We start from the raw sequence: 70,647 nt of genomic DNA, 5'->3' as shown, positions 1-70,647 counted from the left end.
GTCACTCGGTCTCAATTCCCCTTCCGATAGGGTCAGATATGACAGAGGTTTCTTAGCCAAACACTTCTAGACCAATCCTAGGTATGTCAACCAGTAGTCAGGGAAAGAGTCAAGGGGCGCCATAGGAAAGCGTCCCATACCACCTCCACTGGTGTCCAAAGACAGAAACACCAAAAGGGCATTCCCCATTCCACAACTACAACCTAGGCATTCACAACATATCATGATTCCATACATATCACATCATAGTCCAAATCACATCAATTCAATATGTAAATCACAATATGAACATGCTACTGTAGTTACAGAAGTGATACAATGCTAAGAAAGTAAAACAACAGTAGTTAAGTCATGCATACAAGTCATATCATAACAAGTATGAAAATATGCAAATTGTGAGCGAAATACTCACCTCGTATTCTGAAATTATAATCTTCAAGTAAGAGATCAAAGAACAAATCCAAAATCACCTAAACAAGCTTAAGAAAATATGCATAGACCATAAAAAACAAATCCAAAGGATATGAGTCGAAATGGAGCAAAACAGAGCAAAATTGGAGCTACTAACTCTGTGGTTCGATTGGCTGGCAGCCTGGCCCAGTTGACCCACCATTCGACCCAGTGAACAGTACGGAATAACAAACCCTAAATCGGTCATAACTTCTTCGTTTGAAGTCGATTACTCCAAAATTCGAAGGGAAACTCCACAAAAACATACTAAGACTATCTATGAAGTTTTAAACATCTAATGAGGTCAATAGAATAGAATTATAACAAAACCTGTCAGATCCATCCAGCCGGTACCCTATCTAGCAATACCCGAGTGTGTGATCCACAGCCCCGAAGATCAAGTATCGAGGAAATCATCCTCCCACATATGCAATAACATAATCATGAACAAAATATAATCAATGTATAATAATATAAACAAGAGATCCAAATAAGGAAAGAAATAATAGTATAATCAGAGTGCGAAAAATGATACCGGATGTATATAAAATCAAAAAGGAGTAGAGTGAGGTAGAATCTCACTCCACAGATACAGTAGAATGTAGCTCATAAGTCTAGAAGAAATACAACTGTCTCAAAGGGAAGTAAAGAAAAGAAAGTCAAACTAAACTAAGAGTCTTCTATTTTATAAAGAACATCTTCATAGATGTAGACTTTGTCAATCAAACTCGGATGTTCCCACTCCAAATTAGGGCTAATCATGATACGTGTCATGATCACACGAGGAATCATTAATGTAATCTTCATTGTTGCCAACACCTTGCATGTAGTACGCTTCTTTAGCTTGCCCTTCCTCATATTGGCCTTCACAATATTCAGTACCTGCAGAGTAATCTAACAAAAGAGATTGCACAAAAGGAGTGAATTCAAAACAACTCAGCAAGGCAAGTTAATCCACAACTGCAGAACATAACATGATGCAATGCGTTATGAAACAGACAATGAATGTATGAATCTAACTCTATGTATGCTAGTCTCTATAGGCAAACATGCTTTAAGTCATAGCACCATACTTCTTTAGGAAGGTCTCATCACACAACGCCGTTTGGTAGTGGGTCCGGCATCCCTCGGGACAATCCATGGCTGGGGTATAAGTCACCGCTCTCTCACATCACCATTGGTCTAAGTATTGGCGCATGTCAAGGTAAAACCTAGCCCAATGCAAGTCATCTACTTAGTCATATCAACTCAGATCCAGATACGTCCATTCCTCGCCCCTGGCGATCCTTTCCATTATCCTTCACACTAGAGTCAGCATAGTCCCTGACTACGGACTCATCAACCCTATTGGTCATCCACAAATAACAGACGAGAAGCTCTGATGTCCCCTCATGGATTGGTTACTGGTCTTGAGTGCCCATGAGCCCAAGTCTACTATTTGCAACCCCACCAATAAATGGCCTCTCACGAGTAACCACAATGTGACTCATGTCCTCTCACGGATTGGTTACCGGTCTTGAGCGCCCATGAATCCCCATTGCTACCACGGCTCGTTCTGTCTCAGTACCCTTCCGAATCGGGTCTGATATAATGGGGTATTCCTAGCCAAACACTGCTAGACAAGCCCTAGGTATGACAATTAATAATTCGGAAAAGTGTCGAAGGGCACCATTGGAAACGTCCCATACTGTTCCCACTGATGTCCAAGGATAGAAATGTCGAAAGGACACTTCCCAAATCATACCTATTCAATCACATTCTCAAATCAGTCACAACATACATAACTGATATCTCATCATATAGAAAGAATCACATAAACATGATCAATTGCATATGTAACTGATAAGAATGAGTATTCATAACCAAGAGAATACATGAACATGATGCTACTGTAATCAACATACTTACATCAGTAATAGAATAATAAAATAAATACATTTATGGTAGTGAATCTAAGAGAATCCAAAAATAGAAACTAAGATTCACGCAATCTATGTAATTATGGAAATAATTGTCGTTACCTTAACAGCTTTGATGAATATCCAAAGATCAAAGAGAGAGGTTCCAAACTTAGCAAATAAACCCTAAACAATCATAGATACAACATTAGGAAAGAGGCCTAAAAGATTGAAGATCAAACAAATCAAATCGAGCGAAAAGCAGAGCTACTGCCTTGCTTGGTCGATTGGTTGGTAGCTTGGTCCAGTTGACCAAGCAATCGACCAACTGAAACAATACGAAGCAAAAATGTGAATTTTGATCCGAAACTCAATCTACAAGATCTGAAACACTACGAAACTTGGAGGAAACCTCTATAACAGTATTCTAATACTAAAGTAATATAGATTAGCCACTAACAATGATAAAAAAACACTACTTACTAATTTGGAATCATGACTCTCTAATTTGGTAAAAATCCCTAGTTTTCGATGAAAATATACTATGAATCCAAAGGAAAAGTAAAGAAGATTAGATCTCATTCTAGTAGATGACAAGCAAGAGATCATACATGAAAACATCATGCAAAACAGATCTATCATGCTTAAGAAATCGAATCTAGAGAGTGATCATGGTTTCATGAGGGTTTTACAAGGATCATGGCGAAGATCAATGTAAATGGATCATGGCGAAGATCAATGTAAATGTCATAAAACCTTGAGAATGGAAGGAGATCAATGAAGTGATGGTTGCTAATAGAGAATGCAGCATCATCTTCATAGTCTCATCATAGAGATTAAGACGTAGTAAGAATAAATCACAACACAGAAGAGATCACTAACTTTTGATTGAAGAATTGAAGATGAGAGGCTTGAGATCTTGCAAAAGTTCTTCAAATTCACCAAGGAAAGGCTTTGAGAGAGTCTTCCCACGTTCTCTGAGAGTTTTGGAGGCAGAGGATACTAAGAAATACGAAGTTCACTTAAATAGAGAGCTAAAAATCCTAAACAGAGGATTTTCTCGGACTTCTGGCTCTAAAGGCTTTGAGAGAGTCTTCCCACGTTCTCTGAGAGTTTTGGAGGCAGAGGATACTAAGAAATACGAAGTTCACTTAAATAGAGAGCTAAAAATCCTAAACAGAGGATTTTCTTGGATTTCTGGCTCTATTGGTCAATTGGTTGGTCGATTGGCCCAATCGACCACCCAATCAACCAAGCCAGTCAACAAGGCCAAATACAAGGATTTGAAGGCCTAACTCAAGTCCAAACCTAATGAGCTTCTCCTAACACAACATATGACTTACCTAATATAGAGAAATGCCTTCGAATCATGTCTAACTATACATCAAGTCCATCAACTAGACCCATCTTCATCAAGGTGCAGTTTCCTTTCTAGTTCTGAACAAGCTTCCAAGTATGGAACACCATCATCAACTTCCATGGGTTCTGGGTCAAACACCATGTCTTCCACTGAGATGGCCCATAATTGGCTTCTTGCTTTACTTCGGGTCTTCGGATCTACAAACAACAGGGTTTCCGGGTCAAGGTCAGGGTTTGGATAGGGCTGGATTTCACAAAACCCCTATTAGGCTAAAACCATGGATCAACACAAAAAGGCTAGAATGAAAGGGGATTCATTCAAAGAGGCAGTCGACAGAAGATTAATCATAGAAAACTAATAAGAAATAAGTCTAACAATAATTAGAATAGAAAACTACAGTAAGAAAAGATCATGCCAACAAAACCCAATCAAAATCATGAAGAATCACCATATGGCTTCAATGAAAGCATAGAGTGAATGAGGATTCAATCTAAGACAAAAGAGATCAGAGGTTCGCTCATTGCAGTTGCGCAATACCTTCCTCATAATCAAAACAATAAGAAACAACAGTAGAGAGAAGAGATTATAGATAAAAGAGGTAGAATACCAACCTTGAATGAGAGGAATCAAAGTAGAAGCTCTTGGTTGAAGGCTTTGGGATCTTCCTTGGCTTGAGGAGGAGGCTCTAGGGTTCTTCCACATTCTCTAGAGGCTTAGGAACATAATGGGGCTGATTACCACGAAATTCCAATAAAAAGAGCACCAAAAACCTAAAAATTCGGATTTGACACAAAAGCCCCTGCCTATGGGTCGATTGCGGGGTCTACTGGCCTAGTTGACCCACTAGTCGACCCAAGTTGACAACAAGCCCAGAAATAGGGATTTCAAGCTCCAAACCTTAAAATTTTGCATGGAGCTTCTCCCAACTCAACAAGCAACTTACCTAGCATTGAGGGGTACCTTCAAACCATGTCTAAATAGGCTTTAAGTCCATCAACCAAGCTCTTCAAACCAAGGTGTAGTTCAACTCCAAAACAGAAAAGGTTCCAAATAGGCAACTCCATCATCAATCTCCATGGGTTTTGGGTCAAACACCATGTCTTCACTGAGATGGCCCACAAGGTCTTCTTCCTTCACTTTGGGTCTTCAGATCTACATTAAGGGAGAGGTCTGACGTGACTTCCTAGGACCTTCCAAAGATATCAACACTGTACTCAAGGTCAAAACAAATAGGGTGTCCAGGTTAGGGTTTGGGCTGGATTTCACTGTCTCCTTCTAAATTTCTACTTTTGAAACTTTTATTTTAGAGTAGATCTTTGGTTTTCTCATGCATTTAAACTTAGATTTGCATCCGTTCATCACATCTACAGTAAATTTATCAACGGTTTTCTCACTTCTTTTTCCTATCTAACATATTCAGATGCACACCACGAGGGTAGGCCTGCACTGATGGGTGGTCCTGGAAGTGGTTTGGGTCATGACATGGCGTCCAAAACCTAGACTTGTTTGGCATTGAGGAGGCAGAGCTCCTTAACCACAACCACTCCAGAAACTCTCTAATAAAGTAAGATAGACTCGCAGATGTGAGAGCCATAGCACCTTTTAGAGTGGAGAGATGTTCCACACACTTGGATGGGGTTGCATGCTCAATATGGATGAGTCAGCTTATCCTAAGCTCATTAGGTACTTCTACAGTAACTTGACCTTTGAGGAGAACATTGGTGGGGATGATACACAATTTACCATCACTTCCCAAGCTTGAACACGTTTCTATTGAGACACTTTCACGTATCCTTGGTGTGGCATATGTTCCTGGAAAGAGAAGATGGATCCCGCCAGGCGGTGATAATGACACACTTCGCTACACTAAACACTTCTTGATCTTCACCATGCTTTGTAATCAGGAATGTGACAAAGTCCACTGAGGTAGGTACATGCTTCCTTCTGCTAGAGTCATTTCTCTTATCGTGGGTAGGAATATTGTACCCATGGGAGGGCACTGGGATGAGATTTCTCTTATACAAGCTTTCGTCACCTTCACTCTATAAGTGGGGTACTCCCATTGACTTGGCCAATTAGTATTGAACTTACCTAAATACCCATGGGAGTGATTCGCTACCTTGCCAAGATCAGGTTTACAGAAAATCCATAACCACACACAATCAATAACATAATAAAAGGAGCAAGGGTTTAAAGTATTAAATATTATAGTCATTTTTTTAAAATATTATAGTCATTATAGTTATCTAAAAAGTTAGTCAACTGAAGTCAAATATAAGTATCAAGAAGTAAATGTGTTTTAAGTGTGTTTATTGATACTATCTTACCAACCAAACAAAAATATAAATAATCCCAATCAAAGCCACCACATTCCTAACACAAACCATCGACACTCAAAAAGATTGAACTCCATAGGAATAGTCCAAACACGGGCACAAGTCTCTATGTGCCTCAATATCTTCTCCTGCCAGTTCTCATAGCCCCCCCCCCAAAAGCGTTGAATTCTCTAGGAAAGTGGTGTCCTGATCATAACCTGTATAAGAATTTTATAAAAGGGTTCTGTAAGAGAATCTGTGACTCAGAAACTCATAACTCAGTAGTTACCCATCTTGACTCGGGAGTCAACTCAGTAGTTACCCACCTTGACTTGGCAGCCAACTCAGTGTTAGCAATTAGTGCGTTTACTAGTTTCTATAAAATTGTATGACCTGAATATCTTTCAATATATGAAATTCTAGTTTCATCATGGTATCAGGTTCGTAACAAGGCCTCTGCCCTTTTCTTTTTCTTTTCGATCTTGGTTGGTTTCATCATCTCCGTGATGTCTCTGTCGCCTGCTATGCTTCCGGCGTCCTCGCAGCTGGTTTTGTTACCGAATTTGTCATCGGCGCTTCCAATTAAGCTGAATGATTCCAATTTTCCTTTGTGGAGAGCACAATTTCTCCCTTTTCTCATTGGGTATGATCTGCTGAGGTATGTTGATGGGTCGTTTCCTTGTCCCTCTCTTCCAGCCACTGATTCGTCTCCAGAGGTTCTTGCATCTGGTTCTTCGACGATTTCTCTTTGGAAGAGACAAGATCAATTGGTGTTAAGATGGCTAATTGCATCGTTGTCTGAGGGCACTCTGCCTCACATCATTTCTGCTAAAACCTCGTCTGAAGCATGGGAAACATTGAACACAGTATATGCATCACACTCCAAATCTAGGGTTCTTGATTTGAAAGAACGGTTGTTTCATGTGCAGCGTGGCTCCTCTTCTATCTCTGATTATATTCTTCAGATTCGAAGTCTTGGTGATGCCCTAGCAGCAGCTGATACACCTGCTTCTGATGTTGATTTAGTTCTTGCCACTTTGAGGGGTCTTGGTGAATCTTTTGAAAGTTTTTCAACGTCTGTAAGACTTCGTGCAGATCCTATTTTGTTTGCAAATCTTTGTGGTCTTTTGTTAACTCATGAGTTGCATCTGAGTTCTTCGGCCTCTGGCTTCGTTAGTTCTATTTTAACTGCAAATATTGCTGCTACGAATGCCTCTGTTGATGGGAGATCTTGACCTTCTGCAAATCGAAATGGTATGTCATCTTCTGATTTTCGGTCTGGTAAGGGAAGAAGACCTTGGTTTTGTCATTCGTATGGCAGAAATTCCGGTCGCTTTGTAGGTGGTCGATCTGCGGGAAGATCTATTTCTTTCTCTGATCATTCTAGTGCAAATGGTTCTAGTTCTGGGGAGAATTTTTCTCCCTCTTTTTTACATGAGCATCGGCCAGTATGTCAGTTGTGTCAAACACCTGGTCACTTGTGTGCCCAATGTCCTCAACGCTTTAATCATGCGTTTGTTGGTGAGTTTTGTTGTGCTTCTACCATTTCTTCATCAAAATTGCTCAGTAATGGTTCTGCTAAGAATTTCTCTTTCAATTCTTTAACATGGATTTTGGATACTGGGTCTAATAGTCACATGACTGTAGATCCTGCTCATCTGGCCATTCATGAGCCTTACACTGGTGCAGAGAGTGTTTTTGTAGGTAATGGTTGTCCAATTCTGATATCTCATATTGGTAGTTCAGTAGTTGCAGCTTCACGACATCAGTTTCTTTTGTCAAATGTGTTGTGTGTTCCTGATATTAAATATAATTTGCTATCTGTCTCAAAGTTCTCACTGGATAACAATGTATGCTTTGAATTTTTCTCCAATTCCTTTGTAATCAAGGACAAGAGGACACATTCGGTGTTGTTGAAGGGGATTGCTATTAATGGTCTCTTCACTATGCTCTTTTCAAGTGTTGATCAACAGCCATTCTCCAAGTCTTCTGTGCAGCAAACTGTTAACAATTTTACTAGTCTTGCTGTGTCTACTGTTGATTGGCATCAGCGGCTAGGACACCCAGCACCTCCAAACACTAAACAAATTATGCAACAACTTGGTTTGCCAGCGTCTGTTTTTCCTAGTTGTGATGCTTGCAAGTGTTCTCATAGTCATAGACTACCATTTTTGTTGTCTTCTTCTGTTAGTCGTATACCACTTGACCTCATTCACACAGATCTGTGGGGACTTGCCCCAATCATCTCTTTTGATGAGTTCAGATATTATGTGGTGTTTGTTGATGATTTTACTAGGTATACATGGTTGTATACTCTACGGAATAAATCTGATTTGTGTGATGTCTTTTTGCGGTTTAAAGGCCTGGTTGAGAATTATTTTTCTTTGAATATCTGTTGTTTACAAAGTGATGGGGGCACAAGGTTTCAATCTCTCTCTCGGGTGTTAGTAAATAGTGGCATCACTCATCGTCTCTCTTGCCCATATACACCGCCACAAAATGGTGTTGCCGAGCGCAAACATTGCCATATTTTGGAGTCTGGTTTGGCATTGATGTTTCAAGCTTCTTTACCTCAGAATTTATGGACTGCTTGTGTTAGAACAACAGTATATCTTCTTAATAGACTGCCATTGGATAAGTTTGGCACTAAGTCTTCTCTTGAGGTTCTATTTCAGAAACAACCTGCTTACAATGAATTAAAAGTATTGGGATGTCTCTGTTATCCTTGGCTTCGGCCCTATACAGCTTCAAAGCTTGAACCTCTTTCCAAGCCATGCGTCTATCTTGGGTATCATTCTTCATATAAAGGCTATTTATGCCTAGAACCCACAACTGGGCGAATCTATACATCTCGGCAGGTTCAGTTTGATGAGAATATTTTTCCTTATAGAAAGCTTGTAAATTCTTCTTCATTGCCTTCTGCACCTGAATGGCTTTCGGTTGTCTCACCCACACTAATACCTTGTAATTCCAATTGTTCTTCTGTAACTGAAAAGTCATTTTGTTGTAATGGGCCAAATCCTTTGGCTGGGCCTTCTATTTGTAATCCATATGATGTATTTTCCCCAACCCCATTACATATTAGTGAAAATACCCCAACCCCACTTGTCGTTGTTGGGCCTCCAGCTGCTGATGGGCCTACTGTTGGCTTTCCAGTGGGCTGTTAGGTATCTCTGCCTAGTCCGAGCATGGTTGAAGTTGGCCAAAGCGATGCTAATCCTAGCCACATTTTGACTAGTGGGCCTCATTCTACACCACTTGATTTAGCCAATAATCATGTGGATTCCTCAAATACTCAAGATATTCCCACGGGTCCTTCTACTATAAACAATGATCCAGTTGTCTCTTCTCACATTCCACTTATTCCATCTAGTTCTATGAGTAATTTGGATTCAGTTCATTCAATGACTACTAGATCTAAGACTGGGTCGCTCAAACCAAAGGTCAATTTTAGTCTTGCTGCCACGGTTCAAGACTTGGAAGTACCCACTTGCTACTCAAAGGCTGCTTTATCTCATCATTGGCGACATGCCATGCACGAAGAACTTAATGCACTTGTTCAAAATGGAACATGGATTCTTGTTCCCTCAACACCCTCCCAAAATGTCATTGGTTGTAAATGGGTGTTTCGTGTTAAGAGAAAGCCTGATGGGTCCATTGAGCGTTATAAAGCTCGTCTTGTTGCCAAGGGATATCACCAACATCCGGGCTATGAAGTTGGGGATACATTTAGTCCTGTTGTGAAGCATACAACCATTTGCCTTATCTTATCCATGGCTATTCAACATGATTGGCCTATAAGACAATTGGATGTTTCTAACGCTTTCCTGCGTGGAAATCTTGATGAAACTGTCTTTATGGCACAACCTCCTGGATTTGTTGATTCTGCTTATCCATCACATGTTTGTCAACTTAAAAAGTCCTTATATGGGCTTAAACAGGCACCTCGAGCTTGGTATCATCGGTTGACTTCGTTTGTTCTTTCTCACGGGTTTAGTGGAAGCAAGACTGATACTTCGTTGTTTTATTACAAGACGGATTCCGTTACCATCTATTTTCTTGTTTACGTGGATGACATCATTATCACGAGGGAATGACCCTGTCTCTGCTATTTCTTCTTTGATAAAGGCTCTTGCTACAGAATTTGCCATCAAAGATTTGGGAGACTTACATTATTTTCTTGGGATAGAAGTGACTCGTTCTTCTGAGGGTTTGTTTATGTCTCAAAGAAAATACATTACTGATTTGCTTGCACATACTAGCATGGGTTTGGCCAAGTCAGTCTCTACTCCTATTGCATCAGGTGTTAGTCTTTCTTTAAGTGATGGGACCTTATTATTTGATGGGACTGAGTAACGTCATACGGTTGGGTCATTACAATATCTTGCTAATACCCGTCCTCAAATTGGTTTTGCGGTCAATCGCGTGGCTCAATTTATGCATGCTCCCACGGATACTCATTCGAGTGCCGTAAAGCGGATTCTTCGTTATCTTAGTGGTACTTCTACTGTCACACCCCACCCAGCCGGTTTCCAGACACGCCCGAATACCCGTGGGGCTATACTCTCCGCAGGATCTCGGTTCGCGGCCAATCCATAACAACAATATTATATAGCATAATCCAAGAGCAAGAATATAAAAAAAAGTAAATCTAAGGTTATTACAACGGAAGTCTCAAAGTCAAACGACGATCTAACAACAGAAAAAGGAGGAAACAACCTAAACCCAACCCAAGTAAAAGAAACTCCAAGCCTCAGAATGGCTAGAATCCAAAATCACAATCTGCACAAGTACACATCCCATCATGCATCTCCGTATTCTCGCTCGCTAGTCCCACATAGGACTCTACCAGCAGCAGACTCTCCAAGTAATATGAATCGTCACAACCTGCAACAGAGTCTAAAGAAAAGACAATATTCACAGAGGATGAGTTCCACAGAACTCAGTGAGTCTAACATATCATACATCATGCATTCATCATGTACACACACACATATCAGCATATACAGTCGATGAATAAAAGAATGAACATGAAGATATGATTATAACTTTTACCATGTAGTCTCTACAGTAGACACGCTTTAAGATAACACTCCAGCCTCCTCTGGGTAGTCTCATCACTCACCCTCAACAAGAGATGTCTATTGGGTTCACCGCGGTAGTTGGGTCCTGTCACATCAACCATGGTTGGGGATTAGGTCAACACTCTCTCACATCACCATTGGCTTGAGAACTGGCGCGTGTCAAGGATTTACTCTAGCCCAATGCAAAGTCACTATGTCTCGTGCTACATGTGATCCGGATACTTTTCCTCATGCCTAAGCGCCCTTTTGGTCCAATATCGTTCTCACCTATGAATGGAATCCTCAACGGGAGGCATCTATTGGATCCCATTCCTTAACCCTGTAGTCATCTACATATGCTAGGGTGGATGCCGTCATGTCCCCTCACGTCGCCTAACCGCCGTCTTTTGGGCGATCACGAGGTCCGTTCTAACACATGTCACTATACCATTGCATGATACCGTGGGTCTGTTTGATGCACACAGAACCCCATCTACTGATATCACGGGTCACTCGGCTTCAATACCCCTACCGAAAGGGTAGTAGCACTCACGGGATTCTTAACCACATGCATCTAGACAACCACACCGACTATGAAAAGTGCTCTGGACATCAGAGGACAGTGCCCCATACCATAGCCGCTAATAACCCAAGCTAGGAATACCAAGATATATAGGTAAACCCCATTTCACAGTCACATACATTCATATGCATCAATCAAGTGAAATAACCAATCACATAATCACATACGATTTACCTTTAATCATTCAATCAGAAATACAGTATGATACGCAGGATTCTCGAGATTATAGAAGGTAACAGAAATTATCATGCAATACTACATTATTCACAGTCCAAATACACAATGATATTACATAATATATGCGATGTTATCCTCACCTGTTAATCGAGAATTCACGCATAAAGTCCCACAAATTCACAAAATTAAGGAATGCCCAATACCCAATTAACCTAGCAAATAAACAAGCTAAATTAGATTTATATCGGGATTCAATTTGAACACAGATAAAATGTGGGTTAACCGGGTCTTAATTCCAATCCAACAAGGTGGGTCAACTCAGTCCCAAATTGACCCGGTTAACTCGGCGGGCAGCTCACCGAGTCAACTCGGTCGAAAATGCTCGGTTTAGCACGAGGTTCAAAGTAGACGTGTGCAACGGCCGTGCGAATCTTTCTATGGAGTTAGAAAGTTATTTCCTCAACCTAAGCCCTCCCATATCACATTTAAATGAAATTACCCATAAAAAACCTCATAAATTTGGGCCAAAATTAGGTATGTTGAAGCAGACTTACCTCTTTACGCTATCTAACTTCCAAATCGCGATTCCGCACCGTCAAACCACACAAACTCTTCCTCCCCAAGCTTTTTCTCCTCTTCTCTCTCCTCTCCCACGAGTTCACCCTCCTTCAAATCCAAAAATCCCGAATTTGGGTGATTGGGGTGGTTAAAAAGCTTTTAGGAGGTGAAATGACCATTTTGCCCTTCACTGAAAAAGGACCGGTCAGATAATTTATCTTACCGCCTCCATCCGACCGCCCCCATATCTTCTTCATCCGAAGGTCAATCTCGATGAGTTTCGGAGGGTAGGTACCTTATACAATTACCAACTCAATGGTATATTTTATTTGAGATTTGAAGTCCTCTTGCATAGGTTTCTAGGCACACCAAAATGTCACTTTAATGCCTTCAGGAGTACTTTTGTCTCTCCTGGTGAAGTCAAACAAAGTGCCCGGGTCTTCATCACTGTCATTCAAGTCCATATGATCAATTTCTGAACTTTTGGGCTCAACTCGGATGATCAAGAGTTGACCTCATCCTGAACTTCGGGTACACCGACCTGAAATGCCGGATTTTTAGGTTAGGATTTTTAGGGGTCTCACATCTACTATGGGGATCTTTTTTTCTCAGAAATCTTCTATGTCTTTATCTGCATATTCTGATGCCGATTGGGCGGGGTGTCCTGATGATCGGCGGTCTACCACGGGATTTTCTGTTTTTCTTGGCTCTCATCTTATTTCCTGGTCCTCTCGGAAACAATGCACAGTTTCTAGATCTTCTACTTAAGCTGAATATCGTGCCATAGCATCTATGTCTACCGAGTTGAATTGGATTCATTCCTTACTTGGTGAGATTGGAGCGTTTCTTCCATCTGCTCCTCAAGTTTGGTGTGATAATATTGGAGCCACTTACACGACCTCTAATCCTATCTTTCATGCCCGTACTAAGCATGTGGAGATCGATTTTCATTTTGTTCGTGATCTCGTTTCTTCTCGCTAGCTTATCGTCCGATACATTTCTACTGTTGATCAGTTGGTAGATCTCCTCACTAAGGGACTTCCTCGTGCCAGGTTTACTTTTCTTCATGACAAGCTCACGGTGATTGATCCATTACGCTTGAGGGAGTGTGTAAGAGAATCTGTGACTCAGAAACTCATAACTCAGTAGTTACCCATCTTGACTCAGGAGTCAACTCAGTAGTTACCCACCTTGACTTGGCAGCCAACTCAGTGTTAGCAATTAGTGAGTTTACTAGTTTCTATAAAACTGTATGACCTGAATATCTTTCAATATACGAAATTCTAGTTTCATCAGGTTCTCATGAGGGATGAGTTCAAACGAACTCAACGAGATCAACAATATAATATACCACACATTAAACACATGTATAAAGTTATGAAGCACAAATGAAATGTAAACATGTAATGTAAATGCGAGTTTTCTCGTATGAATCTAATTGTACCTTTTCATTCTTCTTCCTATTGCCTTAAGTAATCCCCCCTTCTTTTCTATCTTCCCAAATTTGACTTCTTTGTACCTTTTCATTCTTCTTACTTATTTCACTTTGACTTTCTTGGTTTTTCAAATCTGGGAGTTTTTGTTCAAAAAGGGGGAAAAAAAGAGATAAAATTTGAAAAACCCTAAACCAACCAAAAGCTATAAAATATTTGTAAAAAAGCACAAATAAGTGATTCACCAATCAATTTATAATTCAACAATTTAACGTTTTGAGGTTTTTTGTGCCCTTTTTTGTTGATTTTCTGCCACGTTTTCTCAGTGTCTTGGCATGGAAGACTCGTAGAGGATGGGGCAGAGAAAGGGAACTGTACATGAAGTAGCGCTACCAAAGAATGGGAAAAGATAGGCAGCGGCTGTAATAGAACCTTGTCTCCCTAAAACTCGATCACTCTATATCAACTTACAAGTCTCCAACTAGTGAGGAACAACCCTACCTTGTTTCCTCTTGAATTTAAGTAAAAGGTTTGTAATTTTAAAGGATTATTGATGTCTTCATCCATTTTGAAGACTTTATTGCAAATCAAATTACTCTTCTGATAATGGAGAAATCTCATGGCTCGAAGTTTGCAGTTTCGATCCAAAGAAATCTTGGATCTTTTTTTTTTTTTTCCCTCTTCTTTCTTAAATAGAAAATCTTAGATTCGAGGAACCAAGAAAATCAAGACGAGACAAGGAAGAAGAAAGAAAAGGGTATTGTACAATATAAATTTAATCTAGGAAGACAAAAGAGAGACATAGAGAAACTTAGGTCAATGTTCAACACTAATCAAAGTTCAATGTGTGGGTTTGAAAATGTAAATCTTAAACATTAGAAGCCCCAATGATGCAACTTAAAAAATTGTTATTCACACTTAAACCCAACGTATTCATCTACAAGCATTGAATCTTTTGTTTCTTACCACAAAAAAATAAAAAAAAATAAAAAAAATCTTTTGTTATATATGTATCGCAATCTTAACCGTGGTGTGACTATAAAAAATGTTAAGGCATTTTTTTTAATTTTTTATCCAAGGTTCATCCGGGCCAGCTTGCATGCACCACAACTACATTCTCAAGGGAGCTTTTATAATTATATAATCCATGAAAATGTTAAGGCATTTTAGCTAAACCCAAGGGGTGGTTCAGCTGGTAAAAAGAAACAATATCTCCAAGTAAGAGGTCAAGTCAGAGTTCGAATCCCCTTGAGACCAAGGGCGAATCTTCGCTTATACGGACCTATTGAAGTTTCATCTATGTCATTTTTAGTCCAAATAAACGAACACTTTGCATTTACCTTCCCTAAGGTATCTAATAAGATCAATTTAAGACAAATTGAGATTTTTATGACCAAAACCATCATATCTATTCTACCGTAAGATTCATATTGTGTCTTCACAATTAAATCCAACGGTGAAAATTAAAAGAGTGGGATATTTGCATTTTGTAAATTTATGAATTATTAAATTTTCGAATATAAAATCAAATAGGGGTGGGTTCACTTGGAAACACTATTTTTTATTTCACACTTTAAGGACTTAAAGTGTCTTTATTTACTTCACCAAAATTTTTTTTCTTCTTAATTTACAAAACCAACCCCTTATTTACACTCTCAAATCCGTCTTGATTTTGCTTGCCCAGATTCTCCGCCACTAAAAGCTCGAGAGCCTAATTAAGCTGCTGACGCTTTCATGGGTGATTTTGTAGCCTTCGAAGGTGACTTTGGCTCTTTACTAGCAGCTTTCTCTGTCTTTTTCTTAACATAAGAGGGTTAATGTTAAAGAACACCTCCGTATGCAATCGTTACACCAGCTAAAAGCTTCCCAAGCTCCTCATCGTTCCTCACCGCTAACAAAATATGGCTTAGTATAATTCTATTCTTTTTATTGTCCCTGACTGCATTTCCAGCCTACTCCAAAACCTAAATTCACAATTGAAATATTCAAATCAAAATCAAACAGAAATAAATTACACAAGTTAAATTCAATCTCACGCTTGAGAAGTTGGAATGTGGGACAATAAGCAGGAGTAAAAAAAAATTCTTCCCCAAAAAAGAAAGGGTCAAGAAGTGATCAATCGCGCTAATAAAACTTATTTATAGAACCAAAGGTAAAAGATTGCTATAAGTAGAGCATCAAAAAGAAAAAGCAGTTGAAACTGAAGAGATCTACAGCAGTGGCGGACCCAGGATGCAATAGTGGGGGGGCCGAAGAATGAAAGCCAGTAACCTTCCTATTTGGGGTCTCACCGCTAAATTATTTTATTAAATTAAAGAATAGACCCCACTATATTTTGTGGGGCCCACACATATTTGAAAAAAATGATAAATTATTAATAATGATATTTTTTTTCCGGCAAAATATAGGTAAAATTAAAGCAACAATATAAAAAAAAATATACACATGACTTCAACCCTAAAAAGTTAAATGCAAACCAAAAATTTTTTTAGGTAAGAGATGCAAATCAATGGTAGTTAGTTACCTACTAATTATAGACATTTTATTCACAATACAAAATCAAATAACAAAAATTGCAAAAGAAATAAATAAACATAGAATATAAAATCAAATTAAAAAGAATAACAAAAGAAAAGAGAGAGAAAAAAAAGAAACAATGAATAAATTGAGAAAGAGAAAGAAACTTAATTGTGGAGTAGATTTTTTTTCAGATTTTCTTAAGCCACGCTTATAGAAGGGGAAGAGAATAAATAGGAAAAAAAGAAGATAGAGGAGAGGAGATAAGAGAATAAATAGGGATTGAAGAGTTAGTTTTTAATTAGAAATAACATTTTGATTTTTAAATACCTAATAAGATTTTTTTTTCAAAAATTTCCTTTAACCCACGTTTATAGAGAAGAGAATAAATAGGAATAAAAAATGAGAGAGAAGAGAGGGGAGAATAAATAGGGATTGATAGATTAGTTTTTTATTAGGAATGACATTTATACCCATCATTTTACTTTTTAAAATTGTTCATAATATTTGGGGGGGCCAAATAGTGACATTTCACATGTGGGAAGAGAAAAAATCGAAAAAATTAAAGGAATTAGGGGAATATGGATAAAATTTTAAAAAATCCGGGGGGGGGGCCATGGCCCCCTCCGGCCCCTTCATAGGTCCACCCCTGATCTACAGTACCTTAGCTGCTAGATATTCACGTACGGTTGCCAGATACACCGGCGCACCAGTTCCGACGCTAAACAAGAGCGATTTGAAAGTCGGGTGAATGAGGGGTTGATTTTGTAAATTAAGAAACTTTAAATCTTAAAATGTAAAAAATAAAAAATAGTTTTTATAAGTTAACCCATACTATTTGATTTTATATTCAAAAATTTAATAATTCATAAATTACAAGATGCAAATACCCCCACTCTTTTGACTTTTACCGTTAGATTTAATTGTGAAGACATGATGCAAATCTTACTGTAGAAAAGATATAAAGGTATTTTAGTCATAAAAATCACAATTTGTTCTTAATTATTCTTATTAGATATCTTACAGAGGCAGATGCAAAGTGTTCGTTTATTTTGACTAAAAATGACATAAATCAAATCTCAGTAGTCTGGATGAAAATTACTGTGTAGAAAAATTATTTGCATTCCCCTCTCCAAAAAAAATGACAGTGTATTTTAATTGACTTATTCAGTAGCACTTGAAAAACAAATGCAAAGTATCATTTTATTTTGGCTGAAAAGGTCTTTTGTCAAACCTATCGGACCCAAATGAAAATTACCTTAGTTTTACTTTTACAGTTTTACCCAAAAAAAAAAAAAAAAAAAAAATGAGATACTTGTTTAATCATTCTGTTGGCCAGAATTCCAACGTTATCTTTCTTCGAGTGGTGGTCAGTAGCTCCCTCATAGTCACCAGTAGTGGACAGTAACGGCCCAAAGCCTCAAAAGTCACTGTAAAAGAAAGTCGTTAATTTCTTTCTTTTTGGTAAACAAGAACTCGTCAATTAATCACACAGATTTCAGTTTCTGCGGTGTTTACAACGGTTGCTCTGATCTTTCTGCCTTTTGGAGCAGTTCTTGTGAAAACTCAAATGGCTGTGGTTTTGGGTGTTACTGTTTCTCCATCACTGCTTTTATTTGACATTTCTGCCCGCGGGTTGTCTTCAATAGCAGGATCAGAAAGAGGCCTTCTTCTTCCCTCTTCATTGTCTCGTAGAGCTCTAGGTAACTTGTTTTTTTCTTTTTCATTCCTTATTTACAAGTGCGTTCCTCTTTTGGTCTTGAGCGTGTAATATGGAGCTATTATAGTGAGAAATGCTGAATGATTTACGATGGAAACCGTCTCTCCGGGATAGAATTGAATAAACTTCTTGAATGCATTTTCATTCTGCAATAGAAAATTGGTCTGCGCCTTGAGTTCAGATGGGAGGACAAAGATTGCTTGGAGCTAGAATCACCATTACACGCTCAGTCTTAGAAGCCCGAGCCTTGAGGAGGTTAGTGGATATGGTTGTAATGGGCAACAGTGTGCAAAATCTTATTATTTTGGTTTTAAGTATAGTGGATGCAGAGGGTATGTGCTTTGGTGGATATGGCTGATGCTAGGATTGGAGATCCCCCTTTGGGCCTTCCTTTTCTGGGCGAGGTTGGGATTGGGATACTAACTTGAAAGGCTAATATTAGAGTTCAAAAACTTCTCCTGATGAATAAGTGCAGAAGCTGCACAAGTTTTAATCTCTCACTCAGACTTAAAGTAGTAAAGGAAATAAGAAAATGACACAAGAAAAATACAAGAATTTTACAAGACTTTTGGGGTGGTTTGCCCAACTTCCATGTGTCTACTATCATGAAGGTTAGAAAAGCTCTTGGATTTCCATGGCTTTCATTGCTTTCCTATTAATGTAGCCCTGAATTGAGACGCTCAATCAACGAAGCTGCCAAGAGCTAATGAAAAACATAACCAGCTTAGGGTTTTTGGGTAGGGGCTGTAAAGGGTTTATGGTTTCTAGGTCTGATATGGAGATTTGGCTTTTTGGACAAGGCACCATAGCTGTTAGTATAGGTTGAAGTTTAAGGCTCAGTGGAGGCTTCCTAAAAATTATAAGTTGAGTGACGATGGGAAAGACAATGTCAAAGGAGGGGTTTCTAGGGTGATATGGGCTGGGTTTTGATTGAGTGAAGCGGATGATGAGGTATCGATAAAGGTGATTCTCATGGTTGGTGATGAGTTATGTTGATTTCAGTTTCGGGAAGGAGAGATAAAAAATCAGTGCCTTAATGTCATAAAAGAAGGAAAAAAAAGAAGGTGAATTGGTTCAAGATTACCTTGTTGGAGGGGGGTGGGGGGTGGGGCTTGTAGTTGATAATTGAGGGGTTGGAATGGATAGTGAATGCTGAATCCTCGGCCACAGCAGGAGCTGGCTTAACTTCACCAAGATCCCTAAAATAGTCCTCCCTACTTGGAACTGATGAAGGCTAACCCTAATCTTACTTTGATTAATCATATGCAAAGGAATCAAACAAAAGCTGACAAAAACTGAACTAGTGGTCTGCAATTCTTCCCATCAAACTGGGGGGTTTAGATAGGCTTACAACTGAAGTCCTAATAGAATTAGTACTTTGTAACTTATTCCTAAAAGGACTCAACACCTATTCCCATAAAGACTCAAAACTAATGACTCATGATTGGACTAAATAACCAACTCTTCCAAGTAGCCAGCCTAAATCACAATCTGCTTTACATGACTGAAAGACTGTAATCAGAAGATTTAAATAAAACACTGATAAGACCTAACAGGACACATGTCCCTGACTTAAGTTGGCAGTCATGTAAAGCTTTGAAAAGAGAAACTATGGAAAATCGTACATACTTCTAGTCTTGCTGGCTGGCAAGCTTGCGTCTTCTCTTGATGTAGGTCTGCGGGTTTTCACCTCCTATACAGCAGTTAAACCCTTACAAGTTGTAGTTTTTCCATGGCTCACGATGAACCCAAAGTTCCCTAAAATCACACAGAAACTTGTGAAATTATCACCATGTGATACTTCTTGTGTACCTGAACCTCTATATTACGGAAACAGCAGTTTCAAAACTTTTATACAAGTGAGAGAACAAGAATACAACATAATAAAAAAGAAGATCTTAATGTTTCATAAGGTCATGAATAGAAAAGTAGAAGAACAAATCTATCACAAACGTTAAAAGCCAAAATATTAAAACAAATACTTGATGAAAAACCCATTGACAATGTTGTAGCAGTTGCTATTTGAATATCTGGGCCCCCCTTTACTTAGACCAAAGGTGTCATGAAGTAAAAACCTGAGGTTCAAGCAAAAGCACTGCATAGACAACTGTTCAGGTAACTGCTGCTGACCTTCAATGGTCTAAAATGTGGTCATTCGATCTCCAACAGTCAGAAGTGTATCAGTTGGAATTTCTGCCATGCAGGTGTCTCTACTGGTTTGCTGACATTTGCATGAGTCAGGCAGACATCTGCGAAGGATCTTGGACATCTTGCAGATGTGCTCTGGCTCAGAGACCCAGTTTATGCCTGACATTTTCTAGGCATCTAAATGACCATAGAGCTTTGGACAACTGCAATTATAAAGAAAAGCTAGCTGGATGGACATTTACTGAGTTAGGTACTGTTTATGCTCCAAACCACCAAGCTGAAATTGACCGTGAACAGTGGGTTCAGAGACGGTCCATAAAACCAATACTGGCTAGCTTGAGTGAGCCACCAAACAAACAAGGTTTATGTAGTAGGTGGTTTGGAACTATGCTTTCTCCATTTCCACAATTAAAAGGGGTGAGGGAGGGGCAACTATGCACACTACCAAAAGGAAGTGGAACATGATTTCAATTCAAAATGGTGTGCAAAAGAACTTGACTCTCAAGGATAACTACCCCAAAGTAAGAAGAAGAAGAAGGGATCAATCAATCAGTGGTCAAACTGACTTATTTTATTTGTATTCCTTCCCTTTTTATTTCATTGCTATGGCATTCTAGGAGTAGGTGATGTCCCAAATTCTAGGGTTAGGGTTTATGGAAATATTTCCCTAGAATTAGGGTTAGCCCAGAATCCTTCTTGTTGAACCAGCAGTTGGATACCCGAACCTAGGGTTTAAAGGTTGCTAATAAACCTAAATGGGATGGATAAAATTGTTAAATATGAGTTGGATTATTATGGGTTGTGGATATGGAGAAGAAGATAAATTTTGGGTCTAAACAGATATACTTTGAGATAACAAGAGATGGGCAACTGTGTTATGGGTGAGGTTGATTTGGTTTAACAAAACTAAATAGTTTGGTACGAGAATAGTTAGGGTTTTGACAAATCCCTATGGGATGACCTTGAAGTACTGATGTATCCAGCCCCAGCCAGCCTCACTCAAAGAGGGTCCAAGCTCACCCGTGAGCCTGGCCCAACCAAGGGGGCCGAATCCATCCAAGGGTAGATTGGTCATTTCCTACCCCTGGATGGAGTATTAATGGTGACTAAGTCCAGTCTAATTAGTTAAGTCAGTTTGTTTCCTAACTTGGAGTCTTACTGTCTTAGTGGTTTGAGTAATTGTGGTATTTGTTTGTTTCCTTTTGGGTTTGAAATTCCAGGTTGGCAAGAGTCTTTTTGGGTTGTTTTAAATTATGAAAGAGTTGCTTCCTTTAAGGAGAATCTTGAGTTGTTATTTCCTTTTAAGGAGTCTTATCTTTAGTTGTTTTTAATTAGGAAAGAATTGTTTCCTTTAAGGAGACTTATTTGGAGTTTGTTTCAAATTAGGAAAGAGTAGTAGAGTCTAGTTGGGTATTGAGTGGCTATAAATATCCTTGTCCTCTATTTATTTTGGCAGTCTTGAATATTGAATAAAGTTGAGTTTTGAGAATTGTGAAGTAGTGGGATCTTAAGGGACACCCTGCGGCTGGGTATTGAGAACCATTCTTCATCCTTCAAGCTTCATTCACTGATTCAAGCATTCAACACAGAATTTTTTGCAAGTCTTCAATCACAAGTGAGTAGAAACCCCATCCCCAACCCCAGTCTTCTCTACTTCTGTCCGCAATCTCCCAGCCCTTCCCCCTCAGTTTTCAGACCTTCAGAGCAGCCTTAATCCCATCGCAAATCACCTCTTCCCCTTCTCCTACTGTCCTAGCAGGTTCCAGCCCCTTTCCCTTGCATCGGAAGCCCTCCCCTCCCCTTCTTTTGTCCCACTGTCTTCATGTCTTATCACTAGTAGGATTACCCTATTCCTTAGTCAATTCATGACCATTCTGCCTCTAACAGAGTCATCCTTACCTGTAGAACTAAGATATAATCAGTTTCACCATAACAGCCCCTAGTTTTGGAGTTGAAAATTTTCTGCACTTCATCTTCCTCGCAGAGAAGTCGCAGAATTTTGGAAATTTTCAGAATTTTCTAAAACATCCCAAACCCTCTCCCCACCTTTCCAATTCTGTCCTAGCCTATAGATTACCAGCACCTAAAACCTACAGAGCCAGCAGCCTAGCCCCTTTTAAACCCTAGCTGAAATCTCAAGAAAGCCTAGTTAGTTGCTGTAACCCTTATTGAAGATCCTGGAAGCTAACCCTAGCCCTGGGTTTGCATCAGGTACCCAAAATCAACCTAGGGTTGAAAGAAATAGTGGGGATGGATTTGGGAAGGTTTAGGGAAACTATGGGCTTAATCTCCGATGGAAGGAAGGGTTCTTCGTAGGTTCTTGGGCAGTCTTTGTTTCTCTCTTCTTTCTTTTCTTTCTTTCTTCTTTTCTTTTCTTTCTTCCTTCTTTTCTTTTCTTTCCTCTTTCTTCTTTCTTTTCTTTTTCTTTTCTAGTTTTTCAGATCTGCTGCAAGACAAAGAAGGGAGAAAGAAAGGGGACCGAATGGAAGAAAAGGATGGGGAGGGGTGACGTAAGGTTAGGGAAGGGGTTTCATTGATGCCGCAGGGATGGGGGGAGGGTTTTTTGGTGGCTGCGATGGATGGGGGAGGGCTGCAGGTGAGAGAGGGGGAAGGGGAAGGGGACAGGGGTTGCTATACTTGTGAAGGTGCTAAACTGTTGACTTGATGCTGGAGATTGGAAGAAGTTGGAACATGAAGAAGATCTCTCAAAACCTCAACTGTAGCCCTCGCTAGAAGGCCATAATCCTTTCCCTCAATTCTCAGATTTTTATTCAATTCAACTTGAGTTTACAATGAATAGGGTGGTCTATTTATAGCCTTAAAGTGGAGGGAATGACTTAGATTCCAACTGGGAATTAAAACACTGACTCAACTAGGGAATCCTTTATAGATTAAGATCCGTCCTTACAACCAATTATATAACAGCCACACAAATAAAGAATTTAACTTGCATAAATATACCTAACTATCCATAAGGAATCTTAACAGATTCTTAGTGGCATTCCAACTCTAACTAGGACTCACTTGACCAACTCAAACAAGGGATTAAAACAGACTTGGACTCCAAAATAAAACAAAATTACTGTGAATAAAATAATCTACTAATAGGAGGGGACAATGATCAAATTGTCCCTAGGGAGTTTTGGCCAGCCCCCACTTGGGTTGGGCCCCAAGGCCCAAAATTAGGGTTTCGGCTAGGGGGGAATTTCATGCTTACATCAGTAGGCGTCATTTAATCTTCTTCGAAACCCCCCTTCCTTTTGTACTTATCAATACCTTAGGATGATTGATTAAAAAAATTAATGTTTTGGTCATTCAGGCTCATAGATTTCTTTATTGTCTGTTGAAGTATACGTAAGTTTGGGATTTTTACTGTTCGCGTTACTGTTCACGTGAACAGTAAAAAAGCTTTTACTGTTCACGTTACTGTTCACGTGAACAGTATTATGCTATTGTTTTTATTCTATTTTCTATTTCTAATGTGGGAGATTTGCTACATAAGTTTTGGGAGTTTTTAGAAAGCATAGTTTCTATTTTGGTGGTAGTTTCTATTTTCAGAACTTTCTATTTTAGGAGTTAGGAAGTTATTAAAACTGTAATTTTTTGTTTCCTTTTTCTAGAGGACAATTACTTGTCTCTCAAGTTGTATTAGATTCATTGGAAACTATAAATAAAAGGGCTCTGTGATTCTAGACTCTTTAGCTAAGAATTACAGGCCTTTTCTACTGGTTCTTCATCTCTCTTCTCTTCTTCTTCTTCTTCTCTCTTTTCTCTGTTCAATTTCAACTGCTATTTTGATTATTTAAAGCTTATTTTCTAACATGGCATCAGAGCTTTTTGGAATCAAAATCGTGTTGTTCTCAATATTCTCTTCTGAAGTTCTTTTTTTTTTCTTCCTGTTTTCCTTGGTGTGCAACCACTTAATGCTGTATATTATGGACTGTTAGATCAGATATTCATGTAAACTAATCTTCTCTACCTATTACCTTACTCTTACACGTTCCAGAACTTGGATACCTTTGTTACCTCTTTTTTGCTGCAAACCTTTTTTTTTTCTTTCTCCTATTCAGTCCTAAGGTTGCAGAATTTTTTTTTTGTGCTCATTCTACTTTAAGTTTTGGAAAACTGATTTGAGTAATATCTACCTCAGTTTAATGTCTTCACTTACACGTGACTCAATCATGAGTACGGCTGAATCAAAAGGATCTCAAGGAGATCATGTAAACATTCAAATTACATCTATCAAGCTCAAAGTTAGTTCTAATTACTTGTTGTGGTCACAAGCAGTTCGGGTGTACATACTTGCAAAAGGTAAGCTTAAATTCATTGAGAATGAACTTCCTGCTGAGACTGACGAATCCTATTTTAGTTGGATCCAAGATGATGCAATCATCAAAATTTGGATGTGGAATAGTATGGAACCTGATATTGCAGCGAATGTTATGTTCCATAAGACTGCAAAGGGAATATGGGATGATTTGTAAGAGACTTATTCCCAAGCTAAAAATATGACTCGGATTTTTAGTATTTATGAAAAGCTATTTCAATTTCAGCAAGCTAACAAGTCTCTGCAGGATTATTACAACTCCTTTAAAGGCATGATGGAGAAGTTGAATGTCTTTCAACCTCTCACCACTGATATAGAGAAGCTTAAGGCCCAACAGAATGAATTTTTTCGTGTCTAAGTTTCTTGCAGGATTGAATCCTGAACTGAAATCTATCAAAGGACATCTTCTTGCTGGTGAGCATGTCCCTAATCTTAGTGAAGCATATTCTAGACTTCAACGTATTGCCTTGCCTGAAGGGAGTTCTCCAAAAAAAAGTTCTAAAGTAGAAAATTCAGCCTTCACTACCTCTCGTGGAAGGGGACGTGATCGTGGTTCAGGGGGAGTTAGCAGATCTTCTGGAGGTCGTGGTGTTCAATTGTCTGATAAAACATCTCGACTTTGTACTCATTGCGGTAAAACAGGGCACTTAGTGGAAGCTTGTTGGGCAAAACATGGAAAACCAGAGTGGGCCAAGCACCCTGCCAATCATGCCGTTTCTGATGGTGGTACTGATACTGTAGCCAACAACGATAGTGGTTCTGGATCTTCTTCAGGGGACTTGTCTAAGACTCTAAGAGATGATGTAAGCCAAATCCTTCGCCGATTGCAAAATATTGAAACTGGCGCTTCCACATCCACTAGTACTTCTGTGGCCACACTTTCTCATGTAGGTAACACAACACTTCTCACTTCTACTCCCACCCCTTAGATCATCGATTCAAGGGCCTCTTCCCACATGACTGGTAAGTCATCACTTTTTAGCTCTTTTTCTAAATCTACCACTAAAAATTCTGTTGTCATAGCTAATGGGACTTCCACACCTATTCTAGGCTCTGGAAGTGTTTCTCCTACACCTCTTACTTTATCATCCGTACTTCATCTTGCTAACTTTCCTTTTAACTTATTATCTATTAGTCAATTAACTAAAGCACTAAACTGCTGACTTTTACTCCCACTTATTGTGTTTTCCAAGACCTTCACACAAGGAAGACGATTGGTGGAGGGTGTGAAAGGAACGGACTCTACTATCTGAAATATGCTACCCCTATTGCGGCTCTTTCTGATGATTGTGTAGATGCTCTCCAGTAGCATTGTCGTTTAGGCCATCTGTCTTTACTTAGATTAAAAATTCTATTTCCTTCTTTTAAATCAGTGTCTAGATTAAATTGTGAAGCGTGTGAGTTAAGGAAGCATCATTGTGCCACCTATCCTCCACGCTTTATCTCTCGTAGTGAGTCCTTATCTTCTCTTGTTCATTCCGATATTTGGGGCCCTTGTAGAATTAGTAATAAGCATGGTTTTCGATATTTTGTTACTTTTGTGGACGATTTCTCCCGTCTTACATGGTTGTATCTTTTAAAGGATCGGACAGAGTTCTTAACTACATTTAAAAGTTTTATTTATGAAATTCGGACTCAATTTTCTCTTTCTATTAAAATTTTTCGGTCTGATAATGCTTTAAAATATGTGCAACATGATATATCTAACCTGTGTGATTCTCTTGGAATGATTCGTCAAACCAGTTGTTCATTCACTCCCCAACAAAATAGAGTGGCTGAACGCAAAAGTCGTCACCTCTTGGAGGTTGCATGCGCTATTTTGATTTAGATGAATGTTCCCAAGAGTTACTGGTGTGATGCGGTTTTGATTGCTGGTCATTTAATTAAACGCATGCCTATGCTTTTGCTTTCTGAAAAAACTCCCTTTTCAATTGTTTTTCCTGATAGAGAACCGTTTTCAGTTCCACCCAAAATTTTTGGTTGTGTGTTTTGTTCACATACCGCATCCTTTGGATAAACTTTGCCCCCGTTCTATTAAGTGTATTTTTCTTGGGTACTCACGTACTTAAAAAGGTTTTCGCTGTTATGATCCAATTCTTCGCAAACAATTTACAAGTGTGGATGTGACCTTTTTTGAAGACACTCCTTATTATCCTAGTCAATCTGTGTCTGTTGAAAACTGTGTTTTGGATGATACTCCTCCTATTCCCTCTTTAGTTCCTTCCACTAGCAATGTTCTTCTACAGGTTTATCAGCGGAGACATAAGTTGGCAGAACATATTGTGGATAGTAGAGTTCCTCCTAACAATATTAGCGGCTCTCCTTTAGTGGAGCCTGAAGCTGGCTTACAGATGTTCCTTCTTCATCCTCTCCACCGGCGGATTCTTCTAATGGAGATCCCACTCCGCCTTCAGATGACTTACCAATTGCTTTAAGGAAAGGTACTTGTACTTGCACTTTACACTCTAACATTGTCCTGTTTCCAATTTTGTTTCTACCTCTCATCTCCCTCCTAGCTTTCGTTGCCTTGCTTTGTCTATGTCTGCCGTTCATATTCCAACCCATCCTACCGAAGCTTTTAAAATTCTTGGCTGGAAAGCCGCTATGGATGTGGAAATGAATGCTTTACATTCTCGTCATCCATGGTCTTTAGTCAACTTACCTCCTGGGAAAGATGTGGTCCGCTGTTGGTGGGTGTATACTATTAAGTACCATTTTGATGGTACGGTTGAAAGGCTTAAGGCTTGCTTGGTGGCTAAGGGCTATACACAAACATATGGTGTAGATTATTTTGAGACTTTTTCTCCTGTGGCAAGACTTAATTCTGTCCGTGTTTTGATATCTTCAGCTGTGAATTATGATTGGCCTCTTTTTCAGCTTGACATAAAAAATGCATTCTTATATGGTGATCTTCATGAAGAAGTTTACATGGAGCAACCTCCAGGGTATGTTGCTCAGGGGGAGGACAATGTTTGTGTTTATAGGCTTCATAAAGCGATTTATGGACTCAAACAGTCTCCACAGGCTTGGTTTGAGAAATTTAGCAAGACTGTGGAGTCTTTGGTTTTGAACAATGTTATTCTGATCACTCTATGTTTGTTAGACGGTAGGGTGATTGTGTTGTCATTATGGCAGTTTATGTTGATGATATTGTCCTTTCAGGCAATGATGTTGATGCAATCCATATAGTTAAGACACACTTACAAAAATCTTTCCAAACCAAAGATTTAGGTGATCTACAATATTTCTTGGGGATTGAAGTGATCCGCAGTAAACAAGGAGTAAGTTTGTCACAAAGAAAGTATGTGTTAGATCTTTTGACTGAGACTGGCATGCTTACTTCTAAACCTAGCGACATTCCCATGGATCCTCAGTTGAAGTTAGGACGTGATGATGGTGACTTGTTAGATGATGTCCATCGCTACAAGAGTCTTATTGGGAAACTTATTTATCTTACTGTTACTCGTCCTGATATTTCTTATTCTGTTGGTGTGTTGAGTCAGTTTATGCAATCTCCTAAGAAGGCCCATTGGGACGCAGCGATGAGAGTGCTTCGGTACCTCAAGAGTGCGCCCGGAAAAGGGCTCATCTATCGACCAAATCGGAGTATGGACTTTGTTGCCTTTTCTGATGCAGATTAGGCTGGATCCGTCATTGATCGCCGGTCAACCACAGGTTATTGTACTTTTCTTGGTGGAAATCTTGTGACTTAGAAGAGTAAGAAACAGTCCACCATTGCTCAATCTAGTGCTGAAGCTGAGTATAGGGCTATGGCCCACACCATTGCTGAATTGATGTGGCTTCGTTCATTGTTAGAGAAATAGGATTTCCAGTTTTTGCCCCTATGAAAATGTTTTGTGATAATCAGGCAGCCACTTACATTGCTAGTAATCCAGTGTTCCATGAGAGAACAAAGCATATAGAGGTAGATTGTCACTTTGTGCGTGATGCAGTCAAGAAGAAGTTTATAGCAACTCCTTTTGTGAGCTCTACTGACCAACTAACTGATCTGTTCACCAAAGCTCTGTTCAGACCAAGTTTTCAGTCTATCTATTGCAAGCTGAGCATGGGAGATTTGTATGCTCCAGCTTGAGGGGGAGTGTTGAAGTATACGTAAATTTGGGATTTTTACTGTTCACGTTACTGTTCATGTGAACATTATTATGTTATTGTTTTTATTCTATTTTCTATTTCTAATGTGGGAGTCTTGCTACATAAGTTTTGGGAGTTTTTAGAAACCATAGTTTCTATTTCGGTGGTAGTTTCTATTTTCAGAACTTTCTATTTTAGGAGTTAGGAAGTTACTAAAGCTGTAATTTTTTGTTTCCTTTTTCTAGAGGACAATTACTTGTCTCTCAAGTTGTATTAGATTCATTAGAAGCTATAAATAAAAGGGCTCTGTGATTCTAGACTCTTTAGCTAAGAATCACAGGCCTTTTCTACTGGTTCTTCATCTCTCTTTTCTCTGTTCAAGTTCAACTGCTATTTTGATTATTTAAAGCTTGTTTTCTAACATTGTCTATTTGAGATATTGTAGAAAAAGTTCTTGGAGCAGTTAAGGCTGGAGTTTTACCTGCAATCAGCCCGTTCTTACATCCAGACCTTTTTTGGAGACTAGCTCCCATTGATTGGCCTGTCAGCTGGGGGGGGGGGGGGTCAACAGGTATAAAACCTTTAGGTCTTTACTAACTTATAGTTGAATTTAAGAATATGAGAGATTTTGCAATAGGGGATTAAAGGGATTGCAAATGAAGTTCAAATCCTATGCCTGTTGGTGTTTCCTTGTTCACAATGCTTCCAAAACATGGTTTCTTTGGCCTGGGTATGGGTGAAGCAAATGTGAGGCTAGAATAGCAAGCTAACTATCCCCAATTATCCACAATAAATTGAATCAGCCATCTAACAATGAATCCTAGCTGCAGGGTATAAACCAGACCAAAAATCAGAATTCAGGAATAGGCTGGAACTGTTCATTTGTTAGCTCAACATAACAGCTCGGTGATTTTTCTATGAAAGCAACATTTAAAAGTGTGTTTCTTCATAGTCATCGGCCTGGGCTTGAGGAGTGAGTTGAGAGTTACTGCCATTGTTATGAATTCTCTTTATTGTTCACTGCTGAGTAGGTTATGTGTATATTCACATAAAGGTATACTCCAATCGGTAGTTTATTCCTCTGCACTCTCTTCCTTCTTCTTGGACTTTTGGTTGGTTGTAATCTAAAACTGTCAGAAATAGGATTCCCAGGCTGTAGGTGTTGCTGGAGTAGTAGTTGAACTTTGATGAGAGTTATCAATTCATTGAGGATGAGTTAAATCACCTTGTGGATATGTTCTTTCTGTTACCTGAGACATTTGCTTAAGAAACCTGTTATTTGTTTTATTTTTATCAAATGAATTTTTATTATCTTTATGTTCCTTGCTTGCTTGCAGGTTCATCCTATGATGAAGTAAATTCTGTTGCATATTTAAACAAAATACCGAAAAAGTCCTTAGAAAGTACCTTACAGTAGATGGAGAAATCAACTCCTTTGAATTACACAAGATTATGGCCCTGTTGTGTCCTTCTTTCTTTTACTTGGTCTACTCTGACTACAGACAGTTGCTAAACTAGTTCTCACAGGAAGAATAAATTTTCAAAGCTCACATTCAACAAAGGATTCAGCTTTTCGAGCAAAAGACACCTTCAGCACGATATCAAGGAAACCATTCTGTACAATCCCAAGAAGCAGCAGCCAGTCATCATCTAATGGCACAGAACAGGACCCAAAGGTATGTGTAGCTGAACTATTGCTGAGCACGACTTGAAGTTTTGTATAGCAAAGTATTCTCTTGATTGATCCAATTTATTCTACAAAATTGGGACAATATTTGTGCAGTTTGGTGGTGATCAGCTTTAAGCTATTATTTTTTTTGCACTTAAACAGATAATTTAACCAGAGAGTTCAGGATGAGGTTTCTTGGTGTATGCTTTCTACTAATAATATTGTTTTGGTAAATGAGAAACGAGTAGAGATTGGCACTAACTGAATCCAGGTCAAATGGGGTGGGTTGGGGTGGGGGTGGGGGAGTGATTTAGTTTCTCAATTTCTGTCGTTAAACAAAAATCCAAATTGTTTTTGCAATCTCACCTCACCTCACTAGAATGTGGCCAGCTCCACCAAGATCGCAAATCCACTTTGCACAATAGGGATTGGACTTCCACGGTAAAATAGATAGTTGCACGTGATGTATGTGGTTCAACTCACAGTGTCTGAATGTTACTCCATGGAGTAATACCCCTCATGGTTATCTATTGGCTCTAGAGACTTCTCATTTTAACATGCAGCCTGTATGGCCAAGATATCCTTACCCTCCTACTTCAACCTATACCTCAGTGAGGCTAGGACTTCACCCCGTTTACAATAAGACATTGGCCATCCCAACAGTCAAAATAATAATTGAATACAAACCCAACCCAATCAACTCTAGGCTTTTCAGAATATGATCAAGAATAAAAACAATAGCCTAGAACAACAAGGATTTATAAATGTATTTTTACCTCCTTAGAGATAACACCTTATGTTTGACAAAAAGACTTGGGATAGATGAGCCCTTTTTCAGGCACACTCTTGAGGTACTGAAGATTGCTTCATCCCAGTGGGCCTTCCTGGGAGACTGCATAAACTGACTCAACACACCAACAAAATAAGAAATATTAGGACAAGTAACAATAAGATAAATAAGTTTCCCATTAAGACTCTTGGAGGTTGCTCCATGTGAATATTCTTTTTCACCGTATAAGAATGTATTTTTGATGTCAAGCTAAAAAATAGGCCAATCATAATTCATAGCTAAAGAGATCAAAACACAAACATAATTTAGTCTAGCCGCAGGAGAAAAAGTCTTAAATTAGTCTACACCATATGTTTGTGTATAACCCTTAGCCACCAAACGGGCTTGAGCCTTTCAAACTTACCATCAAATTGGTACTTAATACTTAACAGTATACTCGGTGGGTCACATCTTTCCCAAGAGGTAAGTCTACCAAAGACCATGTATGACGAGTTTGTGAAGCATCCATTTCCACATCCATGGCGGCTTTCCAGCTAGGGTTTTTAAGGGCCTCGATATGATGGGTTGGAATTTGAATGGCAGACAGAGAAAGAGAAAGGCAACAAAAGTTAGGAGGTAAAGTTTATCCAAAAGATGTGGTATGTGAACAAAATGAACACAACCAAAAATTTTGGGTGGAACTAAAAACAGTTCTCTCCTAGGAAAAACAACGGAAAAAGGAATTTTTAGAAAGCAAAGTCATAATTCAATTAATTAAATGACCAGCAATCAAAACTGCATCATATCTGTAACTTTTTGGAACATTCATCTGAATCAAAAAAGCTGGTGCAACCTCCAAGAGGTGGCGATTTTTGTTTTCAGCCACTCCATTCTGTTAGGGAGTGAATGAACAACTGGTTTGATGAATCATTCCAAGAGAATAAAAATGTTATTTATATCATGCTGCACGTATTCTGAAGCATTATTAGATCGAAAAATTTTAACAGGAAGAGAAAATTGAGTCCGAGTTTCATGAATACAATTTTTAAATGTAGTTAAGGACTCTGTCTGATCATTTAAAAATACAACCATGTTAGATGGGAGAATCATCCACAAAAGTGATAAAATGTCAATAACCATGTGTGTTACTAATTCTGTAAGGACCCCAAATATCAAAATGAACAAGAGAAAACGAAGACTTACTACGAGGGACAGGCATTGAGAATAGGTGGCACGATGATGCTTCCCTAACTCACATGCTTCACAATTTAATCTAGACACTGACTTAAAAGAAAGAAATAAAATCTTTAATCTAGCTAAAGATAGATGGCCTAAACGACAGTGCCACTGGAGAACATCTACACCATCATCAGAGAGAGTGCCATAATAGGGGCGGCATAGTTCAGATTGTAGAGTCCGTTCCTTTCACACCCTCCACCAATCGTCTTCCTTGTGTGAAGGTCTTAAAAAACATAAGGAGTGGGAGTAAAGGTCACAAAGTTGTTTAATGCTTTAGTTAACTGACTAACTGATAATAAATTAAAAGGAAAATGAGCAACATGAAGTACGATTTCAAAGTAAGAGAAGGTGTAGAAGAAACACTTCTAGAGCCTAGAATAGGTGTGGAAGTCTCATTAGCTATATCAACAGAATTATTAGTGGTAGATTTAGAAAAAGAGCTAAAAAGGGATGACTTACCATTCATGTGGGAGAGGCCCTTGAATCAATGATCCAAAGGGGGTGGGAGTATAAGTGAGAAGTGTTGTTAACTTGCATTTATAAATTAAAAGGAAGAAGAAATTACGTCCAAATCCTGTCAAGTTACATGCCTCTATCACGATGATAACCATCGCAACAACGGTTAGTTTCGTTATACACCACTTTGGATGCCAAGTCGCATGAGAAGGGTTTCAAACTCCTCTTTATCATCCCAGTGTCAATGCAGGTTAAGGATGAGAAGATGGGTAAAGGGGGAATTCCCTTACCCATATCTTTTTGGGTTTTTTCAAAAAAAAAATTTGATGGCGAAGATACCACTTAATTGAGAAAGTTAATGGAAGGGAGGGATTTGTTGTCACCTTTGCCAGCTAAAAGGGATGTAACTGTCAACATCCAACGAAGAGGGAGTCTAAGTGTCATTTGGCCAACTAAGAGGGAGGTAATTGTCGTTTACCCTTATTAATTTCATTAAGAGGAGTGAACAGGTTAGACTTACCAGTCATATGACATGAAGTATCAGAGTCAATAATCCAAAGGGTAGAGGTGGAAGAAAAGAAGGCTTCCTTGTGTGTGCCAAGGTTGCAGTGGAGGTGGAGACTGTGCTGGTTTCAAGCTGTTAAAGGTGTTTGAGGAGGTGGTTGTAGTCATTAGGAGTGATGCAGGGGGGAACCTAGAACTAAGGACCTACAAGGTTTGGTTACAAGTCTTATTAGATAAGGCAAATACTAATAGAAGATAACAAATAAAAGAGGGAACTATAGCTGCTAGCAATTTGATAAACGTGCAAGTTAAACAAAATAACAATGTAAATAGCAATATCAGCCCTACACTAACTAGCAAGACTAAACAGAAATCAATAGGGAAGCATGGGGATCGGGGATCATGACAATGTAACGCTTAATTGAGTGCGAGATTATCAAGAATTCCTAAAGAATAGAGCCTATAAAGAAAATGAGGAAGAAAAGTATTATATGGGAACGGAATTATATTGAATGGGGTCACAGGGAATAATAGACGAAAGCAAAGAAATGAGAAAACTGTATAGGGGAACCCCAAGGGCACCCAGTAGTTAATAAAACTGTTGATGGAAAATAAATGCAAAATTTTTGGTGATAAAGTCTAGATTTTTTTTTAATTTTTTTAATTTTTTTTTAATGGATGTCAAAGGAAAAAACTTACAAGCATGGTGGGAGATCTTGCGAGATCTTGCTCAGTTTTTTCATAAACAGAGACAAGATCAAGATCAAGACCTGCGAAATGGGATATTTCGCTTGAGATCTCGTCATATCTTGTTATATCTCACCATATCTCGCTGGAACTCTCAATTTTTGCCCCATTTTTTTGCGGATTTCAGCCAAATTTTCACTTGCAACTACTTTTAGCACATCTACAACATCAAAGGAAGCTCAATCATTCTCTACTTGTCTTATGAACTTATGCGTTAATTACTTATATGGAACTTCTAACAGTTGTATAATTTTATAATTCTATAATTCTATTCTCGATAGTCAAGATTGTAATACTCATATGGATGGAATCTTGATGACATTTAAGTTATTTGATGTATTTGATACACTTGCCTTTTTATTTATATGCCTTAATGGTTTTATATTACATGTTATATAACCTTGCATTCTCTAATCCTATAGCATTTCGGTTTCACACTATGGGTAGACTTAGAAATCATTCTTAGGGCTGTTTTCTCACAAATTCAAGGTTACTAGTGTGTTCAAAAGGCCTTAAATAGGCTAAATACCAAGTTTTAGCCCAACTGGGACCCTAAAACCCACCAAGATGAACCATTGAGTTGACGCCCAAAAATGGCATATCTCAATCGAGATCTCGCCAGATGGTATAGATCTTGGTATTTCATGGTAGCGGGATCTCGCTCGAGAGCGAGATCTTCTACCATGCTTACAAGAAATTAATTTTTGGATGAATAAAACTTCACTAGGATTATTAGGGGAAAGGGAAAGGAATTTTTTCGTGACAAGAGGGATGAAAGGGAAAGGAAACTGGGGTTGTCAACTAGGAACAGATGACACAAAAAATAGGACAGCAGGGCTGTTACTAGGCTGAAGAAAGAAAGAAAAGACAGAAAATAAAGAGGATTCAGGGGATCGAAAGAGGAAAGGCTGAAATACCTTTAGCTCACTGATCTAAAGAAGAGGAAGAAAGGTTCAAGAAAAGAAAAGAAAGGCACAAGAAACTGCCAAACAGAAAGAAAGGGGATTGGGAACTTCTTTCCAGCAAGAAAGAGGAGAAAAGAAAGACTTACTGGGTTGCTAGAAGATTTTGTTTCTTCCAAATTCCATGATTTTCCATTGGTTTCAATGTAGCGTACAATGCCTTTTTCAAAAAAAAGAAAAGAATTGATCAATGAATCCTACGTATTGAATCCCAAAAGAAACCCTGCATGACTCACTACTAATACTTAGGGTCAAAACTGGAAACCCCAAAACTACACTGAAGTGAAAATAACCCATGGGTCAACCTAAAACCCAGTTACTGATGTAAAACTAGATTTAGCTAACGGTATTTTGGGAATTTTCCTAAATCTAAGGGCTGCCCAGGAATTCTAGCAAAGAGGAGGGATGATTCAGGGTGTGCAAGGTAATCTAAAGCTCTGAAAAAACCCTGCTGTAACAGAAATTCAGATCTGAACTTCACTAAAATTTAAAACTGGGGTTTGGAGGGAATTTCGGCTAGGGTGATAAAGGGAAACTGTCTGGGTGTTTTAGAACTGGTTTTCATGCTATTCTTCTATTGATCTGGACTACAGGATATGATCAGAATTTTAAACAGAATCATAATTTAAAAAATTTGCAAAAATTTTCTAAGGAAGAAGAAGATAAGCAGAATTTTTTCTAGTCCAAGGAAACTAGGCTGAATTTGGCAAATAACAATAGAACTAAATCCTAGGGCTAGGTGCAATCCTAAGGGAAGGGAAAAGAGAGCTAAAGGGGATGGGGGTGGCATCTGCTGCAGCGCTGCTATCACAGGGAAGAAAGGGGTGGGGTGGGGGAGGTCTTGATATTACTTGGGGCTTTTGTGATTGCTTGTGCACCACTGTATCTCTTGAAGGAAGTTGCTTGATTGCTTGAATATCGCTAGAATGGAAAAGAAGATGAACTCGAACAAACTTTACTCAAGCAGGATGCCCTGATTTCAAACTCAAAACTTTATTCAGTATTCAAATCTGAAAAATTGCATAGAACACTTGGCTATTTGTAGCCTTCAAAGGACTCTTAACTTAGGTGGGAATCCTTAATAGACAAGGATCCCACCACTTGACTAAAGCTCTTGAATTGGAATCTAATTACTTAAGGACCTCAACTCTTGATTTGAAATATACTAAAAGACACATGCTAACAATTAAACTTTAAGTGAACTTGAATAAGCATATGCTCAATTCTATTTCCATTAAAACTCTTAAGCACATGTGCCAATTTAAGATAACTATAGACTCAACAAAACTACTTTTAATCAAAGCAAAACTCCTAAGACGACTCCAAACTCATCTCAACTTAAGAATTCAAACTCAAATAAAATACTAGAATTAATTTGGAAGTAATTCCAGCATTAAAAAAGGGGCAAAATGCCCAAAATACCCCTTATAGGGGTTTGGCCAGCTTGATTGGTGGGCCTTAGGGCCCCACTTGAGGGTTCGGACAAGGGGGTCACTGTGTTTAGATCAGTTACATTAAAATAACAATAAAGTTACATTAAAATAACTCAAATAATATAAAAATTGAGCCAAATGGACCCAAATAACCAAAACCTAAATCAACTAGTGAAACTTCCTATAGATGGTGCTCCTTGTCAAATGAAAGGGCTCCGGCAATCTAAGAGCAATTTGATAGCCTCTAAACTAGTAGTTGACCCACATAGTTGCTATTTGGGCTAATCTCTATGCATAGAACAAAATTCAGTCGAAACTTGCAAAATTTCTATTGAAATTTCCCATTTTGGGAACCTCGAAATGAAAAACTAGGGGACCGGAAAAAAATCCTGCATTTTGATTGAAATCGGCGAGATTTCGTCGAAACCTCAAAATCTGGTTCAACCTAGCTGGACCACTTGGTTTATAAGAAAAAAATATTCCCAAATTTCGTGGGAAACATGGAAAATTTTGTGGAAACTTGGAAAATTTCGTGGAAACCTGGGAAATTTCGTGGAAACCTGAGACTTTTTCTTGCAAGTTTCGTAGCTTTCCCAAATTTTCTATTTTTTTGTTTCTTTCATGTTTTCCCAAATACCACGACAAATACCCCCTTCATCAAGACTTCCCTATCCAAATTGCGTATTCCCTCAGATTGGTTATCTTAGGTATATTGATGACCAGACTTATAAAGTTACAGTTGTCGATTACCTTGAGAACCATAGGCATAAAATGTCATGGGATGTCTATGTTCATTGGTTGGAGGAGAGGATGTTACAGGCATTGTACTATTCAACTCACATGATGGATCCATAGAGGCACTCCTCTTGACACTAAGTTGTACTTTCCTTTTATTGTCAGTTACTTTGTATTTGATGTTTTGAAGTTAGAAATTATACATTGAATGTTATGTACTTAAGTAGTTAAGTTTATAGTGTACTTCTTGGACAACTCTACATTGATGTTATGTACATTGAATGACATATTTACATTGACTTTTTTAGCAAAATACAGCCAATGTGTTATTTATACTCTAATTAGCTTAAATGTAGAGTCCCACCCTAAAATACTCCCTAAAACCTGTCGAAACTTGCACAAAAAAGTCCTAAATTTCCTTGAAATTTCCCAGTTTCCCATTTTCACTTGGTCGAAACTTGAGTTTTTCTCGAATTTTTTTCTCTGTCTCTATGGTGGCGTTACTGATAGATTCAAAACTATCACTTGGGATTGATGTGCTCATCAAGGAGACATTCTCTAGTAGTCATTTGAGGACTTATCTCCATGTAAAGTGAAATAGTTTCCCATAAAGTTCATATGTATAGGAGATATTCTTTTCTTAGGGATACTCATAAAGATCTTCCCACTCACCCTTGACAAGAGTTTGAAACGTCACTTGGCAGCAATAGAGGGTTCAACACCGTTCTATAGCCAAATTTAAATTATTGAATTTCCATGCATCCACTTTACATAATCAACAATAGTAGTAGGATCATCAGTGTGGTACTTACTTTTGCCCTTACCATGTATGTATGGCTTGGAATTGCTTGAGTCTAAAAGGGCGAACCGGTGCTGAAGGCTTTCGGACAAGCAGAATCTCGGGGAGCAATTTTTCTATGCAGCCTTACCCCAACAATTTTTGCTGAGAGGTTGTTTTGATGCCTTGACCTCAGGCTACTACTGTGGTCCAGCAACCATTGAGCCAAGGCCTGCCTACTGTGAGCCCAAAGTAGACGATTAGAAACACTACTCAACTTCATAGTGGCCATCTGAATATACGGAGAACTAGTAGTAGCCTTTGTGTCAATCATTTTTTGAGCAACTAAGGAAAACTATGGTGATGGTCCTTACAGCAGAGGCACACACACACACGGCAGCTGTATATTTTTATTGAAAAGGTACTCTCACAGAGTACTTAGTTGCAGCAACAATGTGAACCCAAAAAAAGTTAAATTACCAGAAAATTTAACCAAACGCTTAGTAAATGGAGCCGTAAACCCAAAGTAGAACAAAGCAAAGTAGAAAGCACAAGGTTACCGGCACAAATAATATTGAAAATGGAGCATTTGCAGGTCTAGTTGGAGAGGCAACAGTCACTAATTAGGCCATCCAAATGATCCAGGATGGATTGACTTCTCCATTAATTGTGTACGAGCATTTCGCAAAGATACGGCTCATGCAATATTAGGTACCTTGGACTGCAGAATAAGCAGCACTCCCTCTTGATTCATATACAAAGTAAAATAGGACAGTTTAGGAAAGAAATCTCTTAATATAATTAATAAGAGCCAAAAGAATAAACTGATTACAATAACAAAATAGAAAGAAAGAAATCTCTTAATATAATTAATAAGAGCCAAAAGAATAAAAAAGAGTCCACTCCTTATGGTAACTCAAATCTGGGGTGGAACCCACTTAGAGTGGTTACCATTGAAGTGGTAAACCATGTTAAATCTTAACTTACATACATATTCACTTTCTACCAACACAGTATATTCACCAAATACTGCTGGACACAATACTTAATCTTTATGTTACAATTTCCTATAAGGATCGTGTCTAACAAGTCATTGAAGAAAACGGGTTGCTGCCTTATGGAGTTTTTGTATGAATGGACTGAACTGAGTATTAGAATGCATTTTTGTGGAAGTTACCTGGATTTTCTCATTTTGATTGTGTATTTTTTTATTTTGCATTACTCTAATATAGATCTCTTATTAAAAAACTAAAAATTATCATTCCCTCTTGAGGCTTATATTATTTTTGATTTAGTGTTAGTTTCTTAACCTAAACATGTTGCCATGGCAGGTATCTTTTGGATATACAAGGAAGGATGTACTATTGATTGGGCTTGGAGTAACAGTGCTTGGAATTGGCTTAAAGAGTGGGTTGGAGGTACCTTTGCTTCATCTTGCACTCATTTTCTTTGTGTCAGATATAATGAGAGGTAACATGATATAACATGATAGGAGTCCCCCTTCGTATATTGGTATCTTAGTCTAGGTGAATTTTTTGTTAAGCTTCAAAATTAACTAGATAAGCGTTAGGAGTCATATTCCTTGTATAATTCTATTTTGGTTTATTATATGTGGTGGGTGGTACATTAGAATATAGATTCTATCTCCCAGGCTTGTTCTCTAATTTTTATCTCTTCTTCTCCCTTAATATCTCTTTCTTCTTCTCTCTACCTGGCACTAGTTACAGATCTTGGGATTGTTTATATGGTATTAGAGCCAATCAATTGCCGATTTGAGAGTCATTTAAGGCTTCTAGGTTGAAGAAATAAGTCCTAGTTCTTCTTTGTTGAACTAAGATTTCATGCTTTGATTTCCTATGGGTTTCATGCTGAAGATTATCATTTGATTGGGGTTCTTTTTATCGTAAAGTGATAAGCCCTTGGTATCACGAGTCTACACTCGACAGGGAAAGCAAATCCCAAAATTCTAGGAAAGAAAATCCCTAAATTCTAGGGAAGGAAACGATTGGCAGATTTGAAGAGTCCTATTGCATTCATGTTACTTTTTAGGATTAGATTTGAAGAGTCATATTACATTCATGTTAGAGTCATATTACATTCAGGTTACTTTTGAAGAGTCCTATTCGAATTCATGTTACTTTTGAAGAGTCCTATTCGAATTGGGATGATTATGTTAATTAATACTGTAGGAACGTAATTACTATAAATAGGGGGAAGGAAGAGTAGAAGAGACATGTTTTGGGAGTTAATTGGGAAGTTGAGTGAGAGTTCTTGCTCTGGGGTAGTCGTAGGATTCACCTATTGCTAGTAGAGTGTTTTGTTTGAGATTCTTTTGATTATATTGGAGATAGCTATTATTGTGGTGTGATAAGTTTTCCATTACTCTTCTGTTGATATCGGGTCATATCATAAAGTCATCCCCAAATAATGGTTCTGTCAGTTGCATTTCATAGTTATCATTGTATTACAAGGACTGATGGCATCGAATTGATTCATATGGTTCTCTCATGGAAGTTGAAGAAATCATATATTCTGGTTTATTGGCGTTTTAAATTTGCATGAAAAAAATCATTGGATTCTTTATCTTCAAGATTGGTTGAGTCAAGGACTTGTTTAGCATCTGTTGTTTAACAAACTATCTCAGATTTCATTGAATTTGCTGAGGACATCTAATTATAATAGGTGTCTCTTTTCTCAACTGGTCTATCTTTGTGTTTCCAGTCTTCCGATATTTGGTCTATGCATGCTGTTTATCTTCCTGATTGATCTTCACCTCAGCAATATAAAATATTGATTTCATCTTCTTATAAGTTTGCTTCCTCCTTTCTCTCATTTCTTGGTTGAAGTGTTGAAGATGCAACCTTCTCTCCTTTCTTTCTTGGCTGGTTCTGTTAGTTGAAGGGCATTCCTTGCTGATTTTTTTGAAGGATGTAGATCTGGCTTTCGTGGGTTATTTTTCCTTGAATGATGGTTGAAGATGAAACTACCTTTCCAAGGTTTCCACCTCTGGTTCTCAATAGAGATAGGATAACTTTTTTTCTTTTTCCTGATTTGTAACTTCCTTGTTTTCGATTGCTAGCTTCCCTTTTTTCTTGATTCCTAAACTTACTTTATTTGGTGTTTCTATTATTATCTGGGTTAAATGTCTAATTAGGATTGGTTCCCTCTTTGTTGCTTTAGCTTTATCTCATCTTATTTACCCCTTTTTTTTCTGCTAATTTTCCTTTCTTTCCTTTTTCTTTCCCTTTGCGTAGTTTAGCTTTGTTGAAAGTGTGGACTAAGGTTTTCTAATTAGACTAGGATTGCGTTTCCTAGTAAGTCTAGAGTTAGTTTTTTAGTCTTTTTCTACCTTTTCCCACTTAGAGTGGGACTTAACTAGATTGCAACCATGGTGGGAGATCTCGCTTGAGAGCAAGATCTCGCCACTCCAAAATAGCGAGATCTCGACCGAGGGCGAGATCTCGGTCGAGATCTACCAAAATTATGGCATAATCTCGGTGGCCCATCTCAGTGGGTTTTAGGGCCCCAGTTGGACTAAAACTTGGTATTTAGCCTATTAAGGCCTTTTGAACACATTGATGGCCTTAGATTTGTGAGTAAATAACCCTAAGTATGTCTTCTAAGTCGACCCTATGTGTAAAACCGAAATGCAGTGATGGTCTTAGATTTGGAATGTTGAAATGGTCGAAATCTCCAAAATTTCGATCAAAATTTGACACTTTCTGAAATAATTGGAATTTCGTTTCGTTTTTTAAAAATGCAGATATTTCGACTGAAATTTCGACAATTTTGGTGGAATTTTCTTCTATGTTTGATACACTTGCAGACTTGCTTTTCATTTATGTATGACTTAAATGTTCTATATTATATGTTGTATAACCTTGCATTCCCTAATCCTAATTCCTACAACATTTCGGTTTCACACTATGGGTAGATTCAGAAATCATACTTAGGGTTGTTTTCTGACAAATCCAATGCCACCAATGTGTTCAAAAGGCCTTATATAGGCTAAATACCAAGTCATTTGGACCCTAAAACCCACCGAGATGGGCCACTGAGTTGATGCAAAAAAATTGTATATCTCAACCGAGATCTCGGTTTTTCAAGGTGGCGAGATCTCGCTCGAGAGTGAGATCTTCTACCATGGTGATTGTTGATGGAGGGCCTTCATTGGGATAGGATTTTGTACACTTTGAATGTGGTTTCTACTTATTTTTATTTATTATTCATGTTCTACAAAATATGACTGATTTCATGTTTTACAAAATATGACTGAACATGTGAAGAATATAATCGCTGTTAGGGCACCCACATATGGGAAATAAGAGACTAGGCTAGTCTTAGGGTAATTCCACCTAGATTGGTCTAGCTTGGCTTTTTCCCCCCGTTCTAGAAGGACTTATTTGTTGTTATAATTATTGAGTTTCATCACCCGAAAATGATACGCTTTAGGCTTTGCCATTGGTTATCCTTTCTGTTCCATTTCACCACCTTCAAAATGATTAAATAATTGAGAAGCAATTTGGGTTAGAGAGAGTAGTTTGAAAACGTGGGTGGATCCATGTGAAATCCAAACATGGGTGATGGAGGCGTGAGATGGGTAGAAATAAGTGAATTGGGATTGGATGTTTGAGGAATGGGTTTGATTGAACAATCATTTGCTCGCCTTTTTCTTCTTCTTACACTTTTGGTGGTACTCAATCCATTTATGAGGACAAAGGAGGATCAAAGTTTTTGATATGCTGCATAGGCGACAAGGTGTGCTCACTCTTACTGTATGGGTGTTTATTTTCCTTCCCTAGTCTTACTTTCATCTCATCAATTGGTCCAACTTCCTCTTCTTCATTGTAAACTGGTTTCAAGGATGTTTTAGTCATGGAGGATATTTAAGCTTCATTGTTTGTGGGGAGCTTGGACGTCAAGGTGACCATCAAGAAGGCAGCACATAGGTGGCACCATGACAACTATGCCACAATATTGATCGACTGACTAGACACAGTTAAGATGAAGTTTCATGGTTTATGCTTTTCACCAATGATAAGAGTTTAGGTTGCCGAAACAAAGAAAAAGTATGGTATATCTCAAATTGGAACGATTGAAATGTCAATATAACAAACGTAAATATAGGGGTGAGAGAAGTGGTTAGGAAAGATGGTAGGGAGATCTTAGAATGGTGTGGAATTGATGGGGATATCACACCACGACCGCCCACCACTCGTTTCTACCAAAGGCGGAGGCAGTACAGCCTTTCCCTGTGGTTCGGCCACTAGAGAGGGTTGTCTGGACCTCGAGGACTGTTGTCCACATGCCACTTTATATATATATATAGAAGATTTTGTTTTGTAAGGGTAATTTAGACCCTTTGTTTCCACAGTTTAGAGTTACAGGTTTTATTTTATTTCTTTGAGTTATTGAGGATATTTGTCGTAGTTTCAATTATTTATTTCTTTTAAGTATGTAACCAGCCACAAGAGGAAGGCACAAAGGAAAGAATTAGAAAAAAGGAACTCACGCTGCTCTCTCTCTCTCTCTCTCTCTCTCTCTCTCTTGGCGGAACCAGCTCTTCCCTCTCTCTCTCCAGGTAACCTCTCTTCCCTCCTTTCACCCTTGTTTCCGACTAGAAAAATTCCCTTGCTCTCCTCTACAAAGACCTACTCTCTTTTTTTTCTCAAAAAAGACCTAGTTCCTTTCCTGTAAATCTCTTCCCCAAGCCCCACGGTTGTTCGGTTTTCCTGCAGAAAAATCTTATCTTTTCCCCCCCTTCCCTCTTTCCCTTATTTCTCCTTATTTCCCTACCCTACGGCGGCCTCTGTTTTTCTGTCATTAGTCTCCCTTCCTTTTCTCTTTGTTTCTTTTCTTACTCTTTATCTTCTTGCTACTATGGAAGTCCCACTTGCTGGTGTTATTTTCCTCGTCCTTTTAGGCATTCATCTTTTCTCCCCTAGCCATTTCCTGCTGGCTATATTGTTACTGCAGCCCTGTTCCTAGTAGTCACATCTATTTATATTTTCTGTTACATCCATATTGCAATTCTTCTGTGCTGCCTTCTTGTTCAACATGAGAATATCTGCTGGTTACATATTAGTTGATTTGGGTTTGGGAATGTGAGTTGTCTTTATCTTTTACATTGGTTGTAACTCACTCCTATATTGAATAAAAGTTGGTTATATTATGTCTTGTCTGAATTTCTTTATTTCCTTGAATGTAATGCCCCAACCCCTCTAAGCCTAGTCTTGTGGATTGGATGATTAAATCTTAAAATCTGATTTGCTGCTTCCACAGACTTTAAGTTTGATTCTTGCATGCTAGTTATAATTTTCTTTGCTGGAATTTTAATTTAGTAGAGTTCTTTGAGTATGAAAATTAATTGAGTGTTGTGCAAAACCCTTCCCTTCTTGATTTAGGATCCTTTGTCTTGTAGAATACCTTACCCTAGGGCTGTCCTACATCAGGAATATTTGGGACTATGAATGGAGGATATATTGAGGAAATATTATTTTTCAGACTGAGGGTTAAGGAATGGATAGGTAATTTGGGAGTATTATGATGTCCCAACGTAAAACTCAAATAGATTTATGTAGAAAAATCAAGACTATAATATATGGAACTTGATGGTTAAGCACTAAAGAAACAAATAGACAAAAATATGTGTGTTTGCAATGAATTTTATTTGCAGCAGCTGCTGGCTGCTGCCGACGGTGCTGATCGTACGATGGTGGGAGATCTCGCTCTCGAGCGAGATCTCGCCACTCCAAAATAGAGAGATCTCGACCGAGATGGCGAGATCTACCAAAAAATTGGTGTAATCTCGGTGACCCATCTCGGTGGGTTTTAGGGCCCCGGTTGGGCTGAAATTTGGTATTTAGTCTATTTAAGGCCTTTTGAACACATTGGTGGCCTTAGAATTGTGAGAAAATAACCGTAACTATGTCTTCTAAGTCAACCCTATGTATAAAACCGAAATGTAGAGATATCAAGTAATTCATGTTATCAACTATAAAGTATTAAATACATTACACATCAAACTATCAAAGAACTTAAATGGCTTCAAAATTTTACAACCATAAGAAGTTTTAGACTTTTAGTAAGTCATAAATCATAATCCATAAGTTCACAATCACAATTACAAGAGTATGTGAGTAATTAGATTACAAGACTACAAGACAGCAAGAGTATCACTCAACATTCTGCATCAACTGATTCTGAACAGTGGCCACATATGACTCCCAAGTCAACTCATCACTATAGTATGTCACATATAGGTTTAAATGTCACATTAAATTGGTTTCCATGAAAGTTAGATCAAAGCTTGTGGATCAACATATATTTACACTAAACTCACACACCCATTGTAGAATATTCTATTTGAAAAAATTCAAATTTGGGGGAAAATCTTACCTTTGTTGTAGATCTAGTTAAAATAGGCTTGAATGATGATAATTTGATGTTTTAAAGATGTTTAGAAGTTGAATCCCCAACAAATTCCAACAAAAAAATCAAGTTTCTGGCAATTTTTTATGGTTGCAGCGAGATATAGGCGAGATCTCAGCGAGATATGGCGAGATCTCGGCGAGATATAGCGAGACCTCGGTGAGATGTGGCGAGATCTCCCATCTCGCAGATCTCGCCTCTCATCTTGTCTCGCTATGTCAAAATAGCGAGATCTCCCACCATAATCGTACCATGTAAGCAAAATATGATCTAATGGTTGATAATCAAATTGGCGGGGTTTACTTGTAAATACTAATTTTTATTTTTACATTTTAAAGGTTTAAAGTTTACTAATTTAGAAAATGAGGTCCCTCATGTACCCAACTCCCAAATCCCTTTCTGATTCTTCTTAAGGTTCCTACAATGGCCTAACGGAGCTGAAGCTGCTCAAAGAATAGGACCTGCACCGTCTCAGGTCAGCGTCTTCATCGACGACAGCGGCTATCTCCATCAAGGCCATAGCGGAATTGTATTGGACCTCATTGGTGTCCTTCTCCAGGAGGACTGCGAAGCAGAGCAGGGCTCTAGACTCTGTGATGCTCCTACATATGGCAGAGTTGCCCTAGGCAAGATGCCATAGGGCTTTCGCTGCCATAGCCTTCATGTTGGCTTTGGTGATTGGGTCTTCAAGTTCCCTTGCGTTGATGCTACCTCCGGCCAAAGTAACGTGGTGCGAGTGATGATGTTGCTGAAGATTTTGTTTGGAGTTCTTGACCTGATTTGGTTGGTGACTGTTGCTAGCTTGTGTTTGGGATGGTTTGAGGGATTCTTCATGGCTATGGTGTTAGTCACCACATTATGCATCTGGTTCGGCTGCTGGTGACCGAGTGGGTGAGTGATCTGACTCTCATCCTCATTGTGATGATTGTGATGATTATTATGGTGAATGGCGGCGGGTGCTGTAGCCGTCGGCATTGGGGTTGTTACTAGCCATTATCACTGAATGGATGGGCATAGTCACCGCTCTGTTGCTGGTCACTGAATGGATTATATATGGAGTGTGGGACTATTAGAAGCTAACATTCGAGGCATGCACTCATGCGGCACAGAATGAGCGCCTTCCACTAAGGTTGGTGGTGCAGGTCTTGTTCTTTGAGCAGCTTGAGCTTTGTCAGGCCATTGCAGGAACCTTGAGAAGAATGAGAGAGGGATTTGGGAATCAGGTATATGAGGAACCTCATTTTGTAAATTAGTAAACTTTAAACCCCTAAAATGTAAAAATAAAAATTAGTATTCACAAGTAAACCCCTGCCATTTTATTCTCAACCGTTCAATCATATTTTGCTTATGTGGCACGACAGAACCGTCAGCAGCAGCCAGCAGCGGCTGCTGCAAATAAAATTCTATCCGCAATTAGGATGTTGAGTTGGATGAGTGGAAAACCTTGAATAAAGAAGACAAAATATAATTTGGAATTGTTTTGGGATGCTCTGAATTAGATAAACTGAAAGAGAGGACATATGATGGCATCTTTAATATAGGGCATCGAGTGAATTGTGAAGGAGTAATTCTACATGGACTAAGTTAAAGATTGATGATTATACTAAACTTACTTGGGATAAAATGGGAAATATGAGAATGGCTGTTGTTTTCACACTAAACGTGACTTTGTTTGGCATATGGAAGTAGGATCCGTATAGTTGATCACATTTGATCGGAAAATGGTATGGTTTATTGTTATGATGGATTTATTCTTTGAGAGACGTAAATATGATGAGGGCATCAGTCGTAGGTGACAATTTTGAGCAAGGTTATCAAGGTGACAAGGCGATCACAGTGGTTGGGGCACCACTTAAGTGCTTAGGAGATAAAGCGCTGCCTAGACGACATTATGGCATCCAAAATGGTTGGGGTTTATTTTTAGTACAAATATTTTACGTAGCATAAATAGTATACCAAAAATTGATATAGTTCTATTACAAGCTAAATATTAAAGAATCATAATTATGAAAGGTTATCATAATATTAAAAAAATATAAAAATCATAAGTTCATCTTATCATAATATAAATATGCAATAGCAGATAGCAACATGTCACACCCTGCTCGACGGTAATGGGCTACTCGACTGCCTGCTGATGTGATCCATATCACAAGATCATCGGTGATGAGTACCATAATCATATTAGTCAATATAATAGAATAATCAAGAGCAAAAAAAGAATATAAATGTCATATATATGAATTAAGAATGAGAATTGTCACAAGGAAAGGAAATACGCATCAATGTTTTATTAGATTCTTTAATCAAAATTAATTTAACTAACTTCGTCCCAAAAGGAATCTCAAATCCAAATAATGAAAGGAAATTTTAAGGTGACTAATGAGCTCCATATAAGCACTCCATGCAGGCACATGAGCTATCGTGCAACTCGTAAAACTCTATAGCTGGTAAGTCATATGTCTCCACAGGAGTAGGGATCTCTTGTTCAACAGGTCTGTCATTACCTGCATTTAAATCAGAAAATATTCCCCAAAGGGGTGAGTTCCAAAGAATTTGCTAGGGAACAATCAACACATGGACAACATATGTTAAGATGCAAGATGCAATGATAACCTAGAGTGCATTCTAATATGCTAATGACGCCGGTCTTTATCTAGGTAACACGCATTAAGTTCATCACCAATCTCCTCTGGGTGGGTCCACACTCACGATGACCTCTCACGGCTCTTAGTCGTCTGTTGAGCGTTGCCTCCCCTTATGGCTCCTAACCATCTATTTGGCGGCACGACCAGGTCCAAAGGTAGGACACCACTCTCTCTCCACAACCAAGGTAAAGGGGAATAGATCCATCCTATCCACATCACGACCTTTAGTCTAAGACTAGCGCATGTTAGGCAAATACCTAGCTAGTGTAGTGTACATCTACTTATCATGCTACTTATGGTCATGGTATCTTTCCTTTTGCCACATGCCCTGGTGGTCTAGTATCCTTCCCTATCTAGGAATTTTAATCCTCACGGCTCTTGATCATCTGTTGGTTGAACACTCCGTAACACTATGGTCATCCACGTATACTATAGTGATGGCATTCCATGTCCCCTCATGGCTCTCAATTGTCTATTGGGCGCCCGATGAGGCTAAATCATAACATATGCAACCCTACCATGAATGATATGCTGGTAGGACTATACCTCCTCATGCTCTCAACCACTGTTGGACGCCCATCAATCATGTCTACCGCTATCATGGGCACTCGGCTTCAATGCCCTTGCTGAAAGGGTAGCAATGTGTAAACGGGTTCTTAACTATGCATCTAGACAATCATAGATATATGCATAAACCATAACCCCCGATATATTTATAATATGGATGCAATATGTCAACTCCTAGCCCAACAAGCTTGCCAATCATATAATCAGTAAAGAAGTAAATAAACAACATGATAACATAATTCCCATGATGCACCCAATGCATGCATATCCTGAATAGCATTTAAAGTCATACAACACATCATAAGCATGGTATTAAAAGGATATTAAAACATATATGCCAATCCTAATACATGTGTATCGTTCCCTCACCTGAATGATCATCCAAAACCTTTGAAACAAATCTAACTTCTCAAATAAATACACTAGCAAGTCGTTGAAACTTCTAAAGACATGATGATGTAGTTACATTTCGGGTTAGGTATCAATTAGACAAAAAAAAAAAACAAAAAAACAAAAAAAAAACCATACACTAAGACAGCAAAAAGAGCGACCAGTCTGGCCCGTATAGGCTGGTCGACCTCCCCTGATTGGCTGCCCAAGTGCGCGAACAGTTGCCCAGATCCAAAATTCATGTTTTCGGTCCCCGATCCCAAAGGGTTCTAAGCTGATCTTCGGCATGGATTTTGACTTTGGTGCACATCCAAACACTCCCGAATGACGAACAACAACAACCACAACAAGATCTGAAGATATAACAATCTGAAAGTTGAGAGTCCTATTTTGGAAAATTCTGCAGTTAGGAAAGATGTAGATCTCATCCCTTATGCTAGTTTGATTAGGATTGAGGGAGAACAATGGTCTTCCAATCAAATCTGATTCCCCATCATAGTTCCATCACAATAATCTCTCTAAAGTTAAGGAAAAACAATAAGGAATAGAAGAGATTGATGTTTTACCTTCACGACTGAACATCGCACGATGATCCAAGCTTCTCACTGCAAATACCGCTTCTTTCCTCTCCAAAACGCATCCTCTGACTTGATCTAGAACCTTTGGCCGACTAGCAGTAGAATAATCCCGAAATCAAGTAAACCAATAAATAGAGGTTTTAAGATCATAGAAACCCTGAAATTCCTGTACTGTCCTGACCAACTGCCTATAAAGGGTAGAAAGTTGCAAGCAACAGCCCTTGATCAACCACCTATGTCACTTGACAGCAACAAGGTGGTCAATCAGTCTAGGGGTTGTTCTAGACATAAGTACAAGCCAAGGGGATGGCCTAGGGGTCATACCTGGACTTGGGCACCACCCAACTTCATCTCTCGGAAGATGGTAATCCACCTTCCAACCCGTTAGGGTTTGAGGCCAATCTTCTCTCGAACTCCAACAAAGCGGTAGAACCTTGATCTTCACCATCCAAGTCCATGGATTCATATGCTAATCCAGTGGTCTCTAATTGGATGGCCCACAACTTCTACTAGATTCATGGGTCTTCGGTCTTGCAAGTAGGGTTTCGTGTTAGGATCCTAGGAGATATCACACTATGTTAAAATTATAAATATGAAAATGAAACTCTGGGGAAAAAAATATACACGATGTGGTTTACAATGTATACAATTGTTAGCTTGTTGCTCAAATTAAACATCCAAATTTTTTTTTTACCCAACTTTAATTAAGTAAATAAAAATTCTCGAATCCGAATCAAAATTTATTTTGTCCATTTTTTTGACTGACCAATAAATTAATGTCACATTATTCCAAAAATTTTCCATCTAATGATCCCTAAATCCGAAATGAATAACTATTATATTTGTATACGGTTTTGTAGAATAAAAATTTCAGGTACAAAATGTCAAAAAGTGACCACTTCAGCGCTTATGGTGTACAAGGCGACAGCACCTATGTGATAAAACAACTGAAATCTTGCATGTTAAAAAAGTGGTTCATCGCCTAGGTGGTCAAAAAACCGCTGCCTAGGCAGATGCCTTAATGACAGTGGTTTCGGGTATGTCAGTGAAACCGGCGTAGAGATTAACCCACAACAACATCTGTGTGGATCTACGGTGAGTTCAGAGACTACTGGATTGCCAGACTCCTATGGTTTGAGTAGGAGCATTGTCTGCAGGCAATTTTATGAAATCATTATTTTCTTGGGTCCCTGTGGTTGCGTATGGTTTGCTATTAATTCTTTTCGATTTAATTTGATATGTTTTGAGTGGTGTGGGTGGTTATCAGTTCAATTTTGGTTTGGTTTGGTTTGATCCATGGGTTATTTTTTAATTGTACTTTGGGGTTTCCAAATTTTCCAGTAAGTATTGCATTTTGGTAGAGTTATTTAGGGTATTCTTGGGGATTCAAGTGTAGAGTTGGTATCAGTTAAGTTTTTTTAAGTCCTTGCATGCAAGAATTATGGGGTGATTGAATGAAAAATTATTTGAATTCTTGGAAGAAGCAGAAATCTCTACTGACTCTCTCTCGGTAATTTTTTCTTCACTTTTCTCTCTTTCTTGTGTGAAACAAGCTCCCCATTCCCTTTGTTTTTCTGTTCAGCAGTTTCTTGTGCTTTTCTTTTCTTTGACCTTGCTTTCCTCTTCTCTGAATTGGCTGTGAGGTTAGGGTGTTGCTGCCTTCTCCTTTCTTTCTCCTGAATCCTTCTTTTCTCTCTTTAACCTGACGACAGTCCCCTGCTGTCCCTTATTTTGTTCATTGTTCCTAGTTCCCTACCCTAAGTTCTTTGTCCATTTTCCTTTTCCTTTTTTTCCCTTGTTACCCATGAAATATTTTTGGTGTCCTCTGTCACCAGAAAAAAAAACTTTCCTTTATTTCCCATCAATAGTTTTAATATTTATTGGTCTCCCTTGTTCTCATTGCATCTACCCTTCCCCTATTTCATCACTGTTATTTCCCTCATTGTTTTGTAGCACCTCAGAACCAGTAGGCATATTTATTTCCCTTGTTATCTGTCTTTGGTTATTCACCATCCCATTTTCCCTCTATTTTTTCCATAGATACACTTGCATTATTCCTAGGTTTCTCCATGTTGTTATTCGCCGTTTTTTCTTGTTAGAAATAAGATACTGACTAGGACAACTACTATTTTTTTGGATTCTAATAAACTTGCATTCGAATAAGGGTTACAATGCCATGATCGCTCCCATGTTTCCCTATTTGATCCTTGCTTAGCTATGTTATTAGTTAATGCTGAAATTGACTTTTATTTCTATGCTATGATTGTCTAATTTGCTTGTCTAATCAGACTAGTACTGCTGGAGTTTCCTTTTTTATTTATTACCTACCATGAATAATTGTCTAACCTAAAAGTCAAGTAGCCAGCCTTGTAGTTTCCCTAGTTTCTAGGGTTCCTTCTGCATAAAAAATAAAACAAAAATTGATGCTTTAAATGGACAGTCTGATGTTTAATCACTAGATTCTTGAACATGGTCGCCATGCAAGTATTAACTTGAATGCTTACATCAATATACATCTACTAGGCTTAATTGTAAAATTATAGCCTGATTTTGCCAGAGACAAGAATTATGTGGAATATCACACTGTTAGATATTTAAATCCTGCTTGGTAATGTGTTTTGTAGTGTTCTTGTGTGTTCTACTATTCTCCCGAAAGAGAACAACACAGCCTTTTTGTGTTTGGCAAATTGTTTCATTTTTCTGTTCCCAAGGAATTAACTGGTATAGTATCTGGGCTCTGGAGGTGTTCTGCAAAACGCCTGAGAATTGTTTTCGTTCTTAAAAACCACTAAAATACAACACAATTGCACTTGAAGGGTAGAAAAGTCTTCACGAGGATGGATGAAGAAGCCACCTCCAAGTCTCTTTGTATGTGGGCCTGAGCTGAGGTCTCTATTGCTTGAACCTTAACTGTTAGCCCTTTTCCTACGGCAGGAGGAAACGGGGTTTTTAAAGACCAAAACCTAAAAGAATTGCTGGGAAAACCTAGATCTTGACAGGGGAGAGTTTGAGCAATCCTTCCTGAAGATAAGTGCTTTTGAAGGTCATAATCTTCAATGACACTCATAAAACTTGGATTCTACTTTGATTTTGTACATTTCCCACATCCATTTCTTGTTCTGTCCCTTATTTCTAGGGTCTTGATTACCAATTCAGAGTGCCATATCTGAGCAGAACAAGTCCTTTATTTAGATTTCTCTGTCAATTGTTAAGGGGGGGGGGGGGAATGCACCCCGATGCATAAAACCCTGTCCAAATCATTTATCTTCAACGCCAAGCCAGAACGATGTTGAGGCTTTTCCTGTTGCACGATCATGTTTTTCGTCTGGTTTTATCTTTAGAATTTCCATTATCTTCAGCCTTTATAAGTGAAGACTAATTGAAAATTAATCAATTGGACTGAATTTGGTTTATCTGAATGTACAGCACACTGGACATCTGCTCTACCTTGCACAATGCACTGAGAAAAGAATTGCCTAATGTACAGCTTCCAAAAGCTATCCTGAAAATTGCTGAAGTGAACCTTCTAGATAAATGCAACTGTATAACACTTAATAGCTGTGCCTTGGTCAACTGATAGACAACATAGGTGGTGGCAACCAAAAGACATGGCCGCTAACCGGTGAAAAAATATGAAACATATTTTACTAGAATATCCTGCTTTCTGGTTTCTGATTGTTGCAGATTCTTATCAGGAAAACTCCTCTCCCCAAATTTTGCTGGTTTCTTTTATACTGGATTAGAAAATTTTGTTGATTAATGCTTTCAGATCCTTGAACATACTGACTTTTATTATCACTTTTTTCCCGCTTACTAATTTAGTTATTTTCTACTCCATTCCTCTCATGATTTTGCTTCTTCTTCATATTTTAATGAGATTATCCTTGAGCAGAATTAATGTGTTGCTTTAGAGCATTTCCTGTATCCTTCTGAAGATAACTCATGAATTGGTGAGGTTTTCGGTGGGAAAAATGTCAGAAACTTAACATGGCAGAAATGCTGCGAACAGAAGGGAGATCCAAGCTAGATTAAGAGTAAAGCAAGATAAATATGTAGGTGCTTTGAAGGATAATGTTGAAAACATGGACTGAGGTTTCCTAATTAAAATAGGATTATGTTTCTTTATAAGTCTAGAGTTTTATTTCTATATTTCATTTTCCTACTTAGTATAGGACTTAACTAGGTTGTAACTATAAATACCCTATTGGAGTCTTGTGAATAATATATTTTTAAAGGAGCAATTCCTCACATTACAACATGGTATTAGAGCAATGTTTTGTTTTCATCCTACAGAGGTGCTGTAGAATTTTTTTTTGAAATTGCTATTCACGTGTTTGTTTTCTTTTCAGGTATCCTGGAACTGTATATTGGGTGGTTAAGTGCATGTCTAAAAAATTTTATTTAAGGAGTTGGTATTTAAGCAGACCGGTTGTGTCCCTCCAGTCTTTCCTGGAAATTTCCTGGTGTACTTTGATTCAACAATATACCAATTGGAGGTAACCTGAGGAAATACTTTTCACGTGAATTAGTGAGAGTAATTTTGAAAATATTTTAGGGACTTTTTCGTAATTCTTAAAAAGTTCAAAGATTTTTTTTTGCAATTTGCAACAATTTTAGGGGACTTTTTTGTAAATTTTGAAAAAGTTCAGGGACTTTTTTAATTTCTCCTTGCAATTATGGCTGATCCCATATCTCCTTTATCTAGTATATCTGAAGAGTCTCCCATGTCTTCCATTCATAAGGATCGTGAGTTTTCTCCGCTTCAGATAACCACTGTGAAACTTAATGGGACAAATTATCTTAGATGGTCTCGTTCAGTTTCCCTAGCTGTTGGTGCTCGTGGTCTTACTGGCCATCTTAATAGGACTTCTACAAAACCTTCCACACCTGGTCTGCAACTTTCCAAGTGGTATACAAATGAATGCTTGGTCATCGGTTTTCTCATCAACTCTATTGAATCTAGCATAGCTGAGAGTTATCTCCTCCTTCCTGATGTGGCAACTATTTGGAAAATTACTAAAGATACATACTCCAAAGTTGGCAATGATGCACAGTGCTTTGAAATTAGACAGAAAATCAATCAGTTATAGCAGAAGGACCTTCCTCTTTCTCAGTACTCTTAACACTCTTCGGGGAAATTACCAGACTTTAGATTTCTATGGGAAGTTTACACCGAAGAATGTTGAAGATGCTATCGCCTATCAACAATAGGAAGATAAACACAGAGTTTATGATTTTTTGGCAGGATTGAATATAGAATTTGATCAAATTCGCGCACAGATCCTTTCGAGAGAGACTTTCCCTTCTCTGGCTCGAGCCTATGCCATGGTAAATACCGAGGACAGTCGAAGGACAGTTATGGTACACACTCAAACATCTGATAGATCTGCATTGGTGGCTGGTTATGGCAATAATAAATCTAGTTCTGGTAATTTTTGCCCTCCAGTAAAGTGCAAGTATTGTGGAAAAGAGCGTCATACAAAGGACAAGTGTTGGAAGTTGCATGGACGTCCAACAAATTCCCGTGGAGGAGGTAGAAATGGAATCAAGGGCAGCAATCAAACATCTGCAAATCAAGCCAGTTCTGACACCCTGAGTACTCCAACACCTCTTTCCTCAGATGAGCTCCAACACCTTCGCCAATTGATGTCCAGACTTGACTCATCTTCTCCAGTACAGACTTCCAGTACGAGTATAGCCTCTGTCATTGATCCCTTTGTTGATCCACAAATTCCCACAGATATTTTTGGTTGTCACAATGTCAATTTGACTTATCCCTCCTGCGTAATCGACTCTGGGGCAACCAACCATATGACAGGTTCACCTACTTTGTTTCATACTTATTCATCTTTCCCTATTGCTCAGGATGTTCGAACGGCTGATGGGTCTCTCTCCCCTATCTCTGGGAAATGATCTATTATCTGTTCGCCTTCTCTTACCTTATATAATGTCATGCATGTTCCTAAGTTTCGGCTAATCTTTTATCTATTAGTAGCCTTACTCATGATATGAACTGCAAAATAACTTTCTTTCCTTCTCATTATGTGTTTCAGGACTTGGAAACATGGGCTTACAATTGGCAGTGGGAGACAAAAAGGGGGGCTCTACTTAATGGATGGGTCCCCATCAACTCTTTCTACGGTCTCTAGTTCCACCTCCCTTGCACTTTTTACCTTATTAAAGTGGCATAGTCGTCTTGGCCACGTTCCTTTACCTATTTTGTCCAAATTATTTCCTGATCTGATTAAAAGGTGCAATTTAAATGATTTTTATTGTGAGGCATGTATTTTGGCCAAACAGATCAGGCATGTTTACCCTATTTCAAATAATCGTAGTAAAATTCCTTTTTCAATCATTCACTCTGATGTGTGGGGTCCTTCTCGGACTGTGTCTGTATCTGGTCATAGATGGTTTGTTACCTTTATTGACTGTTGTACTAGGACCACATGGGTTTACTTCACCAAAAAAGTGACGTTTTCTCATGCTTTCAAAATTTTCATAATATGATTAGGACTCAGTTTGGGGCGACAGTCAAAATCCTTTGTACGGATAACGGAACTGAGTACTTGGGTGGCGCATTCCCTTCCTACTTAGCAAACCATGGCATCATACACCAAACTAGTTGTGTCGACACTCCACCTCAAAATGGGGTTGCCGAACGCAAGAATAGACATCTACTTGAGGTAGCACGTTCCCTCATGTTTTCTATGCATGTGCCTCTTCGGTTTTGGGGTGAAGCCGTTTTTACTGCGGCATATCTAATTAACCGAATGCCTTCCCGAGTCTTAGACCGACGTTGTCCCCTTGAGGTTCTTTTAGGTACAGCAGTCTTCATAGTCTCACCTAAGGTTTTTGGATGTGTTGTCTTTGTCCGGAACCACCATGTTCCTGGAAAGTTAGATCCTTGTGGGTTAAAGTGCATTTTCTTGGGTTATCCTCCTACACAGAAGGGGTATAAGTGTTATCATCCTAGTTCTCGTTGTTTTTTCGTCTCTATGGATGTTGTGTTCCAGGAACAAATTCCCTTTTTTTCCCCTACACCTCTTCAGGGGGAGAGTTTTAGTGAAGAGGTTCCAATGTTGATTCCTCATTTTGATATTTCTCCTGAGATTCCTACAGATGATCCTCCTTTGGAAGATAGAATGACAGGATAGGAACAACTGGTGCATAATATACAGGGGGAGACAGACCTCCGAAGACCTATAAAAAAAGCAACAAGTGACCCCTTCTGAACCAAGCCAGTCAAAAGCTTTGGTTCCTGGCCCTGAACAATCCGTTCCTCCAGGTGAGTCTGTCTTTGACCCTTCTTCTAATCCTGCTTTAAACTTACCAATTGCATTCAGAAAGCAGCCTCAAACTTGCACCAAACATCCTATTTCCAATTATGTTTCATATCAGTCTCTATCTCCAGAATTTCAACGTTTTATTTCCTCTTTGTCCTCTAATTCTATTCCTAACACTTGGCAGGAGGCATTATCTCATTCAAACTGGAAAGAAGCTATGGATGAAGAAATGCAAGCTCTGGAAAAAAACAAAACGTGGGACTTGGTGACTTTGCCCATAGGAAAGCAGACTGTTGGGTGCAAATGGGTGTTTGTGATCAAGTACAAGGTAGATGGGACTGTTGAAAGGTACAAGGCAAGATTGGTGGCCAAAGGTTTCACTCAGACTTATGGCGTTGACTACCAGGAGACATTTTCCCCTGTTGCCAAGATGAACACAGTTCGTACTATTATTTCATGTGCAATTAATAAAGGGTGGAGTTTACAACAATTAGATGTGAATAATGCATTTTTGCATGGAGAACTCCAAGAAGAGGTATATATGGATATACCACCCGGGTATTCTACTACAGAGGCTTATAGGAAAGTGTGCAAGTTAAAGAGGGGCTTTATATGGGCTGAAAAAATCTCCAAGAGCGTGGTTTGGAAGGTTCCATAAGGCAATGATATCTAATGGCTACAAGCAGAGTAATGCAGACCACAATTTGTTTATTAAAAGAGATGGTTGCCACACTATTATACTTTTAGTATATGTGGATGATATTGTGATCACAGGCAGTAGTGAGGATGAGATTTCAGCATTAAAGACTTTTTTGGGAACTGAATTTGAGATCAAAGATATGGAAAAACTAAGATATTTCCTAGGTTTAGAGTTGGCATATTCTACTAGTGGTGTATCTCTATCCCAGAGGAAGTATACATTGGATCTTCTTGAGGAAACTGGAAGTAAGCCTGCTGAGACTCCTATTAAGCCTAACCTACACTTGAAGGCAAAGGAAGGAGAACCAATTGACAAGATAAGATATCAAAAATTGGTGGGAAAGTTGATCTATCTATCTCACACTAGACCTGACATCACATTTGCAGTTAGTCTTGTTAGCCAGTATATGCATGATCCTTATTCCTCACATTTGGATGCAGTATATCGGATCTTGAGATACTTGAAGACTACTCCAGGAAAATGAATTTTAATTTCAGCTCATGGACATTTGAAGATTGAGGCATATACAGATGCAGATTGGGCAGGATGTCCAGATGATAGGAGGTCTACCTCTGGGTATTGTGTATATGTGGGAGGTAACCTTGTGACTTGGAGAAGCAAGAAACAGGTTGTAGTTGTGCGGTCCAGTGCCGAGGCCGAGTTTAGGGCGATTGCTCAAGGCATTTGTGAGGTACTATGGCTTAAAGGGCTGCTTCAAGAGGTTGGGACAGATTTGGAAATTCCTATACAGTTATACTCAAATAGTAAGTCAGCAATCAACATAGCTCATAACCCAGTACAACATGATAGGACTAAGCATGTGGAGATTGACAGACATTTCACCAAAGAGAAGCTTGAGGCTAGGCTGATCCATATCACCTTTGTTACTTCAAACGAGCAACGAGCTGATGTGCTCACAAAGAGCTTGAGCACAAAAATATTCAACTACATTATGAGCAAGTTAGGCATGATAAATATCTATGATCAAACTTGAGGGGGAGTGTTGAAAACATGGACTGAGGTTTCCTAATTAGAATAGGATTATGTTTCCTCATAAGTCTAGAGTTTTATTTCTATATTTCATTTTCCTACTTAGTATAGGACTTAACTAGGTTGTAACTATAAATACCCTATTGGAGTCTTGTGAATAATATATTTTTAAAGGAGCAATTCCTCACATTACAACATTTAGGATAGAGAAAGACTGGTCATATTTTTTTGGGTGTCATTGTGAACAAGTTTTACCATACCACCTTAGTTGTTTCACGACTATGCTAAGAACATTAAACAGATTTGCCAAACAGTGAAATTGGGGTCAACCCAGTGCTCCAGACCAATAACACCAAAAAACTTTCTGGGCAGGAATATTGTTCTTTACAAAGAATGTCTACCCAGTGTAGCCCTAGGGAATTGCCTAGCTTGGACTCATGTTAAAGTTCAGCATAAGGTTCAACCATTTACCTTTTGATCTAATGGCCAACCTTGCAGGGTGTATCCATGCACCCTCTTGTAGTCTTGAACTCCATTTCACCGCATGACAAGTCTGATCAGTCCAGAATTTTTCTCCGTGATCATGAATAATGGCTACAGACTATTGTGAAACCAACATGGCTATACTATTTAAAACCCTATAATATTATTCTTACCCATCACCACTACTATTACTTATATGCATAGTTGAAAATTTCATCTTATCTCGATGTCTCGATTAGGGATCGAGTCATCGAAATTTCAACTGAAATTTAGGTGAAACATGGTGCAATTAGGGTTTGCATGTTTCGTTGGGTTCTTAGTGAATTTTAGGTCTGACTTTATGTGTACAGTCTAATTGGAGATCAATAAATACATTGACAACATTATTCTTTATTGAAACTTAACACAAATTGGTCTTCTTGATTTCCACATACCCAGCTGTATGTGGAAGAAACTGGATCATGTATTTTCACAAATCTAACATGGATAAAATTGAATCTCTCATTAAAATGTAAGAACAAATATTGAGAAGTAGTCCAATACAATTTACAAATTACAATTTACAATTACAACCCCTTGAAATTACATACCATGCTTATATGTATGTGTATCTATATATATATACACACACACATTTTTCTTTTTCTTTTTTTTTTTCCCTACTAAATGGTGTATGCAGGTCTGCCTGCTCTTTTGTAAATTAATGTTATTATTTCGGGGCAGGTATATCTGGTTGTTCTTAAGATCTAACCTCCTTTTTAACTTCTTTCTGCAGTTTGTTGGAGTTGATCCATTACAAGCTGGAAATGTTGTTCAGCTGGTACTGGTGTTGGGGCTAACCATTGGGTGGATATCTACATACATTTTTAGAGTCTCAAACAAGGAAATGACATATGCTCAGCAGCTCCGTGATTATGAGAACAAAGTCATGCAGGTTTACTCTCTTAAATGCTGGTTTTCATTTTCTGCCTCCAATGAAAATGTTTATTGCATTTCGTGGACTCTACCTTCCTCATTTGCCATACATACTGAAAAGGTTTAAGTTATAATGACGTGTTTGTAAATCCAAACCCTATTATTGCACTAAAAGCGTGGACTGTCCTTGACTAAGAGAAGCAGTGGGTGTAACAGGATTATATGCCTTGTCTAATAATCACATTTCTGTCCTCTAGTCATGCTTGCTGAATTGTTGCTTCAATTTTAGTAACAGAGAAAGAAGCATTGTTTTACTAAATGCAATAAACTAAGTCGGTTTTTGTGTTGTCCTTTTTCTGCTTTCTGATCATGGCTAGATTCTTAAGTTATTGATGTTTTGCATGGTTGGTCATGCATCATTACTTTGATGATTAACCTGATCAGTTATATGTATTTGATACTTTTGGAAACCAAATAGTAAATTTTATGAATCTTAACTTTCTCTTGCAAAAATTCATTAAATTTGAGATGGATTTTGCAGAAACGGATAGAGGGACTAACAGAAGCAGAGCTTGAGGCATTGCTGGAGCAAGTTGAGGAAGAAAAACAACGCCTAGCTAGTGGTGAGAAGCTTAACTAAAATGTCATTATCTGATGACTTTTCCATATACAAGTAGCAGTTGAAGAAGCAGCAAAGGAGTGGAGGTAAAATAAAGCTAGCTTAAAGAAGATTACTCTCTATGTCATGTGGAAGATGTGGATAGAAATGATATGATCTTAAGAGTATTTCATTGTGGAAGATGTGGATAGAAATGATTTGATCTATAGAGTATTTCATATATCTCCCTTGTCTCTTCACTCTTCCTCCTACCAACTTCAAACCCTTGGACCTCCAGTTGCACACACAATAACTCAACCATTGAGGAACCAAGAAGCTGGTATCTCCTTTTTCATTTGTTATAACCTAAAGAATGTCATTTTATAGTTATAGTCTAAATTGGCTTCTTCTTATTTGACCTATTTGGATATCTGGTTCTCTGCCCTGATTTGTTAGCACCAGAAACTTGATTAGTGAAACAAGAGTGGGGTTGCCCCATCACTTGTGTAACAACCTGCCCCAAACCGAGTCAGTTCGTACCTTCAGACTACCATGGGGTACCACAATCAAATACAACTTTCAACCCAAAATTTTAAGAGCATGGTAAACAGTCATAATATCATTAGTTACATAATAAAGAGGTCTAATGACAAGTTAAGTGCATTCATTATCTCATTCATAGCATTACTTTGCAACCTCCATTTCTTTTCCTTGTGTCATTCATTTTGTTTTGTTATTTATATACCATACAACATGAGATAGAAGCATACATTCATGTCATTATAGAGTCAATCATTCACATACACACACTTCCATTGATATTTTGGACATTTCCATCACTCCTTACATTCCAATTTCTTTTGCATATACATTATTAGATGAATGTCCTGCTCACCTTCAGGATCGATCACTTAGAACCTTCATTTTTCCTTTAAAAGTCCTATTTTAACCATTTTTCCTTTCAACATTTGTTGGGTTCCTATAGGGGTCATTTCAACTATTTTTATAACCATTTTATGTCGTGAAGACTAACCATAATAACAATCAAAATCCACCTTGAAAAGCCAACTTTTGAGTTTCCGGTACGTATTCCGGTCGACTAGTACATGTACCGACAAGTCGACAACATCACAAAATGCTAACCTTATGTACCAGTAGGCTTGTGTAGCTAAAGGTCGATTGTTTGAACATTGAAACTCGTTTTTGAGACTCAAAATCTTGGACTTTCGAACTCTTTTTACTTTTGCGTCAATCTGTCTATTTAAGTTCTCAAATTGACCCTTTAAAACGTTCAGATCATATAAATACCATCGAAAACATCATAAAAACATTAAGGGTAATTTTCATCTGGACCCCCTGAGGTTTGGTCCATGTCATTTTTAGTCCAAAAAAATGGACACTTTGCATTTGCCTCCCTTGAAGTATTCAATAAGATCAATTAAGGACAATTTATGATTTTTATGACCAAAATACCCTCACATTTATTCTACTATAAGATTTGCATATTTTCATCACAATTAAATCCAACGGTGAAAATTAAAAGAGTAGGATGTTTACCGGATCTGCTCCTGTACTAACACCCTCCCATTACTTCCAGTTGGCCGTTAGATTTTAAACACGTAGATCATTCTAATCGGATTAACATAAATCCATCTAAAAGAAATACACATTTCTAAGTCTCCAATTCTCTCTCATCTCCTTCATTGTCTCCATCTTCGGTCTCACGGCAATCTCTACTTTTTTCCTCTTCAACTCCGGCGACAGAATCTTAATAAAATGAAATAAAAAGATGGACTTCCTCAAAGAGAAGACAAACAAGCAAATTTATACTCATGAGTAAATGGTGAACGAAACTGGGAAAAGATAAAAGGTCGCCAACAGCAAACAAGGATCAACAGGAAAAGGTAGAAAAAAAGAAGAAAAAAAAAGAGGAAATCAAAGGAATCTTTACGGCAGGAACGTGATTGAGAGCGATTCCGGTGCTGGAGAGCGCCCTTTGGACAAGGATAAGGATACCATTAGCTCTCTCTAAAAGTAATATTCTCTCTTCCATTCTGTGCACATCGAATTTCAGTTGATAATTGGAAACCCTACCCAATGTAATTACAAAAGCCTAATTCAAAACAAATATGCGAGATTTCAAATCGATAAAGATGAAGAATTTCAGTTTTGAATTCCATTAAATGATGAAGATCTCAAATTTTTTTCTGTGCACGTTGAATTTCAGTTCTTAATTTCAAATCCGAGTTGGAGATATTCCCTGAGTATCCATGGGTTGCAAATGGACCCTCAACGGTTCTGTGGCGACGATTTCTTTGTAGACGAATTCCTTGACCTCCTCAACGACGATGTGGAAGAGGGTATTTGTCAAGAAGAAGAAGAAGAAGAAGAAGAAGGGGACAAGTCCTGCTCCTCTTTTTCTTTCCAAGCAGAACAACCCCTCCATGAAAACTCAAACCTTCTTTGTCCGTAGTAAAAAAGGATGAAAACGACCATCACACAATTCACAGAACAACCACTCCAACATTGGAAAACCTCTTGAGTTTTTACAACTGGAAATCTTATAAAAGACTCAATCAATACTCCAACTTAAATCGTGAACTGAAAAGTTATTCCTTTGGGAAAAAACGAGAAATGACAAAAAAAAATCACACACACACAAACACATTACTATCGCTGGAGTTGAAGAGGAAAAAAAAGGCAGAGATGGGCGAAGACGAAGGAGATGAGAGAGAATTGGGGATTTTTTTTTTTGGATTTGAGGTTCATCGGGCTAGCCACGATTACATCCTCAGTGTAGCTTTTTATATTAATGCAGAAATTAAATGTTTACTTATATATATGCCGCTGAGTGGGTGCGAACCCACGACCTCCCCGTGGAAGTGCAGGTCTTTTACCGCTAGAATAACCCCTCATTGGCTAAATTGGGGAATTAGAAGTGTGTATTTTTTCAAATGAATTTATGTTCATCCGATTGGAATGATCCACGTGTCTAAAATCTAATAGCCAACAAAATTAAACAAATATGCAAATCTTATTGTAGAATAAGTGTGAGCGTATTTTGGTCATAAAAATCACAAATTGTCCTTAATTGATCTTATTGAATACTTCAGGGGAGGCAGATGCAAAGTGTCCATTTTTTTGGACTAAAAATGACATGGACCAAACCTCAGGGGGTGATGAAAATTACCCAAACATTAAAGAAACCCTTTCTTAACCATGAAATCTATGAGCTCATATAAAACCTTGAATCATAAACATCAATGAACTCGAAAACCCTCACAACCATGGGGTTACTTAGGGGTTCAAGTTTGGTCTTGACGACCCTGACCCGCCCTAACCCTGCCCTGAGCCTAAATAGGGCTTGGGATAAAGATTTTGAACCTAAGGGCGGGTTAGAGCCAAAATATTCTGGCCCTGAACTAGGGCCAAGGGCGGACCTGGGATTACTCTCTGGCCTTCCCAAATTTTGACCCTGATTTTGGCCCAGATTTTAGTCATAATATTGGCCTTGATCTTAGCTCTGATTCTGGCCCTAATTTTGGCCCTAATCTTGACCCTGATCTTGGCCTTGATCTAGGCCGATGATTTTGACCTTGATCCTGGCCTTGATTTGAATATGGACCCTCCACCCATATGGAGAGGAATTAATTCAATCCACATGGGTGAATACTTGACACTTGTCAAATTTTAAAAACATGATCATGTTTTTTATAAAATTAATAAAAAAAAAACTATATCTAAACTGATGCAGATCAATTATACTTCTGGATCCAACTGAGCCTCCTCTCGTATCCGAGACGATGAGTCCTGCAAGAAAGGTTAGATGCGGGTCAGCTTGTGTGTCGGGCAGCCGCCTCTGATGGCAAAGTCAGACAACGAATAGAGTGAGGTCTCGTGCAAAAGCTACACAAGATTAAACTCAGAGTGTATTGGATTGCTTATCGAAGAGGTGTGTCCCCTATCTTATACTGATTAACTTACCATAAACGCGTTTGATAAGTCTATCCGAAAGGGGCTATCGTTTCTCCTGAGATTACGCCTTTCTGTCATTAGCCCCGTGCAGTCGTCGATGGAGTTGACTTTCTTAAGGGAGTAAAGTTACCATATTAGCAGTGTCTTCATTGTGCCTTAGTCAACATAATCGGTTCTATCCCGATAACTTGCGAAGCTCCACCCGGGTATAACCTGATGGTCAAGGGGACGAGTGATAACCGGATGTAGGGATACGCTCGGGTCCAATCCCGATTAGGTATAAAACTTCTGTATCATAAGCCCCCTATCCTGGTCGTTGTTCTCAACGTCTGGGATAGTGAAGGAATTCTGGTTGTCAATGATTCATGTAGTAGTCGGGTATAATACTGAATCTATACAAGAACGATTCCCCTTTCAGATCTGCCAAGTGTCAGAGGGTACTGGCTATCCACGATTGAGGTGCCAATCGGGTATTATCCCGAGTGTATATGTAGTCAAGAGTGGGAGACATTTACTCTTGGTTGAGTTGAGGACAATTTCCAATGCCTGATTTAACCAATGACCGTCTTATCCTGATCATCACTTTGTTCCATTCGGGAGAATATGGATGTTTGTCATACATAAGCTTTGTTTTAACCAATGAGGGAAAGAGGAAACTTTTGCCCCAAGAGTTGTTTCTCATTATTCGGGAAATGAGGAAGCGCTTGACTCGGGTGCATTAAATGACTGCAATGAAGTGACCAGTCTAAGTGTGACACGTCAAATGGCTATGCGTAGGTTCATAATGCGTGCTTCGGGGAGACAAACCGTTTTCATTCTTGAACCGTCGATCATCAATGGATGTAACCATTCGATCGGGAAATGTAACGCCTCTTCCGACAGTATAAATAGAGACCTTCCTTCTTCACTTTCGACTTACTATTTCCTTTGCTCTCGAATAAGAAACGCTCCCGATTAAGCTCTCCAAGTCTTCCAAGTCTTCTAGTAGTAAGTTCTCTTTTCTTTCTTTCTTATGTCCCATATGTGGTGGGGCTTTCCTACTGGACGCTCGGGACGTGGATGGAATGTCTATTCGCAGGAAGGCTTGAGAAGATGAAACTGGAGGATCCCGAGAAGTAGCAGTGGACTCGGGTCTCAAAGCACTCTGGGCGGAAGGAGTGGCAGAATCAAAGGCAGTGGCAGGATTTAAGTTTGAACCATGCTCAGGACCCTCCCGAGACTCAACACTAGGAACGGCCTCTACTTGATCTTGAGCGGACTGAGTGGCCTGAGCCTAAACAGCTTACTGCTCCTTATCCTTACGAAACATCTCATAAATCTCGTCAAGGACCCGAGGATCATCATCTTCGGTGGAGCTACAGCCAAAACCAGATCTTTCCTCCTCCGAGGATTGCTCGTGAAGGTCTTTCAGATGCTCCCCGGTCAAGTTAAACTTCTTGGTCTGGTCACTGTCACCTTCACTGGCATATCCCTCAGCCCGATGACGTTTTTCCCGATGCACAGGAACGGGAACCTTAGGTTTAAACCTAAAACCCCTCAAACTCACTTTTGGTCTCTTAACTTTATACTTCCTCGGGGACATAAGAAAGAAAAGAGAACTTACTACTTGAAGACTTGGAAGACTTGGAGAGCTTAATCAGGAGCATTTCTTAGTCGAGAGCAAAGGAAATAGTAAGTCGAAAGTGAAGAAGGAAGGTCTCTATTTATACTGCCGGAAGAGGCGTTACATTTCCGGATCGAACGGTTACATCCATTGATGATCGACGGTTCAAGAATGAATACGGTTTGTCTCCCCGAAGCTCTCATTATGAACCTACGCATAGCCATTTGACGTGTCACACTTAGACTGAACGAGGAACTCGAGGAAAGCCGTTACGGCTGACGACTGGTCACTTCATTGCAGGCATTTAATGCACCCGAGTCAAGCGCTTCCTTATTTCCCAAATAATGAGAAACAACTCTCGGGGCAAAAGTTTCCTCTTTCCCTCATTGGTTAAAACAGAGCTTATGTATGACGAACATCCATATTCTTCCGGACGGAACAAAGTGATGATCGGGATAAGACAGTCAAAATTGGGCATTGGAAATTGTCCTCAACTCAAGCAAGAGTAAATGTCTCCCACTCTTGACTACATATACACTCGGGATAATACCCGATTGGCACCTCAATCGTGGATAGCCAGTACCCTCTGACACTTGGCAGATCTGAAAGGGGAATCGTTCTTGTATAGATTCAGTATTATACCCGACTACTACATGAATCATTGACAACCAGAATTCCTTCACTATCCCAGACGTTGAGAACAACGACCAGGATAGGGGGCTTATGATACAGAAGTTTTATACCTAATCGGGATTGGACCCGAGCGTATCCCTACATCCGGTTATCACTCGTCCCCTTGACCATCAGGTTATACCCGGGTGGAGCTTCGCAAGTTATCGGGATAGAACCGATTATGTTGACTAAGGCACAATGAAGACACTGCTAATATGGTAACTTTACTCCCTTAAGAAAGTCAACTCCATCGACGACTGCACGGGGCTAATGACAGAAAGGCGTAATCTCAGGAGAAACGATAGCCCCTTTCGGATAGACTTATCAAACGCGTTTATGGTAAGTTAATCAGTATAAGATAGGGGACACTGTCACGCCCTCCCAGCCGGTACCCTATCTGGCATACCCGAGAGTGTGATCCACAGCCCGAAGATCAGGTATCGAGTGATCAACCTCCCACATAAACAATAACATAATCATGAACAATCATAACAAGAGTGCGGAAGATAAATCATAGATCCAATAAAGAAAGAATGAATCATAAATGAATCAGAATAATAGATATAATCAGAGTATCAAACAGATAAGTAAAGTGAAGCAAAAATCCCACTTTACATCCAAATGAAAAGTAGCTCTAAAGAATAAACTAGACAAAATCTAATCCCAGTAGCAAGTACATTGGGTAACTAAATTGTTCTCCACTTTATAGACAACATCCTTGTAAGTGTAAATCTCATAAATGGCACAAGGACGCTTCCACTCAATGGTCGGACTAAGCATCGTACGGAGCATAACCACTCGTGGGATCTTCTGAGTAATTGTGGTAACCGCAATCACCTTCCCCGAGATATGCCTCTTCGCCTTGCTCTTCTTCATAGGGACCGTCATAGTACTCGGGACTGCAGGATAGTCTAACAACATTGTACAATAAAGGAATGAGTTTCAAAGAAACTCGGTAAGGCGATTAAAAATCCATAATAACATAAATGGCAGGATTCCGTAACAATCATAAATGCAATATGATATGAGACAAACAATGAATGAATGAATCTAACTCTATGTATGCTGGTCTCTATTGGCAGACATGCTTTAAGTCATAGCACCGTACCTCTTTAGGAAAGTCCACTCACATCCTCAACCATTTAAGATATCTTGGATTCTCTCACGGATCATTTCACCGGTCTTGAGCAGCCGATTGGTAATGGGTCCTTCATCCCTCGGGACAAACCATGGCGGGGGTTAAGTCAACACACTCTCTCACAACCATTTGGTATAAGTCTTGGCGCATGTCGGGGTAAAACCTAGCCAAATGCAAGTCTTCTACTTAGTTACATCAAGTCGATCCAGATACGTCCATTCCTCGTCCTCGACGATCCTTTCCGGTATCCTTCACACTAGAGTCGGCGTATCCTATGGCACCGACCAACTCGGACTACGGACTCATCAACCCTATTGGTTATCCACATATGGTAAACGGGAAGCTCTCACGTCCTCTCACGGGTTGGTTACCGGTCTTAAGCGCCCGTGAGCCCAAGTCTAACCATATGCAACCCTACCAATAAATGGCCCCCACAATGTGATTCCTGTCCTCTCACGGATTGGTTACCGGTCTTGAGCACCCATGAATCCCCATTGCTACCACGGGTCGTTCGGTCTCAATACCCCTCCGATTAGGGTCCGACATAACAGACATCCTAGCCAAACACTACTAGACAATCCTAGATATGTCATCCAACAGTTTAGGAAGGTGTCCAGAGGGCATCTCCGGAAACATCCCATAATATTCCCGTAGTAGTCCAAGGACAGAAGTGTCAAAAGGACACCTCTCCTTTCCAAACCATACTTAAGCATACACATGCATCAAATCATATCATCACATATATGGTAACTTCATATATGGAAAGAAATCAATAATTACAATCACTTGTATAACATTGGTAAGTAAATCATACATGAATCAATTTAATATGAATAAGTAATGCTACTGTAATCAAAGTTATGCAACAGTAGTATATCATTGTAAGAATCTAATTTAGGAATCATATCTATGATATTCAAATATAGAAACTAGATTCATGCTATCTATGTAATTAAGGAAATAACCATCCTTACCTTTTATAACTCGCAAAGGAATCCTAAGAAATCAAGTAAGATCTTGGCAAACTTGAGAAGAAGGTCCTAAACAAGTATATACAACATATTAGGAAAGATCCCTAACAGAAAAGATACCAAAACATCCAACATAGACCAATTCCGGAGTTGCTTGTACTCATTGGTCGAGTGGATTGGTCGAGTGGTCCAGTCGACCAATCAATCGACCAATGTAGACAGTAGCCTAAAAAAACAGAGTTTTAAGATATGAAATCCGAATTTGGTGGTTCAAAAGGGTACTAATCAAGGGGTAGACTACATCAGTAGTATTCTAACATATAGGGGACCTCAAAACACTAATCCAATCAAGATATCAAGATCCAAATTAGGAAACAAAAAGTTACCATAATTAAATCAACCATGGATCTTGATGAATTTGAAATAGAAAACAAAGACAAGAACAATAGGAGGATGGATCATTGCTTTCGGTAATGGTATCATGAAAACATACATAGATCTTCATGGAATAAGGCTTAGAAGCATAAATCTAAATAAGGAAATAAAACCTACCATATATGTAACTACCATGCATCATGAAGAACACATAGTATGGTAGAAGAGAACAACTAGAAATCTATAGATTATGGATCATGGAAAGAAAACAAAGTAATTAACTACTAACATGATCAACATAGAAGATCCAAAGAGATCAGAATTCAGATTAGAAGTTTAATCAAAGATTAGATCATGGTTTGATCATGATTCCTTCAAAAGCTTGCAATGATCATGGTTAAGATCATTGTTCTAGCCTCAAATCCTTAGGATGATCATGAGAACATGTTCGAGATGTTTGCAACAGAGAATGCAGCATCTCTTCTACTGTCTCAACTCAAAAAGGAAAGAAAAACAAAGATGGAGGAGAAGAAGAGAGAGTAGACATACCTTTTGATGCAAAAAGAAGAGTTTCGACGAAGATCCGTCAAGAAAACACCAAGGATGCAAGAGAGATGACTTGCAGAGGTCTTTGGTTCGTTCCGAGAGGGTTTGGAGGCAGCAAATACGAAGTGGACTCGAGATTGGACTTAAATAGAGCAAGAACAACCTAATTGCCAAAGACAAGACTCATTGGTCGAGTGGATTGGTCGACTGGCCCAGTCGACCAATCAGTCGACCAATGTTGACAGCAAGACCAAAACAGGGAATTGAAGGTCCAGATCAAATCCAATCCTAAAGGGGTTTTGCACACAAGTCAAGTGACTTACCTAATAGGTAGAAATGCCTTCAAACCAAGATAGAGAGCACTCCAAGTCCATCAACTAATCAGATCTTCATCAGGATTCAGTTTCCATAAATAGAACCTCATCATCAACTTTCATGGATTCAAAGCCAGACACCAAGTCCTCTACTGGGATGGCCCAAAGCTGACTTCTTACTTTACTTCGGGTCATCGGACCTACAAATAACAAGGTTTCCGGGTCAAGGTTAGGGCTGGGTTTTACAGACACACCTCTTCGGTAAGCAATCCAATACACTCTGAGTTTAATCTTGTGTAGCTTTTGCACGAGACCTCACTCTATTCGTTGTCTGACTTTGCCATCGGAGGCAGCTGCTCGGCACACAAGCCTGCCCGCATCTAACCTTTCTTGCAGGACTCATCGTCCCGGATACGAGAGGAGGCTTAGTCGGATCCAGAAGTATAATTGATCCGCATCAATATCCTCATTACCAATGTAGTGAGCATCCATCTGATTTTGACCATGATCCTGACCCTAATTTTGGCTATAATCTTA

The 70,647-nt window shown here is 38.8% G+C and overlaps 1 protein-coding gene across 3 annotated transcripts; it reads left to right on the top strand.

The window, feature by feature from the left end:
* The first annotated feature begins 17,750 nt into the window (after positions 1-17,750).
* Positions 17,751-60,924, top strand: LOC148998857 (uncharacterized). 3 transcript variants are annotated; one of them, XM_089141660.1, is made up of 5 exons: positions 17,751-18,057; positions 30,148-30,317; positions 39,265-39,351; positions 59,779-59,937; positions 60,460-60,924. In XM_089141660.1, exons 1-5 carry the CDS (start codon positions 17,925-17,927, stop codon positions 60,556-60,558), a joined length of 648 nt encoding a protein of 215 aa, XP_088997786.1. In that variant the 5' UTR covers positions 17,751-17,924; the 3' UTR covers positions 60,559-60,924. The 3 variants fall into 3 exon arrangements, with proteins under 3 accessions (XP_088997786.1, XP_088997787.1, XP_088997788.1); XM_089141661.1 differs by having other exon boundaries at positions 17,753-18,057; positions 30,160-30,317; positions 60,460-60,923; XM_089141662.1 differs by having other exon boundaries at positions 17,756-18,057; positions 30,169-30,317; positions 60,460-60,920.
* Positions 60,925-70,647: the final 9,723 nt, after the last annotated feature.

This window comes from Hakea prostrata, unplaced genomic scaffold (assembly GCF_041222555.1).
Source record: "Hakea prostrata isolate BN-2017 unplaced genomic scaffold, UWA_Hpros_2 contig_108, whole genome shotgun sequence".
Lineage (NCBI taxonomy): Eukaryota > Viridiplantae > Streptophyta > Magnoliopsida > Proteales > Proteaceae > Hakea > Hakea prostrata.
This window is presented reverse-complemented; position numbering and strand designations above follow the sequence as displayed.

Excerpts from the sequence above, each read along its gene's own strand:
- LOC148998857 (XM_089141660.1), top strand. The coding sequence starts at position 17,925 with ATGGCTGTGGTTTTGGGTGTTACTGTTTCTCCATCACTGCTTTTATTT. Across the intron at positions 30,318-39,264 it reads GCACAGAACAGGACCCAAAG|GTATCTTTTGGATATACAAG; the intron begins GTATGTGTAGCT and ends TTGCCATGGCAG. Across the intron at positions 59,938-60,459 it reads ATGAGAACAAAGTCATGCAG|AAACGGATAGAGGGACTAAC; the intron begins GTTTACTCTCTT and ends TGGATTTTGCAG.